We start from the raw sequence: 71,832 nt of genomic DNA, 5'->3' as shown, positions 1-71,832 counted from the left end.
TTTATATAAGAGTTTGTCCAGGCTTGTCCTTTGCTACAAAAAGGATTGGGACATCTTGTTGCACCTTATTTACTTTTATTACTTGTTACTCGTTACAAATTACCTTATCACAAAACTATATGTTACCGATAATTTCAGTGCTTGCAGAAAATACCTTGCTGAAAACCGCTTATCATTTCCTTCGGCTCCTCATTGGGTTCGACACTCTTACTTATCGAAAAGGCTACGATAGATCCCCTACACTTGTGGGTCATCAACCATAGATAAGCACATGCAAGACATACATCAGGTGTTCTTAAATCATTAAAGACTCAATCCGATAAGATACCTTCAAAGGGAAAACTCAATCCATTACAAGAGAGTAGAGGGGGAGAAACATCATAAGATCCAACTATAATAGCAAAGCTCATGATACATCAAGATCGTGCCGAATCAAGAACACGGGAGAGAGACAGAGAGATCAAACACATAGCTAATGGTACATACCCTCAGCCCCGAGAGTGAACTACTCCCTCCTCGTCATGGAGAGCGCCGGGATGATGAAGATGGCCACCGGAGAGGGATTCCCCCCCTCCGGCAGGGTGCCGAAACGGGTCTAGATTGGTTTTCGGTGCCTATGGAGGCTTCTGGTGGCGAAACTCCCGATCTAGGTTTCTTTCTGGAAGTTTCAGTATATGTAAGAGGTTTTGGCGTCGAGAACAAGTCAGGGGGGTCTCCGGGCTGTCCACGAGGTAGGGAGGCGCGCCCAGGGGGGTGGGCGCGCCCCTACCCTCATGGGCAGCCCGGGACTCTTCTGGCCCAACTCTTTTACTCCATGGCCTTCTTCTGGTCCAAAAATAAGTTCCGTGAAGTTTCAGGTCAATTGGACTCTGTTTGGTTTTCCTTTTCTGCGATACTCAAAAACAACAAAAAAAACAAAAACTGGCATTGGGCTCTAGGTTAATAGGTTAGTCCCAAAAATCATATAAAATAGCATATAAATGCATACAAAACATCCAATGTTGATAATATAATAGCATTGGACCAATAAAAAATTATAGATACGTTGGAGACGTATCAATAGGTATGAGTGTCGAACCCAACAAGGAGCAGAAGGAAATAACAAGCGGTTTTCAGCAAGGTATTCTCTGCAACCACTGAAATTATCGGTGACAGATAGTTGTGTGATAAGATAATTCATAACGGGTAACAAGTAACAAAAGTAAACACGGTGTAGCAAGGTGGCCCAATCCTTTTTGTAGCAAAGGACAAGCCTGGACGAACTCTTATATAAAGCAAAGCGCTCCCGAGGACACATAGTAATTGTTGTCAAGTTAGTTTTCATCATGCTCATATGATTCGCGTTCGTTACTTTGAGAATTTGATATGTGGGTGAACCGGTCCTTGGGTGCTGCCCTTCCTTGGACAAGCCTCCCACTTATGATTAACCCCTCCCGCAAGCATCCGCAACTACGAAAGAAGAATTATGATAAATCTAACCATAGCATGAAACATATGGATCCAAATCAGCCCCTTACGAAGCAACGCATAAACTAGGGTTTAAGCTTCTGTCACTCTAGCAACCCATCATCTACTTATTACTTCCCAATGCCTTCCCCTGAGCCCAAACAATGGTGAGGTGTCATGTAGTCGACGTTCACATAACACCAGTAGAGGAAAGACAACATACATCTCATCAAAATATCAAACGAATACCAAATTCACATGATTACTTATAACAAGACTTCTCCCTTGTCCTCAGGAACAAACGTAACTACTCACAAAGCATATTCATGACCGAGATCAGAGGAGTATTAATTATCATCAGGGATCTAAAATATAATCTTCCACCGGATAAACCAACTAGCATCAACTACAAGGAGTAATCAACACTACTAGCAACCCACAGGCACCAATCCGAGGTTTTGAGACAAAGATCAGATACGAGAGATGAACTAGGGTTTGACAGGAGATGATGATGGTGAAGATGTTGATGGAGATTGATCCCCTCTCGATGAGAGGATCGTTGGTGATGATGATGGCTTCGATTTCCCCCTCCCGGAGGGATGTTTCCCCGGCAGAATAGCTCCGCTGGAGCCCTAGATTGGTTCTGCCTCGAGACGGCGGCTTCGTCCTGAAAGTTTCCTTCTTATTTTTTCTAGGTCAAAACACACCATATAGCAGAAGATGGGTGTCGGGGCCTGCCAAGGGGCCCACAAGGACGGGGGGCGCGCCCAGGGGGTAGGGCGCGCCCTCCACCCTTGTGGCTGGCAGGTGCCCCCCCTCTAGTGCTTTCTTCGCCCAATATTTTCTATATATTCCAAAAATATTCTCCGTGAAGTTTCGGGACTTTTGGAGTTGTGCAGAATATGTCTCTAATATTATCTCCTTTTCTAGCCCAGAATTCCAGCTGCCGGCATTCTCCCTCTTCATGTAAACCTTATAAAATAAGAGAGAAAAGGCATAAGTATTGTGATATAGTGTGTAATAACAGCCCATAATGCAATAAATATTAATATAAAAGCATGATGCAAAATGGACGTATCAGAAGCTCTCACAGATGGACGTATCTAATTGGGAGAGTGATACATCTCAAATGTATCTATAATTTTTGATTGTTTCATGCTATTATATTATCACTTTTATAAGCTTTTTATATTATTTTTCTGGACTAAACTATTAACTTAGTGCCAAATGCCAGTTCATGTTTTGCTTGTTTTTTATTTTGTGGAAAATCATTAGTTGCTCTACTAATAGTTGCGTTTGGATAACAGTCTACTTATCACAGACATAATGCCTATACAAGATTAACCTAAGAATGATCATAGTTATAAATTGTTGCTTTTCTATCAATTGCCGAACAGTAATTTGTCTACCATGCCACTACATGCTTCCGAGAGAGATGCCACGAGTGAACCCATGCCCCCATGTCCATTCTCTATTAATACTTGCATTAACACAATTGTTCTTTTATTTCCTTTTATTGTTTTGCCATTTTGATATACCACTATCTATCCACTATTTGCTTTTAATCTTGCAACTAGTAGGACAAGGGGATTGACAACCCCCTTGCCCAGTTGGGAGCAAGCTTTTATTTTGTGTGTAGGTGTTGTTTATGTTGGTAGCTTATTGAATCCTACTAGTTCAATTAAACCTTGGTTCTTAACTGAGAGTAATACTTTCTGTTATTGTTCTACATCACCCTTCCTCTTCAGGGAAATCCAAAAACTCCTAGGGGAGTAGCAGAGAGCCACAACACGATGACGACTGGGTCCTCGGGCTTTGGCTAGGGGGAAAATGGGCCGGTATGTGGGACGGGGCCAGCGTCATCGATGAGGACGACATCGCTTATGGGTATGATGGCGCCTGAGGCGCCAGCTGTTGGGGAATGTAGCATGCAATTTCAAAAAAAAACTCCTATGAACACGCAAGATCTATCTAGGAGATGCATAGCAACGAGAGGGGGAGAGTGTGTCCATGTACCCTCATAGACCGAAAACGGAAGCGTTAGGTTAACGCGGTTGATGTAGTCGAGCATCTTCGCGATCCAACCGATCAAGCACCTGTAACACCCCAAAATTCTAAATTTTGGAATGTTATATTAAATAAATATTTGTGTTTGTTTGTTTGATTGAATGCTTTATTGATTGACTGAAAGTGGGTGAAATTTGAAACTTTTGAGTGTTTAATGAGAGGGAATGAAATGACTTTCCCAAAACTTTCACGTTGCATTTTGATCCCAAGGAATTCAAATTCATTTCATCACAAAACCCTAGAGTGAAGATGATATGACTTTTTCCATTCAAAGAAATGACAAGGGGTTTGAAAAGATTTGAATTCCATCTGAAAATATTTCAAATTTGAAACTTTATGCAACTCAATGATTTTCATGAGAGAAGATAAAATGACTTCTTCAATTATATAAAATATGAGTTGGAAGTTACAAAGAATCAAATTGAAAGTCATTTGGAATTATTTTGGAACCCACCTTCAATTTAGGAGTTATTTGCCTTTTATTCAAATTATTTTTCTCCTAAAAATAAATAAATGGAAATATGGGTAAAATGATTCCCTCTGATGAAAAATTAGGAGAAAATAAATTTGAAATCATTTTGGTATTTTAAAATGATTTTTGTTGGGTTTTATTGCAACAGTAGTATTGTTTCCTTTATTTAATTTTTTGAGGATTTTTCTTGCCTATGAAAATATGTGCATGTTTTAGGATTTAGTTTTATGAAAATTTTGGTATTTAATATGTCTATATAAAAGTCTTATTGTTTTTCCTTTATTTAGTTTTCTTGTCTGTGCTTATTTAAAAAAATGGCCGAAGCCCTCTGTTGCCACCAGGCCCACCTCTCTCTCTCCCTCAGCCCATCTACGCGCTAGGATGGCCCAGCAGCCACGCGCACGCCCGGAGCCCCTTCGCCTCGGTCGCCCGCTCCCTCCTCACTCGCCCTGCGCCGCTGACCGCTGGGTCCCACTGCCCGATCGCCCCGCCCACGTCTTCTTTTTCCTCCCCCCGCAAGCCACGCAGGGCAACGCCGCTGCCACCGAATCCCGTGATCCTCGGGATCCTCTCCCCGATCTGCCCCCTCCTCCAAGTCGACCTTTCCCTATAAATACCCCTCTCCCTCGAATGATTCCGCCCTAATGCCCTAAGCCTAGCCCTCTCCATCACCGACAATTCCTCGCGGGAGCTCCGCCTCTGCCACCGCGCCATTATCGCCCTAGCTCTCCACTACGACCACCTCATCGCCGCCTGAACCCACCACCGCATCCCCTTCACTCCACCGCATCTCCCCGTGCACTCTCCCGAGCCCTAAACCCACCGGAGCCCCCTCCCCGACGAGACCCGAGCTGCCACCGCCGCCGTCGATCTCGCCCTCCTCGACTTCGTCGTCCCCGAGCTCTCCACCGACCACCCCCGTGATCGCCACCGTCTTCCGCGTCGAATGGAGCTCTCCCCGGCGCCGGAGACCCATGGGAGACGTCGCCTGCATCGACCCTGAACCGCAGCCGTCCTCGGAGCCTCGCTGGAGCTGCTCTCCCTCCTTTGTAAGCCATCGCCGCCATCCGATCTGTTTTTAACGCGCTAGATTAGATCTAACGAAGCGGTAGGTTTTTGTTTAGTGAACCGGTTTTTTCGGTTTAGATCGAACCTGCTCGCCGGTTTATTTATTTTTAAACACACATGCATGTTTTTGTTAAGTTTCGGTTGAGCGCAGTTTAGCTACCGGTCGCCCACCGTTTAGCCCACTAGCAGCCTGACACGTGCACTTGCCCGTTTAGTTTTTTTTCCGTTTCTGTTTCAAAAATAGAATAGTTTCTGTTTTTTAGATTGCTTATATATTTTAGGTTTTAGATCCAAATTGAGTGATTCTTTTTGCTCTGTGTCACAAATTTGTTGAAGTTTCTGTTTGTGCCATTGGTTTTCAAATTTGAGTAGTTTAAATTTGGATTTGATGAAATTTGTTTAAATCACTAATTTGGTCATATTTTGAGTTTTACAAAGTATTTTTGATTGATTCTTTTTGCTACGGTTTTGTTATTGTTTTGTCTATCCAGTAGCTTATAGTTATTTTTTTGTTTATTTTACTTAGGTTTATTGCGAAAACAGTACTGTTTTGCTTATGTAGTTGTTTTAGTCATATAATTAGTGTTTTTAATTATTTTTAGTTAATTCTTTTTGTAAATTTTTACATGTTGTCATATGTTTATGTTAGACTGTAGTAGATATTTTTTTGTAGTTATTTATTAGTGTTTATGTACTGTTTTAGCATTATTTGTTTAGTTCATAGTGATAGTTGATAAAAGTAGTTTCATTATGTTTCAAAAGTAATTCTTTTGCCACTTCATTATATGTTGTCATTTATTCTTTTATTTAGGAGTAAATTAGTTTGATAATTATTTTAGTATTGTTTACTATTGTCTTGGTGTTTTGCTAGTTGTTATAGTTGTTTTGGTGTTAACTAGTCAGTTACAATAGTTTTCATACTAGTTCTTTTTGCTAGTAAATGCTTTAGTAAATTATTTTGTTGTTGTTTTATTAGAATTATATTTTCTATGATGTAGAAAAGTTATTAGAGTAATTTAGTTTTAATAATAAAGTATTGACTATTATTGTGTGAGTGGGTTTCTCCCTTGTTTTCATGAAGTTTTCTTTGGAATTCTATTTGGTTCTCTTTGACTTCATTATTGTTTTATTTATGGCTTTTTAATTGTTATTTTGATTTCTAGTATTGTTTGCTAGGATTATTGCTTATGTGAGTATAATGTTTGACTATATAGATTTTCTCAGAGTGACGAATAGTTTATCAAAGATTCCGAGAGTGTTATTATCTTCATCAAGTAATACCAGGCAAGTTCACTTTGACCATGTTTTCCATACCTATGTTTTATTTGCATGTAGTAGCACCCTTTCAACAATCCCTCCAGTAGTGTTATTGAATCTTGTAGTTGAGTAGAATGCATGAGGTAGAAACCCATCTCCCTGTTACTAAGCCCGGGATGTTATACAGTTTTAATGCTACGCTATAGTAGACGGGGTTTGGTATGAGTGCACGAGAGTGGTGTGAAGAAGGAGGACTCTACGTCAATGGCGACAACTTCATGATGGCATCGGCAAGGACTGCATCTTCAGGACTCCAAGGCCTCAAGATTTCGAGACTCGAGACAAGAATTCAATACACACTACTAGGTGAAGGACGGTTGACGAGCACCCTGGAGGAACCAGTGGATGGCCGGGATGCATGGAGAAATGACATGACATCTTGCGGAAAGCTTCACCCAGACTCAAAGAGACGGAAGAATACTTCATGCCCGGTAGCTTACCTGTGCAACCGCAAGTCACTATGGGCTCTGGCTTGATTGACCCTAGTGGTGACTCTGGCTGGGACAGTGCTAGCAGATGTAGAACTACGGTAGGATTGGATGAGCACCGGACAGTGGTCAGGGGAACTCTTCAGAAGACCATGTTTCAGTCGTCTTGTTCTCAAATACCGTGAAGTGCGAGAACGGAAAAAAGAGGGATCGAATCTTGCGGGTAAAGTGTACAAACCTCTATAGAGGGTTAAAACCTAATCGATTAGCCGTGTCCCCGGTTACGGACAAATTGAGCCTGTGGACTTGGATCTATCTCGGAACTCTCAACACCGGACTAATAATTTAATTGTGGGCAACTTATGATGATTTGGGTATGATACATCGGTTGGCGGAACCATGTCATGATAGAAAACTCCGTAGTACAGACTCCTGATATTCCTTTGTTGTAGGGAAAATAAAACCAGTTTTTACGCAAAAACATCAGACACAGAGCCACAAAGCCATATTGCATATAGAATAGTATTATCACTTGCTTTCTCATGTTGTGATCTTGCCGGTACATTCAATGTACTGACCTACACAGCTGCAACTTCTCATGTTGCAGATATGTTTCTTCCCACAAGTAAGAGTACTGTATAGGGTTACGGTCTACACTCAACTTGCCGATGGCGTTGATGGGACACCACACCCGTTGATTGTTTCCGCTGAGACTTATAAGGTATATATCAGTTTTACGTTATTTATACATGTGATTGCCCTCTGATATATACATTGATGTACTGTGTGTGCCAGCATACTGGTCCAAGGATGGCACAGATACACAGAGGCTTGACCATCTGAGGTCGGGTCGCTACAGATATGGTATCAGAGCACATGTTGGCTGTACGACGTGACCCTACGAAATGACTTAGTAATATGAAGACCCCAATTGGAATGACCTGTGTTTTGTACTACTCTCGTAACACCTGATTTCTTTTACTGAACCTTCTCTATTTCAAACTATAGATGGAGAGCTACATTCTGAACAAAAGAGAACACTACGAGAATGTTCTTGGAGGCCCCTTCCTTGTGGAGCTAGTCAGGCTGCTGAAGCTACCGATACCTGAGATCAAGGCAACTAAGAGGGCGACTAGATCATGGGGAGTCAAGACGCAAGTTTTTGGTCGTAAAGAAGACCCCAAGACTGCAGACATCAGCTTTGCAACTATAAATGGTGACTGTGATATGGGCATCAACACTGTCGTCCATGATGCTATTGCACGCTTATGATATCGTCATCGTGTTGCACTAAACCCGCACTTCTTTAGAAGGATTGGATGGCAGAAGTTTGATGGAGCAACTATTGCCTTGACGGAAGCGCAAAAGATGAAGTTCTCCCCACTGTTAGTGTACAATTAGGATCTAGAACAATACATCAAGAATCTTCAGATGGACCTCCTGGAAGCCCTATTTGACAATGAAGCACTACGAGAAGAGGTTGAGACTCAGAGACTGAAGGTAGACAAGCTGGAGGAGGAGAACCTCGAGATCCCGAGAATGCGTCAGGAACTGAAAAGCAGCAGGACCATGTCTCATGCCAAGGACGTTGAGATCCAGAAGCTCAAGGAACAACTTCAGGACATACAGGGTCGTCACAAGAAACTCCGCGTCGACAGGGAAAATCTAGCAGAAAAATTGGAGGAGATCAAGTCCACACAGAAGAAGCCCCAATGGGGACAATGATCAAGTTCTCGATAAATTAGCTTAGTAGTAGCCCACCATGAGAGAAATAAAGATGAATGCTTTCTCGATTTAAGTATCTGACCATACCAACTTATGTGGGTGGCGATACTGTAGAATTGATTGAATAAATGAATGCTTCGTTGCTATTATTTTCTGTGTTTATTGAATGGTTGGATAGATGCAATATTCGTAGGCTTGTAGTTATTTCAGCCTTGAGAGACGTAAGTTACGGAAGAATGGTAGAAGGCCTTCATATGGGAAAAGCATCAGGAATTGGAAACTCCCGAGCATTGAAGACCTGAAGAAATGAAGACGTAGAAACGAAACCATAGTAGAACGGTCCATTACAAACGGTAATTTTTCTTTTGATCTAGGATTTGTTTGTTGATGGGTGGGTATTTGCTTTCTCTTTCTATCTCAACCAGACCCCGAAACCTTGAACCCATGGACAGCTGAACACCAAACTTTTCTGGAGACAATTAAAATTTCCCCATGGAGATACATTCTTTGTTCTGAGTACCCCTGTTATCCTACACATGCAGATGACAACCCTTTATGAGTCTTTCCTTAAGGGCACGGAAATGATCATGACCCTGACAAGTGATCATGATTACCCGAAGATCCTGAAGGACATGATGAAGCATATTCACCTTGAAGGAGATGCAGTCTACAAAGGCTACCCCTTCATGCAAAAGGGAGGGGAACTTTGGTATCTGGAGGTACACCTCCACCGTATGAGAGGAGTTTGCCCAAAGACGATGGGGCAGTACTTTTTCATCTCACGTGTACCACAAGCAAATTTCTTCGACGCTGTTCGTGAAGCAGCCATGGAAGCCATACGCCAGATCGGAGAAATACTTGAAGCAAGACTCCGTTATACTCAGGAATACCTAAGAGAAGTGCATGCAGAGATGATGGAGATGAAGCTCAAGGCCACCATGATGAAACAGAAGATTGAAAATTTCAAGGCGCATGTCGCACAATTCTAGTGGGACTGAAGAATCCTCAAGGAGGAGAAATGAATAAAGTTGGAAGTAATGCCTGACCATACTAAATCATGTGGGTGGCAGCATTTGTAATAAAGTACTTTTTGGAATTTGGATTTAGGAAAAATGGTTAAGGATGTAATAAAAGATTTGATATGAAAATAATATGATTTATGGATAAACTAGTGCATTTCATTTTAGGTGTGGTAGTACTCCGTAAAGCCACAGGATCAACGAAGAAAGAAATGTGTTATTCATGACGGTCCATAGAAGGGAGCTGGACCAAATAAGGGCCAGTTCTTTTTGGCGATTCTCCCAGAATCGCCCCCTCCCCAGCTTCTCCCAGAATCGCCACTCCATATATTTTTTACAATCCTATCTAGTTAAGGTCTAATTAGTTAGGATTGTAAAAACATATGGAGTGGCGATTCTGGGAGAAGCTGGGGAGGGGGGCGATTCTGGTAGAATCGCCCAAAAGAACTGGCCCTAAGTTGGAGTTTTGTATGATCGTCACCACAAGGGTATGAAGGAAGAAGTACTATTGGATTTAAAGGAGATGTAATGTTGGAATACGGAATGATAATCCTCGAAAGGATGAGTTAAATTTGTACAAGAGTTGAAGCGGGCCATAACCAACAGGCCCAGGAGTTAATAAGAAGCAAGCACACTCTTGCTGAAGGCAGATATTTTGGAAGAAAACTCTGAGTTAATCAGCCGACATTTTTAGGAGGATACGAAAACCCAAGAGTTGTGAAGAAACGTTAGATGTCTTGTTCAGCTTGTAGAAACAATGGATTTATTCGAACTCAGTTCGTCGACAAGAGAAATTCTGCAATGCTTCTAAGTATGCCCAAGTGTTAGAATACGTGATTCGATGTCTGCATATGTAGTAATGGTTCAAGTACGGGATTGATTGACCCCCATACCGGAGACTTCTATCATGAACTATCATATGTTGATGGAAAATCAGAGAGCCTTGAAAACCTTAGAAGTGGGTCAACACGTCAAGCCATAAAACCATAGAATGGTAGGATAATGGAACCCTTTACAGGCAACCGATGCCAATCGTAGGATATACAGTGAGATTCAACCCCAGCCATTTTTCCTGCAGGAGAAGCCATAAATTTTTGACCGCCAGGAGGTTCCGATAGTTTCTTAGTATTGACGACAGACATGTCAGATATGAAGACCCACTCATCGGAAGAACCTCACCAGGATTGAGAGGACACAAGATTTTGAGAAAAAGGTCATGCCCCTACTGGGAGAGCACCAGTGAAAGAGTTATTCCGGAGAATATGAGAAGACCAACACCGTCAACCGAAAGGATGGAGTACATGAATTTTCTCAGAACCATAGCATTCCTTTCAAGTGTGGTAGCACACTAGACCATACCGATCAATGGATTTGCTGGAAGACCCCCAAACCCTAACCTTTTCTTTCTAGCCTCCTCGAATCTTGAGGACGAGATTCACTTTAAGTGTGGTAGGTTTGTAACATCCCAAAATTCTAAATTTTGGAATGTTATATTAAATAAATATTTGTGTTTGTTTGTTTGATTGAATGCTTGATTGATTGACTGAAAGTGGGTGAAATTTGAAACTTTTGAGTGTTTAATGAGAGGGAATGAAAGGACTTTCCCAAAACTTTCACCTTGCATTTTGATCCCTAGGAATTCAAATTCATTTCATCACAAAAACCGTAGAGTGAAGATGATATGACTTCTTCCATTCAAAGAAATGAAAAGGGGTTTGAAAAGATTTGAATTCCATCTAAAAATATTTCAAATTCCAAACTTTATGCAACTCAATGATTTTCATGAGAGAAGATAAAATGACTTCTTCAATTATATGAAATAAGAGTTGGAAGTTACAAAGAATCAAATTGAAAGTCATTTGGAATTATTTTGGAACCCACTTTCAAATTGGGAGTTATTTGCCTTTTATTCAAATTATTTTTCTCCTAAAATAAATAAATGGAACTATGGGTAAAATGATTCCCTTTGATGAAAAATTAGGAGAAAATAAATTTGAAATCATTTTGGTATTTTAAAAATGATTTTTGTTGGGTTTTATTGCAACAGTAGTATTGTTTCCTTTATTTAATTTTTTTGAGGATTTTTCTTGCCTATGAAAATATGTGCATGTTTTAGGATTTCGTTTTCTAAAAAATTTGGTATAGAATATGTCTATATAAAAGTCTTATTGTTTTCCTTTATTTAGTTTTCTTGTCTGTGCTTATTTTAAAAATGGCCGAATCCCTCTCTTGCCACCAGGCCCACCTCTCTCTGTCCCTCGGCCCATCTACGCGCCAGGCTGGCCCAGCAGCCATGCGCACGCCCAGAGCCCCTTCGCCTCGGTCGCCCGCTCCCTCCTCGCTCGCCCTGCGCAGCTGTCCGCTGGGTCCCACTGCCCGATCGCCCCGCCCGCGTCTTCTTCTTCCTCCCCCCGCAAGCCACGCAGGGCAACGCCGCCGCCGCCGAATCCTGTGATCCTCGGAATCCTCTCCCCAATCTGCCCCCTCCTCCAAGTCGACCCTTCCCTATAAATACCCCTCGCCCTCGAACGATTCCGCCGTAAAGCCCTAAGCCTAGCCCTCTCCATCGCCGATAATTCCTCGCCAGAGCTCCGCCTCTGCCACCGCGCCATTATCGCCCTAGCTCTCCACTATGACCACCTCATCGCCGCCTGAACCGACCACCGCATCCCCTTCACTCCACCGCATCTCCCCGTGCACTCTCCCGAGACCTAAAACCACCGGAGCCCCATCCCCAACAACACCCGAGCTACCAACGCCGCCGTCGACCTCGCCCTGCTCGACTCCGTCGTCCCCGAGCTCTCCACCGACCACCCCCGTGATCGCCGCCGTCTTCCGCGTCGAACGGAGCTCTCCCTGATGTCGGAGACCCACGGGAGATGTCGCCTACATCGACCCTGAGCCGCGGCCGTCGCCGAAGCCTCGCCGGACCTGCTCTTCCTCCTTTGTAAGCCATCGCCGCCGTCCGATCTATTTTTAACGTGCTAGATTAGATCTAACGAAGCGGTAGGTTTTTGTTTAGTGAACCGGTTTTTCGGTTTAGATCGAACCAGCTCACCGGTTTATTTTTTTTGAGCACACACGCATGTTTTTGTTAAGTTTCGGTTGAGCGCAGTTTAGCTACCGATCGCCCACCGTTTAGCCCACTAGCAGCCTGACACGTGCACTTGCCCGTTTAGTTTTTTTTCGTTTCTGTTTCAAAAACAGAATAGGTTCTGTTTTTTAGATTGCTTATATCTTTTAGGTTTTAGAGCCAAATTGAGTGATTCTTTTTGCTCTGTGTCACAAATTTGTTGAAGTTTCTGTTTGTGCCATTGGTTTTCAAATTTGAGTAGTTTAAATTTGGATTTGATGAAATTTGTTCAAATCACTAATTTGGTCATATTTTGAGTTTTACAAAGTATTTTTGATTGATTCTTTTTGCTACGGTTTTGTTATTGTTTTTTCTATCCAATAGCTTATAGTTATTTTTTGTTTATTTTAATTAGGTTTATTGCGAAAACAGTACTGTTTAGGTTATGTAGTTGTTTTAGTCATATAATTAGTGTTTTTTTAATTATTTTTAGTTAATTCTTTTTGTAAATTTTTACATGTTGTCATATGTTTATGTTAGACTGTAGTAGATAATTTTTTGTAGTTAATTATTAGTGTTTATGTACTGTTTTACCATTATTTTTTTAGTTCATAGTGATAGTTGATAAAAGTAGTTTCATTATGTTTCAAAAGTAATTCTTTTTGCCACTTCATTATATGTTGTCATTTATTCATTTATTTAGGATTAAATTAGTTTGATAATTATTTTAGTATTGTTTACTATTGTCTTGGTGTTTTGCTAGTTGTTATAGTTGTTCTGGTGTTAACTAGTCAGTTACAATAGTTTTCATACTAGTTCTTTTTGCTAGTAAATGCTTTAGTAAATTATTTTGTTGTTGTTTTATTAGAATTATATTTTCTATGTTGTAGAAAAGTTATTAGAGTAATTTAGTTTTAATAAGAAAGTATTGACTATTATTGTGTGAGTTGGTTTCTCCCTTGTTTTCGTGAAGTTTTCTTTGGAATTCTATTTGGTTTTCTTTGACTTCATTATTGTTTTATTTATGGCTTTTTTATTGTTATTTTGATTGCTAGTATTGTTTGCTAGGATTATTTCTTATGTGAGTATAATGTTTGACTATATAGATTTTCTTGGAGTGACGAATAGTTTATGAAAGATTCCGAGAGCGTTATTATCTTCATCAAGTAATACCAGGCAAGTTCACTTTGACCATGTTTTCCATACCTATGTTTTATTTGCATGTAGTAGCACCCTTCCAACAATCCCTCCAGTAGTGTTATTGAATCTTGTAGTTGAGTATAATGCATGAGGTAGAAACCCATCTCCCTGTTACCAAGCCCGGGACGTTATATAGTTTTAATTCTACGCTATAGTAGACGGGTTTGGTATGAGTGCACGAGAGTGGTGTGAAGAAGGAGGACTCTACGTCAATGGCGACAACTTCATGATGGCATCGGCAAGGACTGCATTTTCAGGACTCCAAGGCCTCAAGATTTCGAGACTCGAGACAAGAATTCAATACACACTACTGGGTGAAGGACGGTTGACGGGCACCCTGGAGGAACCAGTGGATGGTTGGGATGCATGGAGAAGCGCCATGACATCTTGCGGAAAGCTTCACCCAAACTCAAAGAGACGGAATAATAATTCATGCCCGGAAGCTTACCTGTGCAACCGCAAGTCACTATGGGCTCTGTCTTGGTTGACCCTAGTGGTGACTCTGGCTGGGACGGTGCTAGCAGATGTAGAACTACGGTAGGATTGGATGAGCACCGGACAGTGGTCAGGGGAACTCTTTGGAAGACCATGTTTCGGTCGTCTTGTTCTCAAACACCGTGAAGTTCGAGAACGAAAAAAAGAGGGATCGGATCTTGCGGGTAAAGTGTACAAACCTCTGCAGAGGGTTAGAACCTAATCGATTCACCGTGTCCCCGGTTATGGACAAATTGAGCCTCTGGACTTGGATCTATCTCGGAACTCTCAACACCGGACTGATAATTTAATTGTGGGAAACTTATGATGATTTGGGTATGATACATCGGTTGGCGGAACCATGTCATGATAGAAAACTCCGTAGTACAGACTCCTGATATTCCTTTGTTGTAGGGAAAATAAAACCAGCTTTTACGCAAAAACATCAGACACAGAGCCACAAAGCCATATTGCATATAGAATAGTATTATCATCTGCTTTCTCATGTTGTGATCTTGCTGGTACATTCAATGTACTGACCTACACGGATGCAACGTCTCATGTTGCAGATATGTTTCTTTCGACTAGTAAGAGTACGGTACAGGGTTACAGTCTACACTCAACTTGCCGATGGCGTTTGTGGGACTCCATACCCGTTGATTGTTTCCGCTGAGACTTATAAGGTATATATCAGTTTTACGTTATTTATACATGTGATTGCCCTTTGATATATACATTGATGTACTGTGTGTGCCAGCATACTGATCCAGGGATGGCACAGATACACAGAGGCTTGACCGTCTGAGGTCGGGTCGCTACAGCATCGAACGTACGACACCTCTGAGTTCAGCACACATTTAGCTCGATAATGTCCCTCGAACTCTTGATCCAGCAAAGTGTCAAGGGAGAGTTTTGTCAGCATGATGGCATGGTGATGGTGATGTGATCCGCGCAGGGCTTCGCCTAAGCACTACGACAATATGACCGGAGGAGTAAACTATGGAGGGAGGCACCGCACACAGCTAAGAGAACAATTGATGTGCTTTGGGGTGCCCCTCGCCCCTGTATATAAAGGAGGAGAGGGAGGAGGCCGGCCATAGGGGGCGTGCCATGAGGGGGGAAACCGACTAGGAGTCCTAGTCGCCCCCTACCTTTCTTTCAGAGGGGGGAAAGGGAAGGAGAGGGAGAGGGGGAAGGAAAGGGGGGTCGTGCCCCCTCCTCTTGTATAATTCGAACAGCCCATGGGAGGGCACGCCACCCCTTGCGGGCTCCCCTCTCTCTCCACTATGGCCCATCTAGGCCCATTACTTTCCCGAGGGGTTCCGGTAACCTCCCAGTACTCCGAAAAATACCCGAAACATTCTAGAGCCATTCCGGTGTCCGAATACCGTCGTCCAATATATCAATCTTTACCTCTCGACCATTTCGAGACTCCTAGTCATGTCCTTGATCTCATCCTAGACTCCGAACAATCTTCGGTCACCAAAACACATAACTCATAATACAAATCGTCATCGAACGTTAAGCGTGCGGACCCTACGGGTTCGAGAACTATGTAGACATCACCGAGACACATCTCCGATCAATAACCAACAACGGAACCTGGATGCTCATATTGGTTCCTACATATTCTATGAAGATCTTTATCGATGAAACCGCAATGACAACATACGTCATTCCCTTTGTCATCAGTGTGTTACTTGCCCGAGATTCGGTCGTCGATATCTCCATACCTAGTTCAATCTCATTACCAGCAAGTCTCTTTACTCATTCCGTAATACATTATCCCGCAACCAACTCATTAGTCACATTGCTTGCAAGGCTTATCCTGATGTGTATTACTGAGAGTGCCCAGAGATACCTCTCTGATACTCGGAGTGACAAATCCTAATCTCGATCTATGCCAACCCAACAAACACCTTCGGAGACACATGTAGAGCATCTTTATAATCACCAAGTTACGTTGTGACATTTGATAGCACAAGGTGTTCCTCGGGTATTTGGGAGTTGCACAATCTCATAGTCAAAGGAATATGTATAAGTCATGAAGAAAGCAATAGCAATAAAACTTTACGATCATTATGCTAAGCTAACGGGTGGGTCTTGTCCATCATATCATTCTCCTAATGATGTGATCCCGTTCATTAAATGACAACACATGTCTATGGTCAGGAAACTTAACCATCTTTGATTAACGAGCTAGTCAAGTGGAGGCATACTAGGGACACTTTGTTTTGTCTATGTATTCACACATGTATCAAGTTTCCGGTTAATACAATTCTAGCATGAATAATAAACATTTATCATGATATAAGGAAATATAAATAACAACTTTATTATTGCATCTAGGGCATATTTCCTTCACCAGCGATGCCGCTTGCCGTAATGGAAGACGGCGGATCATGTGCATCCGTCCTCATGGGAGCCTCCATAGGAGGAGGAAGCAACGGCTGACGCGGCTAGTGCACTTAGGGGGGGAGGAGTTCACACTGTCGATGGCCCGCGTCTAGGACATGAGGTTCTGTCAACAGGTTGCATCCTCCCATCGCGATGACATTGTTGTAGAGAGGGGAGGAGATGGTGAGGAAGGGGGAGACGATGGATTGGGCTTAGGTGACAGGGCGCCACGCTGTTGGGTTTTTATAGCTGGTGATGATGTCTAGTGGTGTCCATCCAAATGACCGTCTCAGAAATCCAAGGGAGTGGGTGCGACATTAGTGGGTGAGTGGTTAGCGGTCACGTTACCCCACTCGTCAGTGACTATTTGTGCATCATGGTGCATTTACCGGTAGTGTGGTGCTTGATGATATGCAAGTGCACAGAGTTTATTTGTTGCTTTTCAAAGTAAGAGTATTGATACCACATGGAGCATAGGAAATGGTATTTGCCTCTTCTTGAGGTTTATGGAGCTGGGCCTACAAGTTAGTTGAGGTCCAAAGCAAAGCGGAGGAAGAAGTTTTAAATATTTGGCGACTGAAAATTGGGTGCAAAATAAAATGAAAAATCAAGAAAGAATAAATGAGAGCGATGGAATTATTAGGGATAATGCATTCTCATGGAGTTTGGTCCCCACTAGTATGTGTCTAATGTAACATATGTGTAAACATAGTTCTAGGTTCGGATAACTAAGCCACCTTGCATCCTTTTATAAGTGGTCAGAGCCTGGTAAAGCATACATGTTACTTACATAGATCCATATCACACACGCCACCATTATTCCTTCCCATAGCGGGCTACGACAATGATGATTAAGGGTTACCCCATGCACAAAGTCAATGGTCGGTTCTCCGCTATTCCCCTATCAATTGCTCTGGGAAGGATGGGAGGATAGAGTCACCTCTTTACATCTGCATCTCACAATTGCAACAACCGTAATGTTCTTCGTGGCCATAAAGGAAAATTGTTGGGCCGACCTTACACAACATTCATGGAGAACATTAACTTAAACATGCAAAGGATGATTCTATATCCTATCAGCGTCAACACCTAGATATACTAGTGTTCCTCCATATCCCCGAGAACTAGGGATTTTCCTCGGACATTGAGACAAGCATTAGAAGGATAATCATGGAAATCATGGATGAACGATCAAACTAATGCACGTAGGTATCCACCTAGAGTTTGGTATTACAAAGAGATGAATAGGGGATGGTCATGATGAACATTGATGCCAAAGTCTCCTTGGTTAGGATGACGGCGTGGCAGAGCCCTGCTATCAATTCCCCTTCCAGATCCCTTCTGGATGCTAGGGTTCTTGGTTCTAGCGAAATTTCTCGTGTCTCTGTAACTTTGATTTGCTGTCCGAAACTACCTGGGTGAAATAGCCAACAAGAGGGAGGCGACGCCACACCTGGTACGAATGCTGGTATGAGTGGGCGCACTCGTACTAGGCGTCGTCTTCTCTCTTGGAGGCTCTGTTGCCATTGGAAATTGCTTCATTTAATCGCTGCTCTTTATGGCAGGTTCCCATCACACAAATAAACATGATTTTCACTCATATACTTTTGGTCTCCTCTTTAATGCTCTAGATCTCCTCCTCAGTTATGATCCTGGTGATTTCAAACAAAAAGGTGGAACACAAAAAAATTCTGACAATCCTACGACAAGACACGAAAACTAAAGATGCCCCAAAGATAAAGTTCATGTAATTTTGGACTCATCAACTCACCCAAACTTAGAGTTTTTCTCGTCCTCGAGAAAATACTACAGCTTCAAGAATACAATCATTAGGTTCATGAGGTGGGGATAAATGTAAATGGAAGAGTCTATTGCGTCAAGTGAATATCCACATCATATACATGATCAAGATGAATGCTAGCACAAATTTATGTAACGCCCCGAGACCGAGGTGCCAGGTGTCTTCCAGTTATTCGCTGTTGTTGCCTTGTCATTTGCTTGCATGTCATGCATTTCTTATCATGTCATCCTGTGCATTTCATTTGCATACATGTTCGTCTCATGCATCCGAGCATTTTCCCTGTTGTCCGTTTTGCAATCCGGCGCTCCTATGTCACTCGGTGTCCCTTTTAACCTCTTTTCATGTGCGGGTGTTAAACGTCCTCGGATTGGACCAAGACTTTCCAAGCGGCCTTGGTTTACTACCGGTACACCACCTGTCAAGTTTCGTACCATTTGGACTTCGTTTGATACTCCAACGGTTAACCATGGAACTGTAAAGGCCTCGTGTCTGTTGCAGCCCAACACCCTTCCAAGGTGGCCCAAAACCCACCTAAACCCCCTCCATCATCTCGGTCGTTCGATCATGATCGCGTGGCTGAAAACCGCACCTCATTTGGAGTCTCCTAGCTTCCTCTACCTATATATATATGTGTGCCTCCCGGATTTTTCGCGCAGATGAAACCCTAGCCCCGCTCCTCCACGACGCCGGACATGTCCACGCCCGCCGGACGCGTCCAGCCTCCACATCACTCCGGCGAATCAGGAGATGCCACGTCATCGCGTCGCCGCCCTCGTCCACTCCCCGTGCGCCACCTGGCCTCCTGCCTCCTCCCCGCCGCCGCGGCCCAGGCGCGGCCCGCCAAGGCCCGCGCGGCCGCCCGAGCCGCCCGCAAGTGCCCGCGGCCGCCCACCACCGTCGCCGCCAGGCAACCTCGCCGCCCGCGCCTCCCGGGATCTCCCCCGCGCCGCGCCGCCGCGAGCTCCCGCCGGAGCACCGCCGCCCTAACGCCGCTCCCCACCGCGCCGCCCGCCGCCATGGCCTCCCCACGCCTCGGTTGCTCCAGATCCGGCCACCGGAGTTCCTCCCCGTCCTCTCCGGTCTCCCCCCCCCCTTGTCGTCGGCGTCCTCCTCGTCCTCCTCTCCGGCGAGCCCAGCCGGCGAACCTCGGTTCGCACACCGCCCCGATCTGGATCTGAGAGGTTGACTTTTCCCCCCTCGAAATTTCTCTAAGTCCCTTAATTCTTGCAGTTTTATGCCCACTTTGACATGCTATATCTCTGCAACCATGGCACAGTTTTGGGCGTGTAGCATATCAAATTGTTCGTCTCGACGAGTACTTCATTTCATATCATTGCATCATGTTCATTTGAGCTCATCTTGATGTCCTAAATGCCGTTGGAAGAGTGCTAGTTTCTGTTAGTTTCAGTTTCTTATCAGCAATTGCTCATTTGTCATTTTTGCCATGATTGTTGTGTGCCTCCTATGAACTTGAGCCCTACTTGAGTTTTGAAGTATGCCATGCCATCTTTACAGGGGTGTATGCCATGTATTTTTGTGATCTATGTGGTGACTAGCACAAGCATGCAAAGTAGCTCTCGTAATGATGCTTATTTCAGGGACTTAGAGATATTCTAAGTCTTTGCCCTGTCATTATTTTTATGCCATGTATTCATGTTGCTACCGAGCGATCCATGCCTCTTTTGAGCATGATCAGTAAGGATGTTTTGTAGATATTGTTATGCTCTTTTCATCCATGTCTTTGTTTGCATTTATGGAGCACCCTAGCTTGAGTCAATCGAGCTCTACTTTTGCTATAAAATGTTCCTGGCAGAATGTTTACATGTTAAGCATTTTTGCCGAGCTTGTTGTAGTTGATCTGTGCATGCTATGTTGTTGTTCTTGCCATGTTTAGCTTCTATGCCATGTCTACTTGTTGGGTGTATGCTTAGTTTATCATGCAATGCCTTTTGGTGAGTGCATCGAGCTCGCAAACATGCCTACTTAATATCTGTTTTTCCATGTTCCAGTTTTCTACTAAGTCGGAATCTGTTAACGATAATTGCTATGTTCACATGGTTGCCATTGTATTTTCTGATCCCTTTTGGCTTATGGTCAGTAAGGGACTTTTGTTGTATGCTTTGAGTAGCTTCATGCCATGCCTTGCTTTGCCATGATATGTTCCTGTAGCATTTTGTTACCTTGCTCTAAACATTGCTTCCTGATGTTAAATTCCTGACTTGTTATTTTCACTAAGTCTGTAACCTGGTATCTTTTGCACTTTTGCCATGCTTGTTTGAACCTGATATTGAGTGAATTAGCCATAGCTCAGTGTTCATCTTTTGTCAAGCATCTTGAGTGGATCCCTGCCATGTGTTTTGTTGCTATGTTAGAGTGCAGTAGCTTGTTGTTCTTGATGCATTTAGATGGCCTCGTGTTGTTAATCGCAGTTCGGTGCCATAATTGTTTTGCTTGCCCTTTCCAAACCGTGCATCCGATTCCGGTGATCTTTATATCGATTTTGACCGAAATAAACTCCTCTTTCCAGTGGCACTCTTGGTTTTCCAAGTTGAGGCCAGGTTCAATCTTTCCTTTCCGAAACATGCATATGCATTGCATATCTCATCCCGCATATCATGCCATGTCTTGCATCATGTTGCTTGTGCATTGCCCGGGGTTGATTGTGTCTCCCTTTGCTTGTGTTCTTGCTTGGGTAGAGCCGGGAGACGAGTTCATGTTCGAGGACCCGTTGAGTACGTTTACGAGGTTCAAGCTTTCGTCTTCTCGGAGAACTTTGCAGGTAAGATGACCATACCCTCGAAGCACTTCTATCTTTGCTTGCTAGATGCTCTCTCTTTTGCTATGCCTATGCTGCGATACCTACCACTTGCTATATCATGCCTCCCATATTGCTAAGCCAAGCCTCTAACCCACCTTTCCTCGCAAACCGTTGTTTGGCTATGTTACCGCTTTGCTCAGCCCCTCTTATAGTGTTGTTAGTTGCAGGTGAAGATTGGAGTTTGTTCCATGTTGGAACATGGATTTGTTGGGATATCACAATATATCTTGTTTACTTTAATGCATCTACATACTTGGTAAAGGGTGGAAGGCTCGGCCTTATGCCTGGTGTTTTGTTCCACTCTTGCCGCCCTAGTTTCCGTCATACCGGTGTTATGTTCCTTGATTTTGCGTTCCTTACACGGTTGGGTTATAATGGGAACCCCTTGACAGTTCGCCTTGAATAAAACTCCTCCAGCAAGGCCCAACCTTGGCTTTACCATTTGCCACCTAGCATTTTATTTCCCTTGGGTTCTGCAGACTCAAGGGTCATCTTTATTTTAACCCCCCCCCTCCCGGGGCCAGTGCTCCTCTGAGTGTTGGTCTGAAATGGGCAGCCTGCGGGGCCACCTCGGGGCAACTCGAGGGTTGGTTTTACTCGTAGCTTGACCTATCTGAGTGTGCCCTGAGAACGATATATGTGCAGCTCCTATCGGGATTTGTCGGCACATTCGGGCGGCTTTGCTGGACTTGTTTTATCATTGTCAAGATGTCTTGTAACCGGGATTCCGAGTCTGGTCGGATTGTATTGGGAAAAGGAATATCCTTCGTTGACCGTGAGAGCTTGTGATGGGCTAAGTTGGGACTCCCCTGCAGGGTTTTGAACTTTTCGAAAGCCGTGCCTGTGGTTATGGGCAGATGGGAATTTGTTAATGTTCGGTTGTAGAAAACCTGAAACTTAACTTAATTAAAATGAATCAACAGAGTGTGTAGCCGTGATGGTCTCTTCTCGGCGAGGTTCGGGAAGTGAACACGGTGTTGGAGTTATGCTTGAACGTAAGTAGTTTCAGGATCACTTCTTGATCATAGATTCTCGACCGTGCTTTGCCTTTATCTTCTCACTCTCATTTGCGTATGTTAGCCAGCATATATGCTAGTGCTTGTTGCAGCTCCACCTCATACCTTTTGCCCCACCTATAAGCTTAAATAGTCTTGATCGCGAGGGTGTGAGATTGCTGAGTCCCCGTGACTCACAGATTACTTCCAAAACCAGATGCAGGGACCGATGATACCATTCCAGGAGATTCGACTGAGCTCAAGTGGGAGTTCGATGAGGACTCAGGACGATACTACGTTTCTTTTCCAGACGATCAGTAGTGGTGCCCAGTTGGGGTGATCGGGGACTTTGTCGCATTTGGGGTTGTTCTTTACTTTGGTTTCATAGTCGGACCTTGAGTGTATCTGGATGAATGTAATGATATTTATGCTATTGTGTGACGTGGCGAGTGTAAGCCAACTATGTACCTCTTTTCCTTATTCATTACATGGGTTGTTGTGAAGATTACCTCACTTGCGACATTGCTTACAATGCAGTTATGCCTCTAAGTCGTGCTTCGACACGTGGGAGATATAGCCGCATCGTGGGCGTTACAATTTACCACCAAGATAACTATGAAGGCTTCCACACCTTTAGTGATCAATTCATTAGCATATGTTTGACAACTTTTATGCAATAAGTCGTATGTGCTTCAGTCGAGCAAGTTGCGAGGGGCAATAATTTTCTTTCGAGAAGCGTTTGTACACTTGTTTTATTCTAATTCATGTGCTTTTATTTGTCACCTTCTCCTAGGTAGGAGGCTTATTTTCCCATGTCACAATCATTTATTATTTAACTTATGACATGCAAACTAAGCATGCTTAGCAAGATCAATGAAAAACCGGTCTCTCAAATTTCAACAATCATATTTTAGCAGTTGAGAGTTCAAGCTTTCTAGCTTCTTGATAATTTTTTTTATTTGGAAACATGTCTCAAGAAATTATTCTTTATTTTTGCCCGACTCTTTTATTAAGACAACTGAAACCAAGATCATCTATTCCATACAGTTGCCAGCTTTCACTAACCAATCGTCACTTAAGATGTGAAAGGCTTGTGATTATCTATTAGTAGAAATGTAGTAGTACTCAAGTTTGATTTTGCATCTAATATAGTTGTTTTCAGGATACAATAAAATTTCACATCGTAAATATCCACTAGTCATTGGAAAAGATTCCTCCCATGCTCCTAAGGAACTTGCTAACTCAACTTTTATTCCACGAACTAAGACGAGTAGTCTCGTCTTTACGAAAAAGATAAACAAGCTGAAAAAAGTAAAGATACAAGGTATTCTCAAATCTCCCTAAGCTTACAATCAAGTTGGCGGGACCCTAATACCTAATTTTGATCTGGTTCAATGGGCGCATCCTCATTCTTTCCCTTCTCAGGCTTCTTCATGCTGCAGGCAAGAGCAATACAATGGAAGCAGGATGTCATCCCTAATATTTGTTTTTGTTGTTCGGAGACCACCTCCAAAAGGAAGTTATTCTCTGCAGAATGCTTAGTGGTGACATCAACAAGGGCATTTGTACATACCATCAACCTTGTTTTCAAGTTCTTTTCTCATAATCCAATAGGCATCTATCCCTTCTCCGATTGTATTGACACACGATTTAGAAACCTTCTCAACTTCAACAATCTTTTCCTTAATCACATCAGGGGTCGATATTTCTTTCTTGCGTTCGCGAGGTGCGAGCCCTGTAGAGATTTAGGAAGAGATCCTTGTTTGTTGTACTTGTAGGTGTTCGAAGGGTGCATGTCTTTCTTCTCTTCTATTCTTTCCTCTTCTTCCTCGAGCTTCACCTCCTCTGGCTTCTCCTCTTGGGCACCCATCCTTCGGAGTTCTTCCCAGCTCCTCTGGGTCATGTCCTCCCAATCTTTGAGCGGTATGATCTTGCTTGATGAAGAGCTCGAGGAAGATCCCTTATCGCTGATGGATGTGCCTTGAGCATCCTTGGAAGCTATGGAAACTGATGCCTTCTTGATCTTGTAAAGTAATGTCTGCTGGACAAGATGAATAAAGAGGTGACGATTAGATGGATAATGAGTCAAGGGTGTGACTCCCTTGCTCTTATAAAGGGCTACAAACCCTAGAATTCTGGATATTAGGCTTGAGGAGGACGTTAGGAGGAGATCAAAACAAATCGGAACTAAATCGGATGATCATAGAAGAATCCGAGAAAAAGACATGGCTTTGTATGAGCACGTGGTCATGCCGCTGCCTAAAATGCCAAAAGCTACTAACATGAAATGACCAAAGGTTATAAAAAAAGACGGCCTCGGGTATGAGCGAGGCGCTCTTACCTGGGGTCGTACAATACCTCCGCAGCAGATCGCCGGGTCCAGGAGAAAAGACAGTGTGCGGTATGAGCGTGGAGGTTCGTACCGAAGCTCATACTGAACCGATGTTCTTCGGAGTCCAAAGAGAAAGACGGCCTCTGGTACAAGCGTGGTCGCTCGTACTGGTGTAGAATTGTGCTGGAGTCCAAAACGAAAGACGGCCTTGGTACGAGTGTATGTGCTTTTCCCTGGCCTTCTTAAGGCATTTGCTATGGTTCTCTCACACACTCGGTTTAAAAGGGTTATAGACGCCATCTGCTTTTCCTTAGCCTTCTTAAGATATTTGTTAAATTTTACTTGTGTAAGGAATACATTTTGCTTCTGTTGTGAGAGTTGCAATTTGATCATAAAACCCTTTTATTGCATTATTTTGTTAATTTGATTTTTCGAGACTTGTTGTATATACATTTTTGCAGTTATTTTGTAGTGCTATTCTAACCTATAAGGACTCTAGCCAACTTGCCTCTAGCATGCTCCCCCGATTGGGCCGTTTGTAGCCGTCAGACCGTGGTAAAAATCCCACCTTGGCTCTCCTCCTCCGTTGGATATTTATTGTCTGTTTCATCTTGTTGTTTCTTTCACGCGTGTATGACCAGTGGGCATCTTCTTTTTTTTTGAAGGGAGACCAGTGGGCATCTTCGTCGGTGGGTTCGCTATGTGCTGGCTGGGGGCCGGGTGGAACGGTGCGATTGGTCGTTCATCCCGAAAAGCCCATTGGTCACCCAATTTTATAATACCTGCCGTACATTTGCTAGCGGAGGTATCTACGGTATAGTGCCGCTCCCGGAGTGTCACATTTTACCCTGTCTACAAATGTTATTCAGAACTTCGAACAATGCTGCTCACACAATGACACTGTCAAACCAAATTTAACAGAGACACAGACCGGATTAACCAACACCCAGTAACAGCCTGCAAAAACCATCTCAATTACTGCAACTCATTGCAGTATCATCACACCACCAAAGCCTTCCAATTCACTGCAACTTCTCCTTAGCCCTCACTGTAATAGCTACTGCCTGCAAAGACCATCGCAGCAGTCGCCGAGATGCTGGTCCCGTCGCCGCTTCCGGCACCGCCACCACCACCAACATAGTAGAAAACCAGGCTGCCGACGAGCGCCGACGCGATTGGAGTCGTCAGGTTATCGTCCAAGAGCGTGCTGACCGGGAGTGACTCGACAATCGCCGCTGCAAGCGACGTGACGCCAAAGGCAGCGACCATGGTCCAGCTCTGCTCCACGAATCCGAAAAGGTGGAAGTAGCACATGAAACTGCAGGCATACCACATTCAGTATTAGTCTCGGTCTTTCAGACTGTAAAACAAGAGATGACTTCAGGCTTCAGGGTCAAGTAGGATGTGTGCATATCTTGTTGCTTACAGGATCGATGCGACGAAGCCGGCGAAGAACATTGCGATGCTTCCGGCATAGGATTTGTCGGGGTTGTGAGGGAGCTTCACATGCCCGAACCGCCTCCCGGCTATGTCAGCCACACCTGAAAGAAGCAGCATGCATAGTGTCATGCTGTTTTCTGAAACCTTCGCTCGAAGAATCAAAGGAGAGCGTAGTAGTGCCGGACAAAAACTGTAATTGCATGGGAAAGAACTAGTACCGTCCCCCGCGCACAAGTTGCAAATCACAGCAATCGAAATGGGAGACGTCCTCCAAAAGATTACGGTAGTGAGGGTTATAGTACACGCGTAATAGAGTGGGCCTTTGAGAAGCTCTCTAGAAACAATGGAGAAACGATGAAGATAGTCAGTTCATACTGTCGCGGCAATACAGTAACACAGATGGGGGAAAACAGAGGCTACCTGTAGTCTCCATTTCTTGTCATCGAGTTAACCACGCCGTCATCTTTAACTACACCAGATCCAATCAAGATTACCTTTATGATATTGAGCGCAATGACAATTGAAGCAAGAAATGGAGCATAGACATCATCTGCACTGCAATGGGGAAGAGATGTTAGAAAGGTAATGCGCAGAGTTTATGCCAAATGAAATGAAGAGCTTTGTTCGTTGGTGCTCTGGTTTACCTGAACAAAGGCCACATCAGGAAATATACCAGCCCAACACTGATGTGCACCAGCTTCCTGCAGAGTTTCTGAAAATGCAGAGCAAAGGACCCCAATCAATCTCCCATCAATAATTTGCATGTGAATCTCCATTGTCTTGGTAACTAAACGACCAGGTTAGTAATATTCCAAACTTTTCGGCCATGCTAAGTAATTTTGGTAGCTTAATTTCGCCTTTTAATTACAGGATTGGTCAGTGGGGCAAAAGGAGTAGAACTAGGAGCAGAGAGATAACCTTTCTAGGAGTACATTAACTGAGAGATGATTTCGACTTGGCTTGTGCGATTTACTCCAGAATTTCTCCGTGCAAATTGAAGCAATCATCGATCCCCAACAACAACAACAAAAATAGGAATTGTTTAGGTGGCGAGCAGAGCTTACTTGGTCCAAGAGGGCGCGGTTGCCGACCTCCTCCCAGAAGCGGAGCACCGCCATGGCGACGCATCCGGTGAGCACGGCAGCGCCGGCGTCCCGGAGAAGCGGGCTCTCCGGCCACATGGATCCACCAATGCTAGCCCCACGCAACTCGCAGACAGATTCGCAAAGCTCAACCCTTTCTTCACAGATTTGTGGCTCCTGCAGGCAGGAAGACCGAGACAGTTGTACTATCATAAATACGCTATCGCCAATCTCTAGCTGCTATTGTCCTCGCCAAGGTCAAATTGTGTATAATAACTGCAACTATCGACTAATTTTTGCTCCATGATTAACTTTTCCATGTGGCTCTGAGCGGTGGACTAAGTGAGATCCCCAGTTTCTTAATTTGCTAGAGAACATGGCAACGCTATGACTTTCGGATTCTTTCATACATTTTCTGTACAGGTTGTTATCGGTGACTTCGAAATAGCCAGGGCATATTCGGACAAAATTAGTTTACACGGAAACATTCTCTCGCCGCCCCCGCCACCACAAAAAACCTAGATCGCCTCTTCTCCTCTAGCCACTAACACGTGCGCCGTCGGGCAAAGCCTGCGCAGCGCCGGCAGCGGCGGAGAGGTTCTTCACAGATATGGTGCCCGGAGGGGCACGCAATATTGCGGAAAGGGCCGCCTGCTACGCATGCTGGCGCGCATGGAGCGGCGACTGGTCCGGGCCGGCGGCTCACCTCTGTGCATTGGCTACCTTCAGCGGCGGCCCGGCCTAGCCTAGTAATGAGAGAAGAGTGTTTCACGAAAGGATCTTGGGCGGTGATGGGCTTAGGTTGTCTTAGGGTTTTGCTTAGGGATGTGAGACGGTGACGCCGTCTCTTTGTAGGAACAAGTTTCTCCCTATCCTACCCTGTTTTGTTGGTGTAATCATCATCGGTGAAGGATGTGCAAAGTTATGTCCCAACGGTCTTTCAGGATATGCTCAATTTAGGTTTTTGGTGGATTTGTCTGGATTCGTCTGTCTTTCATGGTCTTCGGAGTTTCTACAAGCCCTTCTCGATGTTTTCTTCTTTGGGGCAACAATTTTCTTTGCAGTTTCGCCACGTCAACCACACCTCTGTGGAAGACATCATTTGTCATGTCAACTGGGGGGAGACATTTTTTTATCGTAGATTCTGCTGTGGGGCCCAATGATGGCGGGACAGGACAGCGGAACAACTCGGCAGTGGCACAACGTTTGCACACAGGATCAATCATTCAATTTCGGAGACAAGCGTTCTCCCAGCCCCGGTCCCAAGATCTCTTCACACACCTCTCTCCTCGCACACCCACCACCCACTCTGTCGCACGCTCTAGACCTCGCAACGACCCCCATGCTGTTGCACATCCCTAGCCCTCGCATCGTCATTGCACCAGGACTGAGCGCCGATCGCCATACCACCACCAACGAGGATGCCTTGGGAGCAAATGGCTACTATCATGGAGGCGGAGTTGCATCTGTCAGAGTGTCCAAGACTTATCGCCAAGCCGAGGCACAGGAGCATGCTGGGGTTGAGCCCCCCCCCCCTCCCCGCGCAGCCATCAACTTGGATAGTTGGTTGCTTAACCTCTTAGACGTCACGAGAGAGGTCGTCACTCTCAACGGCACAGGAATGGGAGTCCCCTCGACCTTCGGAGAACGTGTTGCCCTGACGTTCCGTCCATCAGATGGGATTTGGGTCACAAGCAAGGGAGCGATACGTAACTGGCGGGGTCCTAGCTGTGGGATCCATCGTCGCGCGCTGGTCTTGGGTCGAGACCCTCTTCTACCCGGATCTAGTGTAGGGACTGTCCTTGACGGCTTTGGCTGCCAGCTTCGGTCGGCATAGACCAGGGTTGGGGCCCTGTACCTCCTCCCCTCTAGGTGCCCCCAGCTACCCCTTCTCTCTGTCTCTGATATGTCGTTGTTGGTCTCGGATGCACCGGATTCATCCAGATCTGGCCGACGTGGCCGATATGTGCGCCTTGATGGTTGTGGCATGTGACCCTCTTCTTGTTTCGATGGGATGTGTGTGGGGGCCAGATACCAAGGTGATGTCCCTAGGCAGAGCGGATGGTGTCATCTCTTCAACGAGCGAAGATCGTGGGTACTGGTCCGTGACTTCGTCCATGTGGACGGCGAGGTTGCGGCGGGCATGCACTATGGTGTGTTGGGGTGCCCCGTCACCCGGCATGCCTGCTTCCGACGATGTCCACCACCCTTCAACGGTGGTTTGTGCTCCCCTGTTCAGTTTTGTGGTTGGTTGGTTGGGATGGGGAGTGGGGCCGGGGGAAACCCTTGGTCGTCGGCGGAGGGCTTGTCGGGGTGCCCTCATGTTCTCCTTCTTGCTCTCCCTTTGGCAAAAGCTCTAGTTCCCCGTGCGAATGGGCAGCGGCGTGCCCTCGTTGCGCCTCTTCCTGAAGGCATTGTCCAGGGTTCGTGGAAGCAAGGTTGGCGATCTTTTGTTGGATTGCGGGCGGTCGGTGGCGGCTTCTTATGCATCGATCTACTTCTTCTACCACCATTATTTGTTATGTGGTAACATTCTTCGGCTTGCGTTTGCATGTGTGGTTGGCCTGTGGTCGGTGGTGAGATCACGGGAGCCCTGCGATTGTGGTTAGCTCTCCGGTCCCTCATGCCCAGGATGCTTGGTTGGCATTGTCCATGCTGCCCTATGGTTAGCTTTCTGCCTTCCGACGGTACGAGGCCCTTCGAGCCAGAGCGAGAGGATTGTGATCCTCTTTGGAGGTAGAAGTAGATGTCTTGTTGAGAAGCTCTGCGGGAGTAGACAAAGAGGTGTTGGCTACCGGTGCTAGTGTGGTTGTCGTTCTTGACCTTTGGCCTCGGTGATTTAGACTGGGCTCATGTTTCTATTTTTCTTTTGTGTGTATCATCGTTAGGCTATAAGCTGCGTCAACACCTTGTATCTTGCCGTTTCTTGTCTACTGTTTTCTTTTGTAAGTTGTTTATTAATTCAAAGCAGGCTAGATTCAAACTTTTTCTCAGGCTCGACTCATGCCTTTTCTCTAAAAAAAAGACTGAACAAAGTTCAGGACTGCAATTTGGTTGAAGAAAAAATGCAAATGAAGGGAAGACAAATTACATAACAAGAACATAATGATCGACTACCTTACGATGGGTACCAACATGACAAAACAAATGCCATTTTCTCCGATAATTGAATGAAAAGAAAAAACTGGTCACCGAACCGAACCAGACGTTTATCGTTGAATCCGAACTGTCGTTTTCTGAAAACTTCTCCATGCATGAGAAGCATGGAAAAGCTGGCAAGAAGAACATGGACTGCGCATAGTCAGTTCTGCACCTAACCGTGCTCATTAGTTTCATGTGGCCGGACTTGTAGATAATTTCATATCTTGGACTTCAGGGTCATGTTCCGTAGAAAGTCTGTCGTAAATATATTGTTTGTCAAACATGCATACTGTAGTAAATTTGACTGCGTGCATGTCTTCATGAGGACGTGAGCATACTCTATTTGAAAGTAAACATGGCATACTGTGCTCTATCAAGGTGATATGAGCCCCGCTAAAAGAAGGTCATATATAAGGGCATCTCCTACGTGGACCCTTAAACTACTCGCAACCTCCTCGACCATACTTTTCGGACGCGTTTTGTCATTCAACACGGACCTGTATCGGTCCGTAAGCTGGTCACAAATGTTCAAACCGGAGATAAATTGGGTGGCTTTGCGGGCGTCCGAAACGATGTCACGCCCGCTTCTAACTACACTGGCCCACCAAAGAAACCCACCCGCCTCACTTTTCATCGAACGTCGGCGCCGCTTGCCGCGCCGCATTCATACCGGCCCAGAGTATGCACCGGACGGCATTGATGTTGCGCAACGTAACCGGACGTGAGGGTGACGCTGACAGATGCGACCTCTAGAGCGCCGTCGCTTTAATGCGACACCGCGTTTTGAGAAACGAACTCTAGCCGTTGCGCCGCATTGAAGCGGGTTGACCGCCGGTTCGCGTGGTCGTGGCGCGGCTATTTAAGATGCGCGCCGGTGATGCACGTCCACACCTCCTCCTCTTGTGCCACTCCTCTCCGAGCCCCCAAAATTCCAGTGCCGATGCCAAAGTCATGGTTCTCCGCGCCGGCAGGCGGAGGCCGTGGTCGTGGCAGTTCTTCTTCGGGCAGATTTTGGCGCCGCCGTCGTCGCTCTCCTGGCACCTCAGCATCCACGGCGGCTGGCTCCTCCGGCAAGGATGAGATTGTCATCTCTTCCGACGAGGAGGAGGACCAGATGCCGCAACAACGGCTCAAGCAGCAGCCCCGCCTTCTCGCGTGAGGCCACCCTGACGGATGATGATGGAGTGTTCGCTCCGTCACATGGGTCCGGTGCAACCATCGCCGGTGCGCGTCAAGGAGGAGCCACCATCCCCGCCGCGCTTTCGCGGTTGGAGGGACGACATGGACGGTGACGATGGTGCGGCAAGGCAGGGCGGCCACGCCTACGAGATGGTCATCCGATATAGGGTTTAGTTATTTTAAAAGTTTTTAGTTAAATGGTCGAAATATCGACTTTTTATGTAAATTATTTCTGAACTTGAATGAAATCCATCGAGTTTGTTTAAATTTCATCCGGTTTGTTTAAATGTGTATGCATGTAGTGTTGGATGGCCAACTCCCGCACCCGTGTCCATAAACTGGTCCCCTATCCGTGGATGGATGCGGGAGGAAATTTGGGGGTCAGAGTTGGAGATGCCCTAAGTATGGTATCCGAAAACACGGGTTATACAAGAGCGTCTCTAACCGTCCCTTATATTTCATCCAGTAAATTCCCCCTAAAATTTGAGAGATTGATTTTTTTTTTGCACTTAGCCCTGAAACTTAATCCTCTAAAATATACTCCCTCCGTTCCTAAATATAAGTCTTTCTAGAGATTTCAATATGGACTACATTCGGAGCAAAATAAATGAATCTACACTCTAAACTACGTCTATATATATGCGTATGTAGTCCATATTGGAATATCTATAAAGACATATATTTAGGAACGGAGAGAGTATTTGTTTCCAAGCGTTCGCATACAAACTCCATTTGAACATATATTTTCACATCATATTAATCCAAAACTTGGGATTTCAAATACACACAATTCATATACATACCAAATTCAATGTTTTTAAATTCCAACACACCATACGGTCTGAATGAACTAATAATCTAAATAAAAATGATCAAAGCACAAGAATCAAGTGTTATAAAGTTGCCAATGTTGCTCAACAAGATCATCTTAGTATTAGTTGTGAGTTTATTGGTTCTCGATCCTTCGTCTGCTTCGAGGAATGCTTAGATCATGTTTGGGTGATGCTACGGTTCCACCATGCCACAATTGTAGATGAACCCCAAGTTCTTGGTCCTTCCTCTCGCCCTCGATGATAACATTTTGCAATATAACACATGTTTTCATGATCTTCCATAGTCTCTAAGGCTTCCAATACTCAGCAGGGCCACAGACAATTTTAAAGCATCTTTTAAGCACACCAAAAGCTCTCCCAACATACTTTCTCACATATTCTTGACACGTAGTGAAGGGAGATCTCTTGTTGCCTTGGGAACATTAGATTGTCTTCAAACATGTGGCTCATGGAGTATAGATATCATCGACAATGTAGTAGCCCATGTTGTACTCATGGCAATTGACAACATAGTTACAAGGTGGAACTTCACCAACAACAAGTGCTGCAAATAGAGGAGATGTCTAGTGAACATTGAGGTCACTATGTGATCCATGCATCCTTAAGTATGAACGTTAAATCCACATATCTTGTAATGCAACTGCATCAAGAATGATGATTGGATCATGACAATGTCCTTTGAACTAACCTTGCCATGCCACATGACAATTCTTCCATGTCTAATGCAATACAATCAATGGATCCCAACATCCCTGGCCAACCTCTATCTTCACTTTCTGCCAAAAGCCTTTTTGTATCTTCATCTATGGGTGCCCTCAAGTACTCATGTCCAAAAACCTCGAGCACAGCTTGGGTGAATCACTCCACACAGTCAAGGATGATACTTCCCCAATGCGGACATAATCATCATTGGTGTCAGTCGGGCATCCGTGTGCAAGCACTTGCATGGCCGTGGTAATCTTCAAGAATGGACTTGCAGTGACTTCTCCCACAACATTTCTTTTTAGTTTGAACCAAGGATCATGGTCTTCTCAACAACTCTTGCAATGGTGTTGGAGATATGTTGTGCATCCAAAATCACAGATGAAAACACTTCTCCAGATATGTTGCATTCGGCGCAAAGCAATTCCTACTAGATCATCATGAGCCTTTACCCTATGTACATGAATCCAGATGTGTCCACTCTGAGAACCAAGCCGCAGTCTCCTAAAATCCTCCTCTCAAATGATCGCGGCAAAGGCCATCTCGAAATCATCATGTTCTTCTTTCTACTCCGATGATTAATCGTCAAAGTAATTCTCCTACAATCTCACATTGGAGTGTTCCATGATCAATTGGGGACCATAAATGATGAAAACACACAGAAAAAGGAAACAAAATAACTGTTGGGGGGGGCAATTAGCGGAGTATCTTGCGTACGGAGGAGGTCCAAGCCACAATGGTTGGCGATGTAGCTCCGACGATGACCAGGCAACTTGAAGGAGGCCGGCAATGGTCCCTAGCATCCCGCGGCAATGATTCCCAGTGTCGGTGATGACACATACAAGACGAAGGAAGCGGCGACAATCTCAACGATGGCGACGGTGAGCCCAACTGATTATAGCATTGCCAACCGGCATGGGCATGCATGTTGGTATCCTATGACATCACGATGCTCCTGCGGGTCCATTCCCTACAACATTGGGGGTTGGCAGTGAATTTTGCGACGGTGATAGAAACGAAGGTTTTCGGCGGATTCCAGCAACGATGAGGGAGGAGGCAGTGAGGGAAGGCATGGCTACGGGGGCGGGACGGATAAAGGGGAGAGGCACGGTGGGGCGGTGCTTGTTGACAGCGATTGGGGCAACAATGACAGTAGTCTAGTTGGGAGTGATGGAGCGGAGCAAGCAAAAGCTATATTTGTTGTGGGTTATTATTTTCAGAGCAAATTTGGGCCAGAGCAGTTGAGGGATCAAAAGCTATATTTTTATGTATTAAATGTTTGTGGGAGGGGTTACATGGGTGTTAATTCCCTAAATGAAATATTTCATAGAGGGTTAAAGGTTTTTAGGGGAAGGGCTAGATATGCTCGAAGTGTGATTAGACAACATCCCTGCTAGTGGCGGTGCCAACACCCAAAAGTTGTGGGTTCAAGTACACTAATATCTCTAAAATTTCCTAAAATTTTGCTCAAATATGAATAGAATTAAGCTTGTAATAAGAGAAGTTATGGCGTCAGCTGACCCCACAACTTACACATAGAATCGCAGTTGATCCCTATAATACATATTTACATTCGAGGGCATGTTATTGCCATGGAATATTCACTCGTTTTAGTGTGGTTTTCTTTCTTATGCAAGTTTCAGTGAGCATAAAATCATTTAAATTAAATAAAACAAGGATGCAAACACCAGGGCTATCAATTGTAGTACACCACACTTACACAAGAAAAAACACATGGGGACAGAGAAAGAAATTCTGAAACAAGTTATCTCCTAGGAAAACACCACCAAGACTTATACTTATCACTCAACACCACATGAACCTACCGAGAAGAGCGGGAAGGAGAGACTTTGGATCAGTCAAAAGGAATATGTTGTTGAGAATCCGAAAGGAACATCACATGTTTGCCAGTGATCACTCTACATCTTACAGAACTAGGAGAGTGACAAAATTCATCGAAGGGTACCCCGCAACTAAGGTCACACTGGGACACCAAGAGCTGTTGATGTTGCATCAAGATGATCACCGCACCTTCCTTTGGCCTTGATCTCACAACCATCACCACAGGAGAAAACATGATCACTATATAAGCGTTGTGAACCTCAAAAGCCATCCAAGGACCCCCCCCCCCCGTCCCGTTCAACCAATACCTCACCCCCAACATGAAAGTGGGTCAACCAATAGGGTGGGTGGAGCATAGTACTTAGCTTGGAAACGGAGTTTTATAGAACAACACAAAGACCAGAACTCGCCAAGCGCATGCACCATTGTCGAACACAACAATGTTGGAGGGAGGATGGGTTGTCGTGGTGATGCTTCCAAGAAAGAAAAAAACAATGCCCCTAGGAGGCGGCAACGGCATTGACGCAAGTCAATGCAGAGATTTTGACTGGTACCACATTGCACCTAGAAGCCCACATCATGCATTCTTGCACAAAGCCTCTAGGAAGGAGAATGACACCCGCAGGCGACCCCATTGTTGATCTCAATGTTTCACCTCAAGAAGACCGCATTGGTCATGCAAAAATCGAGAGACAGTGTGGAAAACAAAATGAGGTCAGGGGCACCCAAAGACTGCATAAGGAATGTGCTTTGAAGGGTTGTACTTGTTTTGTTTCTATTTGTCCTATCATTTGTAAGTGGATCTACATGGTTAAGACTTGCTCTGATGGTTTTATTGAGCATTGCAATGCTCATCTTATGGGACATGGTTATGACTGCGACGAGAAATCTCATCATATGGCCTACATGACCACTTTTCACACCCTTCTTGTTATAGTTTACATTTGCTACTAGTTTTCCTCTCAGCTTGATATCAAGAACGTAGTTCTTAAAGGCGAATTGTGCAAGGAGGTCTACATGCATACCTCCATCTTGGTATTATGTTCCTCGTGTCATGATATTTCATCTTTGCTGCTCTCTATATGGACTTAAACAAGCCCCTCGTGTCTGGTTTGAGAGCTCCTCTGTAGTGGTCACTATTGTTGGTTTTTCAGCGAGTGATCATGACTCTGCAGTCTTTGTACATCGATCATCATGTGGTTAGACTCTTCTTCTTCTCAATGTCGTTGGCTTGATCATCACTAGAGATGACTCCAAGCACATTGCCTTTCTGACGTATCATCTTAATGAACAATTTATTCTGTTCAATCTTTGTTTTCTTCTCTACTTGGGATTGAAGTTTTTCTTATGTCTGATGGCTTCTTTATTTCTCAAGAGAAAATACATTTAGAATCTTCTTGCTTGTGCCGATCTTATTCATGAGTGCATTGTTGAGACTCCAATGGAGCTCATTGTCCACCTCCGGGCTTATGAAATTTGTCAGCTCCGACGAGCTATCGTCATCTTGTTGGGAGTCTTGTCTATGTTGCTATCACTAGTCTAGATATACTTTACCTTGTCCACATTACACCTTTGCCCCCAATTAGGTACTCTCTCTCTCATCATCTTTTCTATCCATGCTCCAGTTCATTACAACTTTAGGCTTATTCAGATGCTACTTGGGCTACCGATCCTTCAAAAGTTCAAATCATCGGTCATTTTCGGCTTACTGTGTTTTACTTGGTGATTATCTAATTGTCTGGAAGATGGCAAATAAATTACAGTTTCACGTTCGAGTGGGAGGATGAGTTGTGAGTTATGGCTCTCTTGACAACATAGGTGACTTGGCTATGGTGGCTGCTTGAATTTTTTTGTATTTATATCAGTACAATCACTTTTGTCTTGTTATACTATACATGGTGAAGCATGACATCACCATGCATAATTGCATATTGATGATGATGCTTCCTTTTTGTGTGTGTGTGGGGGGGGGGGGGGTTACCTCTCTAAACTCATTGTTGCACCTGTATATGTATACATACTGGCCTACGACGTTATGTGAATACAGGTTACCTATATTCTAACCACGATCACTACTAATTACATTTAGAATCTTCTTGCTTGTGCCGATCTTATTGATGAGTGCATTGTTGAGACTTCAATGGAGCTTGTTCTCCACCTCTAGGCTTATGAAATTTGTCAGATCTGGCGAGCTATCGTCATTTTGTCGGAAGTCTTGTCTATGTTGCTATCACTAGTCTGGATTTTTTTACCTTGTCTACATTACACCTCTGCCCCCAATTAGGTTCACTACAGCCACCTCCTTCGCATTCTACGATATCTTCGTGGAACTCTCTCTCTCTCTCTCCCTCTCTCTCTCTCTCATCGTCTTTTCTACCCATACTCCAGTTCATTACAACTTTAGGCTTATTCATATGCTACTTGGGCTAACGATCCTTCGAGTCATCGGTCATTTTCTGCTTACTGTATTTTAATTGGTGGTTATCTAATTGTCTGGAAGACGACAAAATAAATTACAGTTTCATGTTCGAGTGGGAGGATGAGTTGTGAGTTATGGCTCTCTTGACAACATAGGTGACTTGGCTATGGTGGCTGCTTGAATTTTTTTGTATTTATATCAGTACAATCACTTTTGTCTTGTTATATATACTATACATGGTGAAGCATGAGATCACCGTGCATAATTGCATATTGGTAATGATGCTTCCTTTCTGTGTGGTGGGGGTGGGGGGTGTTATCTCTCTAAACTCATTGTTGCACCTGTATGTGTATACATACTGGCCTACGACGTTATGTAAATACATGTTACCTATATTCTAACCACGGTCACACGTGAGGATCCGGCTGGGAGGGAGACTTGGGCATTACGCCCCCCCCCCCCCCCCCCCCCCCCAAAAAAAAAAAACCACCACCACCAACGTGGCAAAGGCTGAAAGTAGCGGTAGTGCGGAGGCGCGGGGTAATCCTTGTGCATCGACGGTGGATCCTCCCCCTAGGTTAGGACGATTTTGTTTAGCTTTTCAAACTAACTGTTAGATCTAAAATGTAACGAAAAATCTTCCAAAAAGGCAGCGTAATAACATACGACTTTTTTCCTGAGGACATATCTTCATTAATTTAGATGGACCTATAAACCAACAAACATTAATTAGAAGATAACATAATATGTATGGTAAAACATAGGTATATATGTTCGCTCTACATAATATATAACATATGTATGCATGGATAAGTACCACGAGATATCACCACATTGTGTAGATCATATGGTGAGATCAAGAGTACTTGCCCTCCTTGTAGCATGCTCATCTACTGCACGATCACTAGCACTAGTGCTACTCATCTTCCGAGGAGCATCCCCAGGAGAGAACAAGGACAGAGATAGCATAGTGGCACTGCTGGTCTCATCCACTTGTTCTTCATCGGCTCCATTCTCATCAGGGCCTTCTTTCACCCAGCCGCAGCCCGATCTCTTCCGCTTCGCCTCCCTCCTCGGCACGGGGAGACCGAGCGAGAGATCGAGATCAAGATCAAGAGAAATATGGATATCATCAGCGTTGCACACTGTCGGTTGCAGCAATCGTTTATGCTGGTGGTTCATGGTATGATGATCGTTCCGAGATGGACAGCCTGACTGCATCATCAGTCCCGGATTGCTAGATGCAGCTCGAGCTACATGTTGAGCTCGGGACCGAAGGAAAGCCGCCTCGGCTTCAGCTTCTAAAGAGTTGTAGGTCCTCGATCCAGTTGCAAGAAAGGGGCGACCATGGGCCCAATATGGTTCATGGAAGCTTCTCCATGGAGGCCATGCAGCAGCACCAAACCTAGTTCATAATTACCAGGGACATCAGCCGGATCGACATGCTAGCTAAGGACTGCTTACTTGAATGATTTGCTAACCACGCAACAGATTGAAGGTGTGTAGACCAAATTAATGGATCCAACTACCTTGACAACATGGTGCCCGCACCACTCTGGCGATGATGGAAGGCATGGGGCAAGGGGAGATGACCTATGACTGGAAAAATCAATTCTATCAAATCGATCAGAACACACCAAAGCAAGGAAAGGAAAATCACTCATTTTTACTCACACAACATACCCTGGCCTGAGTCATCGATCTTCTTGCTCCTATACATCTGAAGATGATTGAATTTACAACATCATGCAAGAGGACACAAATGTTAATTAACTGATAAACAAAGGGGGCAGGGAAAGATCATCATCAGAAAAGAAAGAAAACCTAAGTTGCACATGGATGTTTTAATGAAATTGATTAACGTGAACCTGGAGGTGGCTCTTGACATGGCCTATGCTAAGCCCTCTGACGTTCATCAACTGAAGAACGAGCTTCGGAGTTGCACCTATATATATATATACACACACAAAACATGGAGTTAACATGGACGAGGGGTATGGCTAGCTAGGAATAAGATGATGGAAACTGAACGAGGAGGCCTTACGGTCTTGGCCGCCGAGCCTGTGAATGGCGCGGACGAAGCAGTGGTGGAGCTCCGGCGTCCAGCGGAGGCGCGGGTTCTTGGAGCGGACGTAGGGGCGCACCGACGACGACGACAAAGAGTTCCCCCTGCAGGCGTCCTCCTGCTCTTCACGGCCCGCTCCCTCCTCCTCCACCGTGCTGTCATCGTTGCTCGCCGAGGCGCCCGAGCTCCCGTCGCCTCCCTTGCTCGCCTCCATGGGAGATCGATCAACGGACGACCGGACGATCTAGTAGCTAGTTGACGAGGACCTTGGTGCCGCTGCCTCCATCTCGTCAATAGTGATCAGTGGTGTGGAGAAAGAGAGAGGAGCCAAATTAAGGGTGAGGTCACGGCTCAGTTCTATCTGCCTATCTATCTAGAAAGGTTCGTCGAGATGCATATGGGAATTCAAGCTGGCGTGTGCGAGACGATATAGCAAGCAGTCGATGATGATCTCACTCATATTTATGCGGGTGGCTGGCCCTTGGAAGGAAGCATGTTTACATCTGCAAGGGCAGATAGATACATAGCAGATAGGTCGATCTGGAGAGGGTGAAAGATGCACTTATAACCGCCCAAAAACTTTACAGTACCGGCCAGTACTGCCGGCTCCTGTCGATCGGAAAAGGGAAAAAGGAAAACTAACCAGTACGTGCTGCCGTGCTGGTCGATCACTGATGCTAGCTGCTAGCCAAGGAGAGGAGAGGGGACAATGATTCCTTGAGAAAAAAGGAGGCACGGCTAAGAGGCTAGTGATTAAAGTTAAGTACTGTCCAAAGTCTTGGGCTCCTAACTTGCATTTTGGCCTGTAGCTTTCTGCGGTCTCCAGCTAGCCAGTAGGTGCGAAAATGAGAGGAGGAGACAAGTACCCCCAAGAGCCAAGACTAACAAACTTCTAGCATGTCCAACAAAGTCACTGCACATATGTGTACGTGCGAGTGCATGCCCATGGGTTTCCATGCATGCACTCGCTGCTATCTTTGGCGTACATGTGTCCATCAAACCTGATACTGATCTATACGTGTACACCATGTTCAGCTGAGTAACAATGTCAGCTGTACACCATGTTCTGAGAAGAATTGATGAAGCACATGTACTCTTGTTTCCCTGTATTTAGAAATGTATGTCGATCGCTTTCTGAGTTTTGCATGTATGTCCTTAAAATGCAAGGCTTGGCTATAATCTCTGACCCCTGCGGTACGTTTTGATAAGCAACAAAATTTGCTTAGCCCAGAAGGATTTTGCGAGACGAGTCTAATGCGGTATTATTTTCAAAGAGAGGATTTATCGATGCGATTCGGCAGATCCTGGTAGTCAAACTTCCAAAAGCTTGACCTCTCATCCAATGAAGACATACATTTCAGAACTGGAATAGGACGTACAACTAACTAAGGTTGGAGAGGAGAGACCTTTCAATCAAACAAACAAAAAGGGAAGCTACATGCCTTTTGAGGTTGAACGTACGCCTACACCATGACCCATGGATGTAGTTGGCATCATCATATATATTGGACCAGCAGTACATGTACTGCATGCAGTTTGGTCACTACTAGGAAGCTATACTAGTAGGAAATAGCCAAAGCACTTGTAAGAATATAGCCTTTCATATCAACTTTGTTTAGTCTGGTCATAATGGGGAGTAACTTATGACACTAGTCTAAGTTACTATCTCTATAGTGCAAAATATCTTAGTAGTAGTGTTATAGATTGTTTCATTTATTACCTTATAGACCCATTTTACCTCGGGAAGCGCTATGTTACAGTAACATATTATGTTACTCCAAACACCTCTCTCCTCATTAAATACTTGCCACATAAGCAAAATTATCTTGGAGTGTGTTAAGTTACTACGTAAGTTACCCCCACTATGGCTAGCCTTAGGCAATAATATAACATGGACCAGAGAACAAGGAGCTCTATATAAAGCTAGATAGGTGGGTTCTCCAATTGACCAACTAGAGAACTACAGGCGATGCCATGCACGTAAACATCCACATCTCATCTTTCCCTGCTGCAGCTTGGACATACATACTGCTACTCCCTCCGTCCCATAATATAAGAGAGTTTTTGACACTAGTGTAGTGTAAAAAACGCTTTTATATTATGGGACGAAGGAAGTAGTTGGCAATAATCACCAACTTTTCTTATTTTTTGGATTTCGCTACAAATTGAATGCCGGATTTTTAAGCATGCCAAATCAAACGTCCGAGATGGCAAATTATGTTGTCGCGAGGATGGCAAATTCTTTTAGCAAGCATGACAAATCCTTGCCATGTTCAGTTTTTTGTAAGGAATTGCTTGCTCGCTAAAGAAAATTGCTATCCTCGCAACAACATATTTTGTCAAAAAATGTTTGATTTGCCATGCTTAAAAATCATACATCGGAATTTTAGCATTGCCGTATTTTTTAAATGAAGTTTGAATGTAACATTCACAAACAACCCTGACAAAGTGCCGTGGTTTGAAGAAATTAGTGTATTTGCATCTGGCACCAGAGTAACAATTTTCCCCAAGTCCTGTGGGCACAAATCAAACCAAGTGCACATACACACTCCAGATGTACTGTATTATAAGCATAATGAAAGGGCAATGCTGTGTACATCTAGTAGTAACCCTGACATGCATTGGACACCTTAATCAAACTTTTTGTTGAATGATTTTCAATAAGCCCATAGTACTTTTACCTTTTGGGTACTTGTACACAATTAAATTCTTCTTTTTGACTCTTTTTTTTTTCATTTTTCCCCAACAAGATTTTATAAAGTGACATCTCCGGCAGATATACAACTACTTGGCAGTGCAAATAGTACAGGTAGTCCAATAGGTGTCCTGGTGCTCCTTGATTAAACTCCTTTAAATTTTCTCATATATTTTATGCATTTCGATCTCTAAGTAAACAAAACTTATTGACTACCAGACGACATCATTTCAAGAAAGAAAATGAAAGGAGAAAATCTCAGCAAACATGCACGTGTAGAGCATATAGAGCTGTGTGCTTTTTTCCAGAGAGAATGACAATATAGCTTTATATGAATGAACGACATAACAAAGCATGTCCAATTTTCCGTTTTGCATTATTGTCATTATTGACACTTGCATGGTACAAAGCGAATCCTTAATTCCATTCCATGCTAAATTCTTTTCAAAGCAAATCGGAACTAGCCTTTTCGATCTACATTGAAGAATCCTCTTTTTTCGTCATCATGCCAGTTTCAAAGACCAGCTAACTTGGACAGCTAATCGTCCTAGCTGCAATAATAGTGCATTTACTTAATCTGTCCAATTTACTTTGTAATTAATTAGATCATCAAACAGAATCATAATTTTATCTGTTTCATGCAGGCTGATATTGCAAAGAAACAGGAAGCTTAGAAGAGGTAGACTGAAACAGAAACTGTACGCGAATCTCCACAAAGAAATAATATATATGGTAGCAATAAGAAATTAGTTAAGGGTGCAGGTGCTGACTATGACAAAAAGGAGAATTCGATCAACAGTACGCCAAACATAATCAGCAATGTCTAGGTTCACCAAACCCGTGGCATATTATGTCAAACAGGGTGGCAGCTGCCTTACCTGCAACTGCAGAAAAAGAGAGATGTACGTAGCACCTGGGTAGAGATGTCGCCGTCCTCTTAGAAATCTGAATCTGCTGTTCCGTCTGGATACACATGTATATGTTCTTCCGTCTGAGATCAGCAATAAAGTTGTTCCGTAACAGCTGAAAATGACCTGTGTTTCTCCTCTACTCTACACCAAAAAGGAAAATCGGCTAATGTTTTACATGGCAAGATGACCAAGATCATACTAGATGTCTATTTCTACCTACACAATCACAACGGTAAGATAGCCAGCAGTCAATTCATAAGAATTTCCAAAACATGATTCCAGGAAAATATTTACACAATGCACTGTACAATCTTTCTCCGTACACATCACTATTTCTCTCACTTCCAGAAGCATGTTGATAAGCATTGAAAACTGAATCCCTCTATCTCTTATTTTCATTCAGATTCGAGACTTTACAGGCCACAACAATTAATCAACAAGCCAGGACAAGAATTCATCGTCACCTACAGTTTGTGAATTTCTAGAGAGGCTTGCAAATTCTTGGGAAAAAAATGACAAGTGGGGTCATATTAAGAAAAATTAATACAAATATTCATCTTTATAGAAAGGTGTAGCAAAATAAATTAGGGCGAAGAGAAGTTGAACTGTATGCCTGTCTTCGCCCTGTCATTATCAAACTGTTTTAGGATGTGGCAGTAGTTCATCTGGAAAAAAAAGGAAAACACTTTTTCAGTACAAAAAACTAATATGTTATACTGTGTATCATTGACAAAATAATGTAATTCACCAGTTACTTCAATGATGCAGATGAGGGATGCCAAGTACAAACCTCTATGCGAAACAATCTGGTTGGCACAACCACACCAAATCCTGCAGAACTCCTGAACGTTTTTAGGAACTCGGTAACAGAAAATCTTCTGATATCACGCTCTGTGAACTTAGCATGGTTCCCAGCTGAGACAAATGCATGGCCATGAATCCCAAACTCCCTGAGTGGCTTCAGAGGTAGATCAAATGAAAGATCAGCAAAGGCTGTGACTGCTATGTCACCTCCCAGTGCATCTAGCTCAGGAGAACTGGGAGCAGCATTTTCAGAATTCTTGGGGGCACAGGCTTGTGAGTCTGTTGGTCCTAGCCCCCTTGACTTGAAGCCCAATAGTGATGATGGTCCACCCAAGCGGCAAACAAGAGACTTATTGCCGCCCAAGTAAAAGCGTTCTCGAAGTGATGAGATAGAGACTGCTGATCCTGTGGCCAATGGATGGATGAACCCTGCAGCCACTCCGGCATTCAGAGCACCATTCCACACACCCAGTGGCATAGCTACCCGAAGATCAAATTCCTAATGCAGGGTGAATAAAAATGAGTTAAGCTAATGACAAATGAAAATGTATGTTTTCTGCTACTTCTAGATGTTTCTGTTTGAATAGGTTCAGTTGCTAAAGATAATATTTTCCCTAATGTATACCACATTATATTCTAGAAAATAACGATGGAGACTATTCCATTCAAAGTCAAAGTTGCTGATTTTGTCAAGCAGGAGAGAATATTGAAAAGGAAGGACAAAAAATCTACATCCTGAAATGGAGTACAAAGTATGACTACAAACATAAAGATTTTCGACATACCTGTCTAACAAAACGCGTGTTTTTGCTGTCTGGGGCAAGACCTCCGACTTGAGAAGATGAAAGAAAAGCATATCCACGTGTAGGTCTTATGCTTGAGTCTCTCTGGTCAATTTTGTATGTATATTTGATAGAGGATAATAGGCTATGCTCTAACTGGTCCCTTATGGAACTGGAGGACAACCGCGCTGGGTCAATTATAGTTTTCCATGAGAGATTGTAAGCAAGGTTATGGTTCATCGTGGAGAGCAACCCAACAGAAACCCCCATCAGGTGTTCTCTGAGCGAGGACTTTAACCAGTCCTCAGAGAGAAATGACACTCGAGCCATCAGTGGAGTGGGTATTGGTCCAATTCTCGGTATTAAGGCTCCAACACTGAGCTCCATTGTCTGATCTAAACCAAGAAGACCAGATGCATCCCAGGTCTCACAGTATCCAAATAGATTCTTGAACCTCAGTGAACCTTCAACTGAGCATGATCTAGTCTGCAAGAGATTTGAAGGGGGAGAAATTAATGGATGAGTAACTTCAAGGATGCATTGGAATAGTACAGCTGATAATAACCACCATGGCATCCTACTCCCTACTAGAAGAAATCGTTAGAAATACCCTTGCATGATTAACACAACCCCCACCCCGGACCCACACAAACCTACACCCAGTTATGCAGTGGGCCATGGCTGTACTAACATAAACACGGCTTCCACACGAAGGGCCAGAACAGGAAATCATTAAAAGGAACCTATAATTTGTGTGTAGAAAAACTAGGAAATGTTAGCAAAACTACAGTGTGACACTACAAAGTGCATGTAGCAGGTCGACGCAATCCTTTGCTAAGTAAGAACAATTTCTCGTTTTTCCAAAGTAAATGCAAGAACTGCATGCTCCATTCTTTTGAAACAAAACACATTTACACATACACCTCAACTTGTCTCATTCCTATCCATCACCCCAGGCATTGCATATACCTTCTAGATAAAGGCTACATACCAAGGGAAAGCATCATCTAGTCGTTGTGGAAAAAAAGAAGCTAGATACAAATCAGTTTCAAGTGCTCCATTCTCTAATGTTTTAGCTGAATGCCTCAACTGGCTATATTAGACTCTCGTCCCTAAATTGAATTAAGGTTGTATTGGTCTGATGTTAATAAATCAATCAATCGTGCAAGTCAGCCCAGTTCAACAGAAGGAAGACATTTTCATTGAGATCGGTGTGGACCTCCGTGTTGGCGAATACGCCGAGCCCGCCGGCAGCGCGGCCCCGAGCCTCCGTGACGTCGACAAGGACGACGACGGCGCCGCCTCTCGCGTCCGCAGGGACCCCCGGTGGCGCGGTGTCTAGGGTGATGGAGACGGATTCGAAGGCGCCGAGGCGACGGAGCCGCTCGCCGGCCGCTGCAGCGGCACGCAGGAGCTCCGGCACGGTAGCGGCGCGCGCGAGGTCCTGTCCCACCGCTGCCTCCGCGGCGGCCCGGCGCGTGCGGGCGCAGCCCCGGATCGCGACGTCGTGCACCCGGATCCGGACCTCGTCCGCCGTGAGCCGGCGAAGAACGGCCTCGAGGCGATCCTCCGCGCTGCCGGCGGGCAGCGGGCGGGAGGGCTCGTCATCGTCGTCGTCGTCCTCGAATTCATCGTCGTCATCCTCATCGTCGTCGTAGTGTTGGGGGTACTTGGATGCGGTGGTGGCCATTGGAGGAGAGGGAGAACAAAGCTAGGGGAGCACTCACACGCCTGTCAACTACCTGAAGCAAAGGACAAAAATGTTTAACTCCAACCTGGATTGATTCGCATTCCCTTTTTTTTTTTGCCTCTTTCTCTAACAAGTTGCAAAAAAATGAAAAACATAATCATGGGTATTTGCATTCTGATGTACTCCCTCCGTTCCTAAATATAAGTCTTTTAGGAGTTTGGCAGTCTGACACGTTCTGTCAGGCAATTGCAGAAGCAACTGGATCGTCTTCGTTGCCGGTTCATTGGCACCGGTCCGACGGAGGAGGAGAAAGCTGTTGTCAAGAAACTAAAGGAGGCCTTGCATCAGGAAGAAATCTGGCTTCGACAACGGTCCCGTGTTCCATGGCTTCGGGATGGTGACCGAAACACTTCCTACTTTCAAGCTCAAGCAGCCCAGCGCAAACGAATGAATAGGATCTCAGGTTTGAGGCGTGCCGATGGATCTACTTGTGCTTCTGAAAATGACGACAAGGAGGAGGTACAAAACTTTTATCAGAATTTGTATCGCTCCCAGGGTTGGGGAGACTCCAGTTTTCTATTATCGCATGTACCAGAGAGAGTCACCCCGGCCATGAACGATGAGTTGAATAAACCCTACACGGCAGAGGAGGTCAGGGTCGCGCTGTTTCAGATGGCGCCCTCCAAAGCTCCTGGAGTAGACGGTTTTACTGCAGGGTTTTACCAGCGTCACTGGGATTTGCTAGGTAACGAGGTGACCTTGGCAGTTTTGGACTTTCTTAATGGAAGGGAACTACCGACGGGACTAAATGACACGTCGATAACACTGATACCTAAGGTATGTCACCCCCAATCGATCACACAATATCGCCCCATTGTCTTGTGCCCGGTGCTTTACAAGATTGCAGCTAAGGCTATAACGAACCGGCTACGAAGCTTGATGGATTTGATAATCAGTGAGGAACAAAGTGCTTTCGTTCCCGGACGTCTTATTACAGACAATGTACTTGTGGCTTACGAAAGTATCCATACAATGAAGAGGAGAAAAAAGGGAAATAACTTCTCTTGCGCGGTTAAGCTTGATATGATGAAAGCTTACGACCGTGTTGAGTGGCATTATCTAGAGGCTATATTGGTACGTTTGGGTTTCAATATGGGCTTTGTCAGACTAATAATGAAGTGTGTTTCCTCTGTCCGTTTCTCTGTACGAATCAACGGGGAACTACTTCCTTACTTCACATCCACCAGAGGTTTTCGGCAAGGAGATCCGGTGTCACCATATTTTTTTCTTTTGTGTGCCGAAGGCCTTTCCTCATTGTTGAAACACTACAATGGAGGAACCATCGATAGGGGACTACGGGTGAGCTATAGATCACCGTGGGTTACCCATTTGCTTTTTGCAGATGATAGTCTCATCTTCATTAATGCAAGCAATCCGAGTGCTCTTCGGCTAAATGACATATTGAGGATTTATGAGGAGGCCTCGGGTCAGAGTATCAATAAGGAAAAAAGTGCCATATACTTCAGTTCAAATACTCCCACAGATCTGAGGCAACTTTTGAAGACAACCTTGAACATCCAGGTTGAGGCGTTTAATGAGAAGTATTTGGGTCTCCCTACTGCTGTCGACCGGATTACGAGTGGGACATTTGATCACATCAGTGAGAGAGCCAGGGCTAGAATGCAGGGATGGTCGGAAAAATTACTCGCTTGTGCAGGTCGTGAGACCTTGTTGAAATCAGTGGTTCAATCAATTCCAACCTATCCAATGAGTACTTTTCTGTTAACCAAAAAAGTTTGTAAGAGTTTGACGGCTCCTATGGCTTAATATTTCTAGAGTAGTTCTCTTGACAAAAGATCATTGCATTGGGTGTCTTGGAAGGAGCTTGCAACGCCCAAGTGCAAAGGCGGGATGGGTTTCAGAGACCCACATTTATTCAATCTTGCCATGTTGGGGAAACATGGATGGCGTTTTTGTAACGCCCTCGATGCGGCTATAGCTCCCACGTGTCGAGGCACGACTTAGAGACATAGCCGCATTGAAAGCAATGTCGCAAGTTAGGAAATCATCACAACATCCCATGTAATATATATAATAAAAGGGGAGATACATAGTTGGCTTACACTCGCCACGTCACATCAGAGTACATAAATAACATCCATCATACAAACACTCATGGCCCGACTACGGCGCCAAAAATAGAAGAAAACCCAACATGCGACAAGGCCCTGAATCAAACCCCAACTAGGCACCACTACTGATCATCGGGAAAGGAAACGTAATAACGCTGAGAGTCCTCGTCGAACTCCCACTTGAGCTCGTACTCGTCACCTGGAGCGGAATCTCCTGGACCTGCATCTAGAGTTATAGTATCTGTGAGCCACAGGGACTCAGCAATCTCGCACCCTCATGATCAAGACTATTTAAGCTTATAGGAAGGGTAAGGCAATTATGTGTGGAGCTGCAGCAAGCGACTAGCATATATGGTGGCTATCTTATTCGCAAAAGAGAGCGAGAAGAGGAGGCAAAGCGCGAGCGAGAAGAGGAGGCAAAGCGCGAGCGAGAAGCTAGAAGGCAACCTGCGCAAACATTACTCCAACACCGTGTCCACTTCCCGGACTCCGCCGAGAAGAGGCCATCACGGTAACACACTCAGTTGATTCATTTTAATTAATTAGGGTTCAAGTTATCTACAACCGGACATTAACAAATTTCCATCTGCCCATAACCGCGGCACAGCTTTCGAAAGTTCAATCCCTGCAGGGGGGTCCCAACTTAGCCCATGACAAGCTCTCACGGTCAACGAAGGAATAGACCTCCTCCCAAGACGTTCCGATCACACTCGGTATCTCGGTAACTCAAGACACTTCGACAGGTTAAAACAAGACCAGCAACACCGCCCGAATGTGCCGACAAATCCCGATAGGAGCTGCACATATCTCTTTCTCAGGGCCCACTCAGATTGTCTTAGGTACGGGTAGGCCAGCCCAGGGTTGCCCCTAGTGGCCACCGGCAGCTGACAGGTGGACCAACACTCAGAGGAGCACTGGCCCGGGGGTGTAAATAAGATGACCCTTGAGTCTGCAGAACCCAAGGGAAAGAAAAGGCTAGGTGGCGAATGGTAAAATCAAGGTTGGGCATTGCTGGACAAGATTTAATCAAGGCGAAATATCAAGGGGTTCCCATTATAACCCAACCGCGTAAGGAACGCAAAATCCGGGAACATAACACCGATATGACGGAAACTAGGGCGGCAAGAGTGGAACAAAACACTAGGCGAGAGGCCGAGCCTTCCACCCTTTACCAAGTATATAGATGCATTAAGATAACATGGCAATATAATGATATCCCCAACAAGTAAATAAATGATGTTCCAACAAGGAACGGCCTCCAATCTTCACCTGCAACTAGCAACGCTATAAGAGGGGCTGAGCAAAGCGGTAACATAGCCAATCAACGGTTTGCTAGGACAAGGTGGGTTAGAGGTTTGACATGGCAATTGGGAGGCTGACAAGCAAAAGGTAGGCATCGTAGCATTGGCATAGCAAGAGCGAGAAAACTAGCATAGCAAACATAATAGTGATTTCGAGGGTATGATCATCTTGCCTGCATTGTTGTCAGAGTTGACTGGATCCTCACAAGCAAACTCAACGGGCTCCTCGGTAGTGAACTCGTCTCCCGGATCTACCCAACAAGACAAACAAGCAACAAGGATACAATCAACCACGTGCAAGACCAAGCAATATGATGAAATGATGATATGCTATGCGGGATGCGATGCGGGATGCAAAATGCAAGATATGACAGGAAATGCATGAACCTGGCCTCAACTTGGAAAACCAAGTGTGCCACTGGATAGAGGGGATGAAATCGCTTGAAAACGATATAAAGATCATTGGAATCGGAGTTACGGTTTGGAAATGGCAAGCGATTTAAGAATGACACCGGTCTACGATTTACAGCAAGTAGGCATCTAAATGCAACGAAATGAACATGCTACAGCCACCAAACATGACAACAAAATACATGGCAGGGATGCACACAAGATGCTTAACAAAAGACTAACACTGAGCCACGGCCAATTCATCCATTATGAGGTCCAAACAAGCATGGCAAAAACGCAAATGCAAAACAGATTCCAGACTTAGTGAAATTAACACTAGTCTGAAATTTCAGATCACGAAGCCCTCTTCGGAGCAGCAAAACAACATGATACATGACCTGATTAAGACAAGTAAGAACATGGCATGGAATACTCAACAAGCTTAACAAAAGTCCCAAAGTGACCTGAGGCCAAAAGGGATCACAAAATATACTAACGGGCACACGAACATAGCTAAAACACAATCAGTTTTCAGACTTGGTGAAAACTGAGACATGCTGAAATATAACTCACGAAGGCATGTAAACGAGCTCGATGCACTCACTACGGTGCAAGTCATGGCAAGGCAAGCATACATCCATTAAAAGGCACAAAATACTAGCTAGACATGGCAAGATCAATGGCATGGCATGCACGGATCAACTACAATAGCATCGGCAAAATCGCAAATGAGTTGACGATCTGCCCAGATTCACAACGAAGCAAAAGTAGAGCTCGATTGACTCAAGCTAGGGTATCCCATAATTGCAAACAAAGACATGGATGGATAGAGCATAACATGATTAACAAAACTCCTTTACTGATCATCCTCAAAAGAGGCACGGATCACTAGGAAACAAGCTGAACATATGGCATCATGAACTAAATAATCCCAGACTTAGTGAAAACTACTAAGTCTCTGAAAACAGATTTCCCGGGTGCCTCACTTTGCAAGCTTGCACAAGTCACCACACACATCCTAAAAATGCATGAGTTGCACATCTGGAAAGAAGACAAAATGCTTAACAAAACATATGAAGGACTCACAGGCATAGCATGCACACAATAATCATGGCAAAAATGACAAAAGTCTAAGATGAACTAGCAGATCTGACAATTAACTCACGAAGCCTCCTTCTAACAGCATTTTGGGCATTAAGATGAGCTCAAATGAAAATGATGCAATGAAATGAAATGTTGTACTCGTCGAGGCGAACATTTTGATATACTATATGTATGAATCGGAGCTACGGAAGCAAAGTTACAGGGCCTTGAACAAGAGCATATGAGCTAAAAATTCTGGGACTTAGTGAAAAAACGACCTAGGGTTAGGAAAAAATCAGATCTGAGATCCGGGCCGGAACACTGTAGTGGCGGCGCGATTCCCGATGACGACCGTCGCCGGAGAAGAAACGGACGGCGGGGCGAGGTCGCCGGACCGGCTGGACGGCGCCGGCGTCGGGGAGGAGGCGGGGCTCGCCGAAGCAACGAGGAGGCGGCGGGCGGCGGTGTCCCGGCGGGCTTGGACGTGGCGGCATCGGTGTCGGCCGCCGGAGTCGGCGACGTGGGCGGCGGGCACCGCGGCGACCCGGGGCGGCGGCCGGCTAAGAGGGAGGCGGCGGCGGCGGTCCGGCTCGGGGAGGAGAAGGGCGGCGGGCGGCGCTCCTCCTCTGGGCCGCGGGGGCTCTACGCGGGCCGGGCGGGCCGCGGCGGCAGCGGCGGCCGGCTGGCAAGTGGCGCCCCGCGAGTGGCTGCGGGCGGCGGCGGGTGCGATCTGGACGTTGTCCGGCCTGGCGCGGACATGTCCGGCGGCGGCGAGAGAGAATTTTAGGGTTTCGGGGAGAGGGAGAGATCCGAAAATGGAGGGGTGTATATATAGGCATAGAGGGAGCTAGGAGAGTCCAAATGAGGTGCGGTTTTCGGCCACGCGATCGTGATCGAACGCTCTAGGACATGGACCAGAGTTTGGTGGGTTTTGGGCCAAAATGGAGGGGCCTTGGGCTGCAACACACATGAGGCCTTTTCGGTCCCTCGGTTAACCGTTGGAGTATCAAACGAAGTCCAAATGATACGGAACTTGACAGGCGGTCTACCGGCAGTAAACCAAGGCCGCTTGGCAAGTCTCGGTCCAATCCGGAAATGTTTAATTCCCAAACACGAAAGAAAGCTAGAAAATGACCACCGGAGGAGAAAGAAGCGCCGGAATGCAAAACGGACAACGGGGAAAAAGCTCGGATGCATGAGATGAACACGTATGCAAATGCAATGCACATGATGACATGATATGAGATGCATGAAAAAGAAAACAACACACGGAGACAAAGACCCGAACCCGAGAAATAAATATAACTTAACGCCGGAAACGGCAAGAGTTGGAGTACAAATAGGGAAAGTTACATCCGGGGTGTTACAGTTTTCTCACGAACCCTAACTCCCTTTGTGCAAGTGTATTGAAGGGACGGTATTTCCTAGACACGGATTTTATGCATGCAGCCTTACCCAAGTCGGCTTCGGCCACTTGGAAAGCTATTATAGCAGGAAGAGAAGCCCTTCAAACCGGCTTGATCTCCCGTGTTGGAGATGGCGCTGCTATTGATGTTTGGAATGACAAATGGATTCCAGGTACTATATCTATGTCACCTATCTCAAGACGAGCGAACAATGCTATCCAAAGGGTGGCAGATCTCATCGATACATCAAACTAGACTTGGAAGCATGAGGTGGTCCGGGAGAATTTCTTTGCCCCGGATGCTGAGCCATTCTTAATATTCCTCTTCGGCAAGGGGGGGATGATTACCTTGCTTGGGCATTCGAAAGATCAAGCAACTACACTGTGAAGTCGGCGTACCGTGCTCTTGTGACTCAGAACGAGCGTTTGGCTCTAGATGAAGGGACGGCTACCGGTACCTCCAATGATGAACAACAGATGTGGAAAGCCTTGTGGAAATTGAATGTTATCCCAAAAGTTAGAGTTTTTTGGTGGAGAGTTCTTCGTGGGATTCTTCCAGATGAAGCTACTCTCAATTATAGACACATTGCAGATATTCGCAGATGCAAAGTTTGTCTTGTTATGGATGAGGATCTAAAGCATGCCTTGATACATTGCTCGCATGCTAAGCGCTTCTGGGAGGAGGCGTGTCCATGGTTCGGGCTTCGTCTTCCACGGCTACACCCGGACTCGTGGGCTCGCGACATTTTATGTGACCCGCGCTTTACGGATGATGACCGTGCAAAGATCACCACCATTATGTGGTCTATCTGGCATTCCAGGAATCATATCAAGCACGGGGAAGAAGGTCGAGACCCTATAGTGACAATCCGAGCTACAAAGGAGGCCATTGCACTTCTTCACTTACCGCGCAAGGATACGCTGGTCTTGCCTGGGTATGGGTGGCGGCCTCCTGATGATGGGTTTGTGAAAATCACAACCGATGGAGCTCTCAACCTGGCGGATGGCAGGGGAGGCGCGGGAGGCATTGCTCGAGCTCCTACGACTCTTATAGGTGCCTGGTGCAAGCCATATGTGGGGATTTCGGATCCCTTGATCATGGAGGGACTTTCTTTGCGAGATGGTGTTCGTTTCGCTTCTCTTCATGGATTCTCGCATGTGATAATGGAAGTCGATTGCTTGGAGTTGGTGACACTCTGGAACACTCGTCACAATTCTCGTTCAATTGTGGCTCCTTTACTTTTAGAGATTGGAGAGCTTAGTACTCATTTTTTCTCTTTTGCTATTCAACATGTAAACAGGTCAGCCAATTTACCGGCTCACTTGTGTGCTAAGCGTGCATGCACACTTAATGTGACCGATAGTTGGCTTGACGAGACTCCTAGCTTCTTGGTGTCTAGCCTCTTGGCTGATTGTTCCAAGAATGCGTTTACTCAATAAAGCTCTCTGAATTTCCCCGCAAAAAAAACAAGTGACTACATACGGGGCAAAATGAGTGAATCTACACTCTAAAGTATGTCTACATACATCTGTATGTTGTAATCCATTTGAAATGTCTAAAAAGGCTTATATTTAGGAACGGAGGGAGTATGTTTTTTTGTGCGTGGCGGGGTAAAGGGAGTTTTATTGCATTGCAGTAGTGTCACAGTCAAGAGGCCACAAATCCCCAATACAAGGTGGAACCAACATCAGTGGTAAATTTGGACCGGCTATAGTTGACCAACCGATCTGCAACTTTATTCTGACTACGCTGAATCTTCTGTGGACAAAACTCCCTATTACACATCAACTCTAAATTCTTGAACTAAATGCCCATGTGTGGAACAAACCCATGCATTATTTGATAGAACTGATAGTGCTTCAGAAGAATCCAACTGAACCATAGCTGAAAGTGATGTATGTGGATAGCCAGGGTTATCTCTTGCATGAGTGCATGAATCTTCGCCTTCAATGCATCGTTACAGTGGAAAATATGTAACATCTTGAAATGTTATACATAGGTCATCGTATGCATATCATATTTTATTTGCATCTCGTTTGCGATCCGAGAGATCCTAAGCAACTCAAGGACCCACGGAGAGAGTTGGGGATTTCACTATTTTTATATTTGAATTTTTCTCAAATTTGGAAAGAGAGTCACTTTTGTTTTAATATTTTCTCTCCGAAATATTTTCAATATAGAAATAAAAGAGAGGAGATAAAAAGGACTTCTCCAAAATAAAGGAAAATATTGGAGGAAAAATGTTAAAATTAAATAAATATTTTATTTGGATTTTTCTGCTATTTTATTTGAATTAAAAAAATGCAATTTTTCAAAATTGCATTTTTAGGCCAGAAAAATGTTTACTTTGTTCTAAATATTAATTTAGACGGCAAAAATTGTTTTTGGCATTTTTTTGATTTTTTATTTATTTAGGACTTTCTTCGGCGGAATTTTATTTTAAAAAAACTCCCGGACCGAACTGGGCCGAAGCCCAGCCGGCCCGCTCGCGCCACTGCCTCCGCGCCGCCCGCGTCGTGCCGCCGGCGGACTCCGCGAGGAGTCCGGCTCGGACTTCGTCGCCGCGCCCCTTTGCCCAAGGAGCCCCCCCTCGAGGCCTTTATAAGCCGCTCGCCGCCACCCCTCTCCACCTCGTCCCGCCCCGCTACCCACAGCCCGCCACCAGCGTCGCCGCCGCCGCTGCCCCGCACCGCCTGCTGCCGCCGCCGCCTGCCGCCGCTGCCGCCTCGCCAGAAGCCGCCGTCGTTCGGATCCGCCACTGTCAGGTTTTTCCCTGTTCTCGTCGGTTTATTTTGGTAAATCCTAGATCTTGATTGGTTTTCTCGGTTTTCCGCTGGTTAGATCAGTTTTTCTCGGTTTAGATCTTTTCCGCGAACGTTCGTTCGTTTAGTTCTTATAACGAACGAATTCGTTCGTTTGCCTCTGTTAGTGGACGTTCGTCCGATAGATTTTTCTTTTTCTGTTTTATTTTCGCCAGGGACCTATCCACGATTACTTTTACTGCAGATTAGCCCTTGATCTTCAAACCCTCGCAACTTTTCAACCGTTCGTCCAAATCCAGTGAAACCAACGCCAAAATCTTCATCTCGAAGCCCTCTTTCTAGTTAATCAACGTGTACATGATTTTGACAATTTAAAATTTGGTTTCAAGCAGATTTGAATTTGAAGTTCTTTTGATCGTAGTTTCAGTTCCGTAGCTCCGATTCGATTGATTCCTTTTGCAAATCAAAGCTCTTTAGTTGAACTTTCAGTTTGGACTTTCATATCTGAGTTTTACCGTTGCATCTTTGCTTGATTGCTTATGTATGCTACTGTTTGGTTGTGATAGAGTTTCCGGAGGGCGAAACATGGTACTACGAGTCTCTAGGGTTGGCAGATCGTCAGCAAGGCAAGTAACACTTTGATCATATCCCTTTATCACCCATTTTTTATGCATTAGTTCCAATCCTCAAACATTGCATGAGTAGGATCTCTTAACATGTGGGTATTGGGAAGTAGATGCTGAGGTAGAACCTATTGCCCTTTTATTATCAAACCCTGGGAGTTACTTCTACCTTATGCTTATACTGCTATGCTATGCTCGTAGACGTGGTTTGGTTTGAGTGATCCATGACAGATATGAGAGATGTTAATTAATGGTTAAATTAAGGTGGCTACTTAAATACACATCTGGGTGGATTGGTTGCAGGCACCTGGAGAATCCAGTGTTGTCCTAGGATATCCTAGAGTACCCGTGTGATCAAAGGGATCATAAGATTATTCATGCTAGAAACTTCTGTGTGCAGCCACAAGCCATTATGGGCTCTGGCATAGTTGAGTATGTTGCGTGACCTCTTTCAGTGGTATGCTAGCAGATGTAGGGGAAAGTAGGTGTAACTGTCTACCCAGAGTAAAGAGTTAATGCTTTTGAAAGACTGTGTCTCGGTCATCCATTTCTCAAACACCTTGTAGTGCGAGAAAACTAACGAAGGAGATCGAGTCTGGTGAGGAAAAGTGTGCAAACCTCTGCAGAGTGTATAAACTAATCATGGTTAGCCGTGTCCCCGGTTATGGACATCTTGAGTATCTGGTTCTTGGATTATCATGTTGATCTCATCACTCTAAATTAATTTGTTGGGTTATTAATACTACTTAAATTGGGATTGAGTTGGAGGAACCTTCTCAATGTTTATCAACTACCATGATAGTTAAACAAAATATATTCCTTTGTTGTAGGGAAAAATTGGCTTTTCGCAAAAACATTATAACCGTAGAGCCTCCACCAGCCAAATATGCATATAGTTATAGCTTTTACCTGTTCATTGCTCTACAGTGTTATATTGCCAGCATATTCCATGTGCTGACCCGTTTTCGGGCTGCAAAGTATTATGTTGCAGACTTTTCAGACGAAGAGTAAGGTGCGCTAGGTCGTTGTCGTGCACTCAGCTATGCCCTTGGAGTTGATGGACTCACTTTATCTTCCAAGCCTTCCGCTGTTATCTTATTTAGATGGCTTTAAGCCAATTTTTTATTAAGTTCTCTCTTGAGACTATCGATGTAATAAGTGTGTGATTGCTACTCTGTTATAAATCCTTCAAAGTACTGTGTGTGTCAGCATTACCGATCCAGGGATGACACTTATGCATAGAGATTTGACCGTTTGACATCGGATCGCTACAAGATGGTATCAGAGCACACGCTGATTGTAGGACACGACCACTAAGATAAGCCATAGGTCACTCTTCTCTACTCATTTCTGACTCCTCTCCATTTTCCACTCTATAGATGGCAGACCCCAGGAACAAGTTTGCCCAACCGGATGAAGATACACCTTTTGGACGACACCTGAAGGAAGTCACTAAGTACCCGAACATTAGAATACCAAGCTTCACCGGGACCTACACCGCCACTTTACCAAAAGAGGAGCGTTGGGTGATTCGAGTTCAAGTTCCAGGAAGGACATTCATGCCAGTTACTGAGCTGTAGGATCGAAAGTATGTCTAGAGGGGGGGGGGTGATTAGACTACTTGACCAAATAAAAATCTAGCCTTTTCCCAATTTTAAGTCTTGGCAGATTTTAGCAACTTAGCACAAATCAAGTAAACAACCTACACATGCAATTCTAAAAGTATAGTAGCGGAATGTAAAACAATTGCATATGAAGGTAAAGGAAGGAGTTTGGAGGGAGCAAACGCAATGTAGACACGGAGATTTTTGGCGTGGTTCCGATAGGTGGTGCTATCGTACATCCACGTTGATGGAGACTTCAACCCACGAAGGGTAATGGTTCCGCGAGTCCACGGAGGGCTCCACCCACGAAGGGTCCATGAAGAAGGAACCTTGTCTATCCCACCATGGCCATCGCCCACGAAGGACTTGCCTCACTAGGGTAGATCTTCATGAAGTAGGCGATCTTCTTGTCGTACAAACTCCTTGATTCAACTCCACAATCTTGACGGAGGCTCCCAAGTGACACCTAACCAATCTAGGAGACACCACTCTCCAAAAGGTAATAGATGGTGTGTTGATGATGAACTCCTTGCTCTTGTGTTTCAAATGATAGTCTCCCCAACACTCAGCTCTCTCTCATAGGATAGGATTTGGTAGAAAGTTGATTTGAGTGGAAAGCAACTTGGGAAAGGCAAGAGATCAAGATTTATGTGGTTGGAATGGAATATCTTGATCTCAACACAAGTGTAGGTGGTTCTCTCTCAGAAAATGTGTGTTGAAAGTGTATGCATATTCTGATGGCTCTCTTATTTAATGAAGAGTGGGTGGAGGGGTATATATAGCCTCCACACAAATTCTAACCGTTACACACAAATCACCAAACTCGGTGGGACCGAATTATAAAACTCAGTCAGACTGATTCAGTTCAAAATGTGAACGTTAGGATTTTCGGTGGGACCGACATGTCAACTCGGTTGGAATGATTCCATTAGGGTTAGGGCATAACGTAATCTCGGTGAGACCGATTACACAAACTTGGTGGGACCGATTTTGGTAATGGATAAACAGAGAGTTGGTCAGGCAAACTCGGTGGGACTGATTCGCTCATCTCGGTTAGACCGAAACGTTATGAAGGGGAAACAGGGAGTTTGCATTGCAATCTCGATGGGACCGATCGCTCATCTCGGTTAGACCGAAACGTTACGAAGGGAAACAGAGAGTTTGCGAACGGTGAGACCGAGATCCCTATCGGTGAGATCGAAGTGACTAGGGTTTGTGACAGTGGCTATGTCAAGTGAACTCGGTGGCGCCGGATAGAAGATTTCGATGGGGCCGAGTTTGACTTTTTGTTTGGGACATATGTGGATGTGAGAAAGTAGTTGAGGGTTTTTGGAGCATATCACTAAGCATTTTGAGCAAGTAACTCATTAAGCAACACCTCATCCCCTTTTAATAGTATTGGCTTTTCCTATGGACTCAATGTGATCTTGGATCACTAAAAATAAAATGTAGAGTCTTGAGCTTTGAGCTTGAGCCAATCTTTTGTCCTTAGCATTTTGAGGGGTCCACTTTCTAATCCATGCCATGACAATCATTGAGCTTTCCTGAAATATTTATCTTGAAATGGCATTAGCTCAATGAGCTATATGTTGTTAGGAATTACCAAAACCACCCAGGGATAGTTGCACTTTCATTCTCCCCCTTTTTGGTAATTGATGACAATATATAGATCAAAGCTTCGACAAATGATAATAAGATTGAAATACATCGTCGCTTTGAGAAGTATGTGATAAGAAAGAGATCGCCCTAAATTTGTGCATTATTTAAAATTTTCTTTTGAATGCAAATGCACAATCGATTAGGTTCATGGGTTACTCTTCCATGTCACATACATCTTGGTGGAGCACTCAAAATGATAGAAATTAAAAGCATGCACTCATCACCAAGCAAGTGAATGATCATATATGAGATATAAAAGATAGCATCATTCAACCAAGCATTAAGGTAGCATATGATCAACCAGATGATCACATAAGTATCTCACAAGGACATAAGGACATAAAGTATCTCACAAAAAACAAGAAGTTCAACCAAAAGCAAGAGAGATAAAAACCAATACACTCTCTCTCGAAGCCTATGATCTATACATATTTCTCCCCCTTTGGCAACAAGTTACCAAAAAGTTCAAAAATGCATAGTGCTATACGTCTCTCAGGCTTAGTCTTCGGGAGGTGGTGTAGAGAGAACTCCAAGGACGAAGGCTTCCGATGATGTAGTTGGAATTGATGGAGGTGGAGTCGGTGCTGGAGGTGGCACTGGAGTTGTAGCTGCTGGTGCTGACACTGTAGTTCTAGCATCTGAAACTGGCACTGCAGCAGACCATGGACCTCGTGGCACACGCTGAAAAGCATCAATAGTTGCCTTTCCTTTCCTCTCCTCGGCTTCCTCCTGAAACTGCTCAACTGCAGTCTGAATCCCAGTCACCTTCAGATCAAGATCATAGAATTTTGTCTCCACAATCCTCTCCATGCTCTCCTGATTCTGAGTCAGGGTGGGCAAGCCCTTCTCAATCCTCAGTGTAGCTTGAATCAGATAGCCTAATTGATCTTGCTTGCTCTTCAGGAAAACTTGAGATGCTTCTTCAGCACTGGGCATCTTGGCAGCTTTCTCAGCCTTTGCCTTGGCTCTCTTCTCCTGGACTTGAGCTGATGATGGTTCCTCCTCATTCATCACAACAGTGTTGTCTTAAAATTCAGGACGTAATGTAGATGCTCCTTGTCTAGCAAATAAATTCCTGTGCCCATCTTAGAATTTATGAGCTCCTGAATATGTGGAGCATACCCACAACTCCTCTTTTGATCAGCAACAACCCTCTTGATCGTTTCTACAATCAAACTCATAACTTTGAACTTCTGAGGGACATCAAAGATTTGCAGCATGTTGGTGGAGTGTCCTATGATCATCTTGTGATCTCCTGACTTGGGTAGCAATGTGTGCCTTAAGATCCAGTTAATGGTAGGCAGACCAGACAATAAGAAGTGTACAGATCCAAGCTTGTGTGTTTCCAAAGCCTTATCAGGGATCTATTTGTACATGTTTGCCATGGAGTTGTGGTCTTTCTTCTTGGTGGCATACACATCCAAGTCATCTTCATGTTCTTCGGGGGCATTGATTAGCTTGGCCCACTCCTCAACTGTGGATTGGTACCTAGTACCCTCAGACATCCATAATATCCTCCCATCTGGATAGAAGTGGGCAGTGGAGTAAAACTGCATGATCAGCTCATCATTCCATGTAGTGAGCTTTTCTCCAACAAACTCATTGACTCCACACGCCTTAAAGCTGTCATATACTCCTAGGAAGTGGTCTTCATTCTCCTGGATGTATTCCCAATCCACCCATTTCATGTCACACACAATGGGCTTCTTGTCAAGTAAAATTGTCTCATAGAAGTCTTGTTGTTCCTTTGTATGGAACCTGTAGTCAACTACAGTCCTCCTCCTAACAGCATAGGGATCAGACTGTCTCCATAATCTCAGTACTGCATCTTTCTTGATGTGCATGTCCTCAGCGACTGGATGAGCATCATTGTGGTCAGGAATTTTGGGCTTCAACTTCCTCAAAACAAGAGAATCATCTTCCTCTTCTTCAGTTTCAGGCAATGGGGCCTTATTCTTCTCCTTAGCAGGTATACTCCTGGTGTTCCTCTTGGGTTTTGGGGGTTTCTAAGCAGCAGCCTTGGGAGAAGATTTGGGCTTAGATGGAGCAGCCCCTGACTTAATTGCATCTCCCATAAGCTTTTGAGACTTGGGAGCTGGTGCAGCATCCTCTTCCTCTGGATCTCTCATAATGGAGGATCTACCAAGCACTCTGGCAGCGGTCTTCGTGACCCTTTCCTTCCTCTTCTTTCCTTCTCCAACAACCTCTTCAGCTGGCTTGGAGGTTTCAGCAGTTGAGGCTCTCACCTTTAAGGTTGGCACCCTCTTGGTAGGGGCCTTCTTGTGCAAGTCAGGCGTAGTTGATGCAACTGTGCCATACTCCTTCTTCAGCACCTTCTTCTTGGAGCCGACTTCCTCCTCAACAGCCACATAGTCCTCATCTTCAGAATATGAGGTTTTCTTCTTCCTTGACCTGGTGGCTACTTTGGGCAAGTTGCTTGGTGTGCTCCTGCTGCCATCATCAGACGTGCTAGAGGGACTAGTGCCCTCACTCAATTGCACCTATTCCTCTGACTTGTTCTGTCTGTCGCTCTGGTCATACATCTCTGCAAACTTACTGACAACAGACCCTGTGGATAGATATAGATGAGGTAGAGTGGATGAGCATCACAAAGTGCAGAGTTTTTGCAAAAAGATGACTTAAAAACTTAGTTTTAGTTCTTCACAGAAAGCATTTCGGAGCTACCGATTTGTAAACTCGGTGATACTGAAGCAGCTTTTGGAACCTAAACTAGTGAACTCGGTCAGACTGAGTCACAGTTTGGTGGCACTGAGACTGCTAGGGTTTCACAAAGAATCGAACCCGGTCACACCAATTTGCAGTTTTCGGTCAGACCGAAAGTGCAACTGCAATGGCCTAGGCCAAATCGGTGAGACCAATTTCTACAATTCGGTCAGTCCGAGATGAATTCGGCGGAGACCTAACCCTAAATTTTCAAATCCAATCTAATCTAAAGGATGTTTTCAGTGGATAGATTGATTGCATACGTGGTCATGATCATTGAGGGAGTCCTGGATTAGGGGGTGTCCGGATGGCCGGACTATATCTTCAGCCGGACTCCTGGACTATGAAGATACAGGATTGAAGACTTCATCCCATGTCCGGAAGGGACTTTCCTTGGCATGGAAGGCAAGCTTGGCGATACGGATATGTAGATCTCCTACCATTGTAACCGACTTTGTGTAACCCTAACCCTCTCCGGTGTCTATATAAACCGGAGGGTTTTAGTCTGTAGGACAACATATAGAACAACAATCATACCATAGGCTAGCTTCTAGGGTTTAGCCTCTTCGATCTCGTGGTAGATCTACTCTTGTACTACCCATATCATCAATATTAATCAAGCAGGACGTAGGGTTTTACCTTCATCAAGAGGGCCCGAACCTGGGTAAAACTTCGTGTCCCTTGCCTCCTGTTACCATCCGGCATAGATGCACAGTTCAGGACCCCCTACCCGAGATCCGCTGGTTTTGACACTGACATTGGTGCTTTCATTGAGAGTTCCTCTGTGTTGTCGCCGTTAGGCTTGATGGCTCCTACGATCATCAATAGTGATGCAGTCCAGGGTGAGACCTTCCTCCCCGGACAGATCTTCGTCTTCGGCGGCTTCGCACTGTGGGCCAATTCCCTTGGCCATCTGGAGCAGATCGAAAGCTATGCCCCTGGCCGTCAGGTCAGATTTGGAAGTTTAAACTACACGGCTGACATCCGCGGGGACTTGATCTTCGACGGATTCGAGCCACTGCCGAGCGCGCCGCACTGTCACAACGAGCATGATCTAGCTCTGCCGCCGAACAGTGCCCTAGAGGCCGCACCCGCATCGGCTCCGACCCTTAATTTCAGAGCCAACTGTGCCGATCGAGGATGGGTGGTTGGACGCCGCCTTGGGGGCTGCGATCCCAACGGCGATCGAGCTGAACACCAGCCCCAGACTCCGCAAGACTCGTGACTCCAAGGAGCCGGACTCCTCTCCGGACTCCGAACCCTCCGCGCCCCTGCCGATCGAATCCGATTGGGCGCCGATCATGGAGTTTACTGCTGCGGACATCTTTCAGCACTCGCCTTTTGGCGATATTTTGAAGACACTAAAGTCTCTCTCTTTATCAGGAGAGCCCTGGCCGGACTACGGTCAGCAAGGTTGGGATACGGACGATGAAGAAATTCAAAGCCCACCCACCACCCACTTTGTAGCCACTGTCGACGATTTAACCGACATGCTCGACTTCGACTCCGAAGACATCGATGGTATGGACGCTGATGAAAGAGACGATGAAGAACCAGCGCCTATTGGGCCCTGGAAAGCCACCTCGTCATATGACGTATACATGGTGGACGCACCAAAAGATGACGATGAGGAGCGGAAGGACGCACCGAAGGCTTGTTCCCTCGAGAAGCAGTCAAAGCGGCGACGCAAGCGCCGCCCCAAATCCCGCCTCGACAGAAATAACGATCACACAGACCCAACACTGGAGCAGGGCGAACCGCTGCCAGACAGCGGCAATCCGGATAATCAAACCGAACAAACAAATTCTATCAAGGATAATGGTCTGGACGACATAACACCGGACAGGCACCCGGAGCAGCAGAATGCCCGTAAAAGGCTTGTTGCCACCGCGAGGAGTCTTAAAAAGCAGAAGCAAAGGCTCAAGGCTGCGCAAGACACACTCCAAATCAGATGGAATAAAATACTCAACACAGCAGCGAGGTACGGTGACAATCTCCCCTCCAAGAGCTACCCAAAGCGGTAGCTGCTACCTGAATTCGATGAGGAGGCCTCAGACCCCCCACAACCAAATATCAAAGCAGCCACCTGGCCGGAGAAACGACCCCTCTACCAACACAGAGCGGCATACAACGCCACTCACAATACAACACGCGACCGATGCGAGGGCTCACACCCAAAGGACGGCGCAGCAAGATCCATCTATGGACCACGCAAGCGCGCCCCAGCATACAATGCAACACAACAAACATCCGAACAACGCGGTACACCCAGCTACAGGGGTGCCGCACACCCCTTATGTTTCACCGATGAGGTGCTGGACCATGAATTTCCAGAGGGATTTAAACCCATAAACATAGAGACATACGATGGAACAACAGACCCTAGGGTCTGGATTGAGGACTACATCCTTCATATCCATATGGCTCGAGGAGATGATCTCCACGCCATCAAGTACTTACCCCTCAAGATTAAAGGGCCAGCTCATCACTGGCTTAAAGGCCTCCACGAAAGCTCCATTGGAAGTGGGGAAGAGCTCGAAGACGCCTTTCGGGCAAATTTTCAAGGGACTTATGTCCGACCTCCGGATGCGGACGATTTGAGTCATATAACTCAACAGCCCAGAGAGTCAGCACGAAAGCTTTGGAACAGGTTTCTTACTAAAAAGAACCAGATTGTCGACTGTCTGGACGTCGAAGCCTTGGCAGCTTTTAAGCATAGCATCCGTGATGAATGGCTCGCTAGACACCTCGGCCAAAATAAGCCGAGAACGATGGCCGCATTAACAGGCCTCATGACCCGCTTTTGCGCGGGTGAGGACAGCTGGCTAGCCAGATGCGGCACCAGCGACCCCAGTACATCTGAAGTTAGAGATGGAAACGGGAAATCACGGTGCAACAGCAATAACAAACGCCGGAATAAAGAAGACAGCACGAAGGGCACGGGAGTAAACGCCGGATTCAAAAGCTCTCGGCCAGGTCAGCAAAAGCCACCCTCTAAAGGCACCAGGGATGAATTGTCCAGCCTCAACAAAATTCAGGACCAAGTATGTCAGATCCATAGTACCCCTGGTAAACCTGCTAATCATACCCACAGAGAATGTTGGGTCTTCAAGCAGTCCGGCAAGCTCAACGCCATACACAAGGGGGAGGATACACCAAGTGAAGACGAGGACGAGCCTCCCAAGCAAGACACTGGGGAACAAAAGAAATTTCCACCAGAAGTCAAAACAGTAAACGTGTTACACGTGATCAAGGGAAAAAACAACGCGGCACTCCCAGGAAAATATACCCAAGTGCCTGTCACCGCGAAGTCCTGCCACTGGTCGTCTCAACCGATCACTTTCGACCATCGCGATTACTCAGCAAGTATCCGACACGCAGGATGGGCTGCCCTTGTATTAGACCCAGTAATTGGCGGATATCACTTCACACTAGTCTTGATGGACGGTGGCAGCAATCTAAACCTAATATATCAGGATACAATCCGCGGGATAGGGTTAGACCCAACAAAAATTCGCCATAGCAATACTACCTTTAAAGGAGTAACGCCAGGCCCAGGGGCTCGTTGTACGGGCTCCCTCCTACTACAAGTTATATTCGGCTCTCCCGATAACTTCTGTCGCGAGCATTTAACCTTCCACATCGCTCCGTTCCAAAGTGGCTATCAAGCACTGCTCGGACGCGAAGCTTTCGCTCGCTTTAATGCAATACCACACTATGCCTCCCTCACACTCAATATGCCCGGTCCACGTGGCATCATTTTAGTGAACGGAAATATCAAGCGATCTCTGCGCGCCGAAGAGAGTGCGGCTGCCTTGGCAGCCGCACACTAAAGGCGCCCGGACCAGCGAAAGCATCCAATAGGTCGTCAAGACCTCAGACACAACTAATCAAGTCCGGCGCCGCTATTTATACCGAACAAATGGTCACACCCCTATTTATCAATACAAGGGGCTCAACGCGCGCAGACAAGTGGCAATTTTTTCTCATCTTGAATTATACATGGTTTCTTTAAAAACTATCTTTTTTGCACGACAACTTTTTCACCTAAATTGCTCTCTTTTACAGACGATCATCGTGCTACACCCATCCAGGATACGGCACAACGGAGACACAGGCGCAGACGTGCAGCAAGGACCCGCTCCAAGGATTCTTTTTAGATTAAGACCCTGCGTAAACCTTTTTTTACTATCTCTTGTTGATACATATCCACCGTTGAGGAGGGTGCTGACGTCTTGGCATGTGGCCACGCCAGAACAATGCACGTACCTGGACAGAAGGGGCTTCTTACAAAGGCCATTATTTAGGCCCGGTTTATACCACAAAGACCGAATACGTTAGGGAGTGTTCGGCGTCGCGAGTTTGGCCCTATATGCATCATCTCCGAATCATTGTCTTTGGTCAAATGTTCGGTTTGCCCGGCTCCTGTGTTTTGGTACCTTACGTTCCGCTTTACCGGCTAAGGTAGCACCAGGAGAACTACTGCGATTGTGACCTGGTTCATCCGGACGAGCACCTCAGTAGAGAAAGCCGAAAACTGACTGTCATGATATAGCGTGAGACTGGTCAACCACTCGATGACCTGTTGGAATGTTAGAATTCCTCCGCCTTAACGAAGGGCCGTTTTCTGGCCAGGCATGTACGCACCCCGGGATCGGGAGAGTGCGGAGCCACCAGGGGCTATCTAGTAGCCCCACTGTCAAACTCCTATGGCTAAGTGAAAGTGCTAAAGCATTATAGTCCGGTTGCCTCGCTCGCTCCGCTATCACCTCCTTAATAGGACCAAGACGTTGGGTTAAGTGTGAACGCGTGTTTTTTGCGAGCACCTCCGCATTATATGCGTGGGGGTTGAAGCCGACGGCTGCAATCTTTCAGGTTATACACATGTATACATAAACGGCTGCCCAGGAGGCATCATATTACTTTCAGGCAAAAGTATAAAAATAGCCTTATAAAAATTTATAAAAGCATTTCGCTTACAATGAGATTACATGTCACTCAAACATAATATTTTTTGAGCACTGGGTCTCTATCAAACGAGCACCCTCAAGAACTTCTTAAAAATAGTGCTCAGCAGCCATTTGGCCTATGGCCGAATCCCGCGCTGCAACAGTGGTAGCATCCATCTCTGCCCAGTATGCTTTAACACGGGCAAAGGCCATCCGTGATCCCTCTATGCACGCCGACCTCTTCATCGCATTAATGCGCAGCACCGCGTCAAGGAACTGCTGCACCAAGCTGAAATAGCTGTTCGGTTTTGGCCTTTCCGGCCATAGCTGATCCACAACAGACCTCATGGCGAGTCCGGACAACCTATTCAGTTCGGCCCATTCGGCTAATTGGTCAGTCAATGAAAGCGGACGCTCGGGAGAATGGAATTGTGTCCAAAACAGCTGGTCCACTTCACGGTCCGTCTGACCCTGGAAGTACTTGGCCGCATCGGCAGCGCTCGCCACCAAATCCATATACACATCCTCCGAACTCCACAGCCGATCCAGAGAGGCATACCGTGGATCTCCGAACTTCCTCTGCAACATAAAGGATTTCCCAGCCACAATATCCCCGGCTTCCCGCAGCTCCTCCTTCTTCGCCCTCATAGCAGAGCGGATGTCTTTTCTCGTCGCAGCCTTCTCAAGGTCCGATGCCTTCGCTAGGTTTTCCTTTTCAAGAACCCGGCAACGGTCGGTGGCGGCTTTTAATTCTATGGCCATCTTGGCCCTCTTATCGCGGCTCTCGCCCTGCGTGGCCTTCTCGGCTTTCAACTCTTCGGCCGCCTTCAAAGCAGCCACATTACCAAACCTCGCTTGTTCCTTGGCTCGGGCAAGTTCTGCCCGCAAGGCTTCAACAGTGGCAGCTCCATCTGCAGTCACAACATATTGAAGATGCTGGCATCATGCTGCTCTTACTATGTGGCGTTTACCAGATAATGACACTTACCCTGTGCCTCGTCAAGCCTTTTGTTAACAAGCTCGATGTCGGTGTCTGCCGCATCCAACTACCGTTTTAAATGGGCAAACTCGCTAGTCCAGCTAGCCACCGGAGCTTCCATCACCTGCACATAGAGGCAGTATGGTTATTACCTGGGAATATGATCCTCTGTTCGTCGTCGTTTCCGACGACAACCAGAGTCTCAGGGGCTACTATCTACACATGGCACACCTAGCATGTGCAGGACTATCATACGTTATTTTACGTACCTCAAAGCCTGTCAGTAGACTCATAAAAGCTTCATGCAATCCGCTTTCGGCGGACGAGATTCTCTCCATCACCGTATTCATCAGCACACTGTGTTCATCTAAGATGGCCGCTCGCCCCACCAACTCCCTCAGAACATCCGATCGCACACCAGACGGTGTCAGACTCTTTCATCCGCTCTCTTCGGGAGCCGGACACTGGGAGCTTCGGGGGTCAATGGGATTATCTTCTGGCCTCACCGGACTCGGAGAGGCCCTCCGCGAAGACACTTCGGGGTTGCCCGCTTCCGGAGCGGAGGAGTCCGGAGGAGGCGTTTCGCTCTCCATCATCTCTGGAAGAAGATCCCCCGAAGATGAGCTCATTTGAGAGGGGCTAAGGCCTGAACTGCAAAGATATATGCGGTGGTTATTTTCTCAGAAGAAAAGGATGGCATACCTGTACTATTAAAGTATTTTGGGTCACTTACGACTCGCTGGAGAATGGATCCCCCTGCGGACTTTGTGCGGCAAAGGCACCCCCCCAAGGTAGGACCCTCTGTGGGAGACTTCTTCTCGCGTTTGGAAGCTTCGGCTTCCGAATCCCCAGGCACAGTCCTTTTCCTCCTCTGGTCGTCTTCCTTCATGGGGACGCTCGCTCCCTTGGTTAGAATGGGCAGCGTTGGGGGCCCGCGTCCACCCGTATTATCCTCCCCAGTATCTTCCTTCAAGGGCTCCGGGCAAGGTGCGACCTGGAGCATCTTTTCCAATACCGGATTGTCCAAACCCTCAGGAAGGGGGGCCGAACACCGAATCAACTTTGCCTTTGTTAGCCAGTCCTGGTCAAAAAGCAAACTCTCAGAAATAACTTCGTAACAAATGAGAGATAGTATGTTTGGCCGGAAGATTCCTTACCTGTTCGGCGGCGCGGTTAATGCTCAGGCCCACGTCCTCGGTGATTTCCGGACACTCTACCTGAGGTCCAAAGAATGACTTGTACATCTCCTTGTGCGTCAGGCCGAGGAAATTTTGAATGACATGCCGTCCCTTGGGATTGAACTCCCACAAGCGAAGGGGCTGGCGTTTGCAAGGCTGGACTTGACAAACCAGCATAACTTGTATTACCGCAACCAAACTAAAATCTCCATTGAAGAGATCTCGAATGCGGCTTTGCAGTATAGGCATGTCCTTGGCTGGACCCCAGCTCAGACCTCTGCTGATCCATGACATTAGTTGTGCTGGAGGGCCCGAGCGGAAAACAGGGGCGGCCGCCCACTTGGCACTTCTAGGAGCCGTGATGTAGAACCACTCATGTTGCCACAATTTAGACACCTCTGGAATGGAACCTTTGGGCCATGGAGCTCCCGTCATCTTGCATATTGAGGCACCTCCACACGCTACGTGTTGCCCCTCGATCATCTTCGGCTTTACTTCAAAGGTCTTGAGCCACAGGTCAAAGGGAGGGGTAACCCGGAGGAAGGCCTCACACACGACAATAAATGTCGTGATATGAAGAAAGGAGTCCGGAGCTAGATCATGGAAATCTAGCCCATAATAAAACATCAAACCCCTGACGAAAGGATCCAGAGCAAAGCCTAGACCTCGGAGGAAGTGGGAGACGAACACGACGTTCTCGTTGGGTTCGGGGGAAGGGACGGCCTGCCCTCGGGCAGGCAGCCGATGCAAAACCTCGGCGGTCAGATATCTGGCCTCCCTCAACTTTTTGATGTCTTCTTCCGTGACGGAGGAAGGCACCCATCGGCCTTGAAGGCTAGATCCGGACATGATTGAAGGTTCGGAGCACCTGACCTGAACTTTGGGTGTTTGAGCTTGAGGTGGGGGAAGGATTCGATTGAGCACGGGAGGGAAAAGAGTAAAAGCCTTGTCCCTTTATAAAGAGGGTGAATATCAAGCGTCCTCTCCGTGGCCGTTTGGACTTGCCTATAGTCTAGGAGTCCTAGAAGCGGTTGGGTTACCCACGCCCGTATTGATGAGAATCCCGGAATAAGGGGATACGATCTCTGCTTTAACAAGACGTGCTAAGGAAACCTGAAAGTGCGTTATATCGACTAGAGGGGGGGGTGAATAGGCGGTTTTTATGAAAGTCTTCAAAGCGTGGAAGTTATGAAGACAAACGATAGAAATAAACCTATTACCATGCAGCGGAAGGTAGACTACACTAGGCAAACCATAGTCAAGTATTCAATGGAGTGAAAGCACAATGACTAATAGCAGCAATGTAGTAAGGATCAGGTAGGAAGATATTGTGAAGCCACACAGAACACGCAGTCACTCAGTGAAGACAAAAGATAGTGCGAACATACAATGACTTCACAAGGAGTAACAGTAAGTAAAGGGAAGGGAAGATGAAACCAGTGACTCGCTGAAGACAATGATTTGTTGGACCATTTCCAGTTGCTCTGACAACTGTATGTCTGGTTAGGGCGGCTAGGTATTTAAACCTTAGGACACACAGTCCCGGACACCCAGTCCTGAACACGTAGCTCAGGACACCCAGTCCTCACCGTATTCCCCTTGAGCTAAGGTCACACAGACCTCGCCCAATCACTCTGGTAAGTGAAAGTGCGTTATACCGACTAGAGGGGGGGTGAATAGGCGATTTTTATGAAAGTCTTCAAAACGTGGAAGTTATGAAGAAAAACGATAGAAATAAACCTATTACCCTGCAGCGGAAGGTAGACTACACTAGGCAAGCCATAGTCAAGTATTCAATAGAGTGAAAGCACAATGACTAATAGCAGCAATGTAGTAAGGATCAGGTAGGAAGATATTGTGAAGCCACACAGAACACGCTGTCACTCAGTGAAGACAAAAGATAGTGCGAACATACAATGACTTCACAAGGAGTAACAGTAAGTAAAGGGAAGGGAAGATGAAACCAGTGACTCGCTAAAGACAATGATTTGTTAGACCAGTTCCAGTTGCTGTGACAACTGTACGTCTGGTTAGGGCGGCTAGGTATTTAAACCTTAGGACACACAGTCCCGGACACCCAGTCCTGAACACGCAGCTCAGGACACCCAGTCCTCACCGTATTCCCCTTGAGCTAAGGTCACACAGACCTCGCCCAATCACTCTGGTAAGTCTTCAAGGCAGACTCCCAAACCTTCACAGACTTCGTTCACCGGCAATCCACAATGTCTCTTGGATGCTCAGAACGCGACGCCTAACCGGCTGGAGGATGCACAGTCCTCAAGTGTAATAAGTCTTCAGATCACATAGACAAGAAGACTTAAGTGATGCCTAATTCTCTTTGGCTCTGGGTGGTTAGGGCTTTATCCTCGCAAGGAATTCTCTCTCAAAGGCTTCGAGGTGGGTTGCTCTCAAACGACAAAAGCCGTACTCTGAATCTGAGCAGCCAACCGTTTATGGTTGTAGGGGGTGGGCTATTTATAGCCACTTGGCAACCCAACCTGATTTGTCCAAAATGACCCTGGGTCACTAAGGAACTGACACGTGTTCCAATGGTCAGATTTCAAACTCGCACGGTAACTTTACTTGGGCTTCAAGCAAAGCTGACTTGCCCGACTCTGGACAAGATTCGCTCTCAAAGTCTTCACTCGATGACATAGGTTTTGTTTAAGCATCACTTCAGTCATTCTGACTGGTTCTCTTGGACCCCACTTAACAGTGTGGTGGTTCCTATGACTCAACACAGAAGAAAGAGAACTACGAAAGATCTAAGTCTTCGAGCTCCATAGGCTTCATGTGGTGTCTTCTCTTTCCATAGTCTTCAATGT

At 45.5% G+C, this 71,832-nt stretch overlaps 3 protein-coding genes across 4 annotated transcripts; all 3 read right to left on the bottom strand.

Annotated features, from left to right (window-relative positions):
* Positions 1 to 25,466: 25,466 nt before the first annotated feature.
* On the bottom strand, positions 25,467 to 27,554 carry LOC125555917 (putative phytol kinase 2, chloroplastic). Its single transcript, XM_048718720.1, has 6 exons — positions 27,137 to 27,554; positions 26,717 to 26,784; positions 26,493 to 26,627; positions 26,291 to 26,406; positions 26,059 to 26,173; positions 25,467 to 25,950 (listed from the first exon to the last, which is right to left on the bottom strand). The coding sequence occupies exons 1-6, from the start codon at positions 27,365 to 27,367 to the stop codon at positions 25,671 to 25,673; spliced, it is 945 nt and encodes a 314-aa protein (XP_048574677.1). The 5' UTR covers positions 27,368 to 27,554; the 3' UTR covers positions 25,467 to 25,670.
* A 10,374-nt stretch (positions 27,555 to 37,928) lies between these two features.
* LOC125508696 (uncharacterized) lies at positions 37,929 to 43,149 on the bottom strand. Of its 2 annotated transcripts, none has more exons than XM_048673467.2 (5): positions 39,315 to 43,149; positions 39,139 to 39,215; positions 38,954 to 38,990; positions 38,800 to 38,869; positions 37,929 to 38,675 (listed from the first exon to the last, which is right to left on the bottom strand). In XM_048673467.2, the coding sequence occupies exons 1-5, from the start codon at positions 39,547 to 39,549 to the stop codon at positions 38,114 to 38,116; spliced, it is 981 nt and encodes a 326-aa protein (XP_048529424.1). In that variant the 5' UTR covers positions 39,550 to 43,149; the 3' UTR covers positions 37,929 to 38,113. The 2 variants fall into 2 exon arrangements, with proteins under 2 accessions (XP_048529424.1, XP_048529425.1); XM_048673468.2 differs by having other exon boundaries at positions 38,800 to 38,863.
* Positions 43,150 to 43,300: 151 nt separating this feature from the next.
* On the bottom strand, positions 43,301 to 46,276 carry LOC125508695 (uncharacterized). Its single transcript, XM_048673466.2, has 4 exons — positions 45,747 to 46,276; positions 44,531 to 45,013; positions 43,732 to 44,244; positions 43,301 to 43,606 (listed from the first exon to the last, which is right to left on the bottom strand). Exons 1-4 carry the CDS (start codon positions 46,215 to 46,217, stop codon positions 43,526 to 43,528), a joined length of 1,548 nt encoding a protein of 515 aa, XP_048529423.1. The 5' UTR covers positions 46,218 to 46,276; the 3' UTR covers positions 43,301 to 43,525.
* Between the last annotated feature and the right edge of the window lie 25,556 nt (positions 46,277 to 71,832).

This window comes from Triticum urartu, chromosome 5A (assembly GCF_056163025.1).
Source record: "Triticum urartu cultivar PI428250 chromosome 5A, HENAU_Tu73, whole genome shotgun sequence".
NCBI lineage: Eukaryota > Viridiplantae > Streptophyta > Magnoliopsida > Poales > Poaceae > Triticum > Triticum urartu.
The sequence above is the reverse complement of the archived record's forward strand: the minus strand, read 5'-3'. Positions and strand labels throughout refer to the sequence as shown.

Bases quoted from the DNA above. Each gene is read 5' to 3' on its own strand.
- LOC125555917 (XM_048718720.1), bottom strand. From the start codon at position 27,367: ATGATAGTACAACTGTCTCGGTCTTCCTGCCTGCAGGAGCCACAAATC. The intron at 26,628-26,716 runs GTAAACCAGAGC...TCCCCATTGCAG, and splicing joins CTGATGTGGCCTTTGTTCAG to TGCAGATGATGTCTATGCTC. The intron at 26,407-26,492 runs GTAGCCTCTGTT...CATTGTTTCTAG, and splicing joins ACAAGAAATGGAGACTACAG to AGAGCTTCTCAAAGGCCCAC.
- LOC125508696 (XM_048673467.2), bottom strand. From the start codon at position 39,549: ATGGAGGCGAGCAAGGGAGGCGACGGGAGCTCGGGCGCCTCGGCGAGC. The intron at 39,216-39,314 runs GTAAGGCCTCCT...ATATATATATAG, and splicing joins CAGGCTCGGCGGCCAAGACC to GTGCAACTCCGAAGCTCGTT. The intron at 38,676-38,799 runs GTAGTTGGATCC...ATTATGAACTAG, and splicing joins GCGGGCACCATGTTGTCAAG to GTTTGGTGCTGCTGCATGGC.
- LOC125508695 (XM_048673466.2), bottom strand. From the start codon at position 46,217: ATGGCCACCACCGCATCCAAGTACCCCCAACACTACGACGACGATGAG. The intron at 44,245-44,530 runs GTATGTCGAAAA...ACCCTGCATTAG, and splicing joins ACACGCGTTTTGTTAGACAG to GAATTTGATCTTCGGGTAGC. The intron at 43,607-43,731 runs GTTTGTACTTGG...TTTTTTTTCCAG, and splicing joins CCAGATTGTTTCGCATAGAG to ATGAACTACTGCCACATCCT.